Here is a 60,948-nt window from a genome sequence, read left to right on the forward strand (position 1 = left end):
TGGGAGCTGCTGCCATGAGTCTTCCCAGAACCTAGCTGTGTGGCCATCCTTCACCTCCCAAAAGCTGTGCTTTTGAATTATATCTCTATATTGAATGGCTGAGTTCCAAATAACCGATCCTTTACTGATCTCTGACATTCTAACTCTCTCCTCCATGGACTTGTTGCTTGCATATTTCGCTGTCCAAAGGGAGGCCCAAGGTGTAGTGGGATTAGAGAGCCATTTCCACCAGATTTTGGCTCCCATTACCATATTACTATGTTCTGGGTCTCTTAATCCAATACCTCCTGCCTTTTTGGGAAGACATGCTTTCTCCCACTTGACTAGTGCCCATTTTCGATTTGGCCCTGATTTCCCCCATAGGAATTTCGCTGAAGCTGTTTGATAGCTTTGAGGACCCATTTAGGCGCTGCTAGTATGGAGAAAAGGTAAAGAGGCATGGTTTGAAGAACTGCTTTGATTAGTACCAGCCTGCTAGCCATATTAAGCGCTCTATGAGTCCAAAGGGACAATCTGGCTTCCAGATTTTCTAAAATAATGTTCCATGATGAATGCTTGAGAGCCGTGGCAAATAAAGGAGCACCCAAATATTTAGATGGAAGGGCAGCGATGGAGAAGCCAAGAATACGGGCAATGGATCTTTGGATGGAGGGCGAGGTGTTGAAGAAGAAGATCTGGGATTTAACTTTGTTAATGAGAGCTCCAGAAGCCTCCGAGAAGTCTGCAAGAATAGATTTAAGAACTCGAGCTTCTTGAACTGACGGATGACCAAATAGCATGTTATCATCGACAAATTGCTGGTGCGAAAAAGCAGGGGCTTGGTGGAAGGCTAGACCTTTGAGATGATGAGAACGGAGAGCTTCTTTAATGCTGCGTCCTAATCCTTCAGCTAAGATGACAAACAGGAAGGGCGAAATAGGGTCCCCTTGACGAATTCCCCGAGAAGGACGGAAAGTGGGTGATGGGATTCCGTTAATGAGGATAGAAAAGAACGAAGAGAAAATAAGACTACTGATCCATCTAATACAAGAGGGGGCAAAACCAAAGGCTTGAAGGATTTTTTGCATATATTCCCAACTAATACTATCGAAAGCCTTAGAAAGATCAATTTTGAGCAACATACCTGGTTTTTTTGTGTGCTTGAGAGAGTGGATTATTTCGTGGGTTAGAATTATCCCGTCCGTAATCTGCCTTCCTTCTACATAACCAGTTTGTTCTGGAGAGATGATAAGGGGTAGCAGGGGTTTCAATCTAGAAGCTATCACTTTGGAAACAATCTTGTATATAATGTTGCACAAAGAAATCGGTCTATATTTATCCGGAGTGCAGGATTCCTCTTCTTTAGGGATTAAAGCTATGAATGTTGCATTCAGATCTGGATACATCCACCTTAGAGTACGCGATTCTTCCACCACCTGCCACACTTCCCATTTGACCAGATCCCAAAAATGATGAAAACAATTTGAGGTAAAGCCATCGGGTCCTGGAGCTTTCCCTGCTTTGAGTTGATGCACAACATCGTCAACCTCCTGAAGGCTTATTGGCTTGAGAAGGAGAGTGTTATGGTCTTCAGTAATTAATCTGGGTATATGTTTGATCATTTTTTCAATAGCCTCTGTTCTGTTTATGTCCGGCTCTTGATTCATCTTCTTGAAATAATTGAGGAATACCTGTTCTATTCCTTCATGAGTTTCAATTTTGCCTCCTTGTTCATTGGTGACCCTAGAAATTTGATTGATCATTCTTCTTTGCACTGTAGATTTGTGAAAGAATTTTGTATTCTTCTCACCCTCCTTTAGCCATCTAATTCTCGATTTTTGCCTCCAGAGAGTTTCCTCCTGAGACTCTCGCTCAAGGAATTGAGTTTCCAGGGACTGCTCTTTCTTGCTAAGTTCTTCCGAGCGTCCTTCAGATATCATTCTTTGCTGAACAACTTTCATTTCTTGATTAAGGATTTCCTTAGCTTTAAAAATGTTGCCAAAGACAGAGTGATTCCAGCCTTTAATTTCTCCTTTGAGGTATTTCAGCTTCCTTTGGAATATGGAAATTTTTGTACCATCCGTCGGATTGCATTTTAGCCAAGATGCTCTGACAAATTCATTGAAGTCCGGGTGAGATAGCCAAAAAGCCTCAAATCGAAAGGGACGCCTTGTATGGCAACCAGGACGATTCCAATGGAGGGCTATCGGCCAATGATCAGAACCGGAGAAGGGAAGAATAGAAGCTGTGAATTCTCCTCCTACATGAACTGCATTATCAGAGATTAGAAATCGATCCAGACGCGATGCAATCTGCATTGGAGCTGCCCTTTTGTTGTTCCAAGTGTAGAGGCCGTTATTTGTAGGAGTATCTATTAGCCAGTTATTTTGTATGAAGTCTTTTAATAGAGATCCTTCCCTGTTTATTCTGCAGCGCCCTCCCTTTTTTTCCTCCATTGAAGCGATCATGTTATAATCTCCTCCAGAGATCCATAACGGGAATTGCCGCTCTGAATTAAGGTTCGTTAAAGCATCCAAAATTTCAGCCTTGTGCTGGGTGTCTTGAGGAAAATACACATTAGTTATGTGACCATAGATATTGGTTCCAATTATATGAAAAATGGCTTGTATGAAATGTTTATTTGCATGTATGTTGGCTAGTTGAATCAGTCTTGCATCCCAGAGCACTGCAAGTCCTCCGGAAGCTCCCTGAGCATCAACAGCTGTTACTGTCCCCCCTGGCCAGGCTTTAGCTGCTATTTTTTCCAGAACTGTCAAGTTGCATTTTGTTTCCTGTAGAAAAAGAATTGCTGGTTTTTCTTCCATTAACATGTTTTTTAATAGTTTTCCTTTCCTTGGGAAATTAAGCCCTCTAATATTCCATGAGATCAACTTCATTGTGAAGGCTTGGGGTTGATATTGAAATACTTGGTTAGCTTTGCATATCTGCCTGATTCTACCAATACTTCTCCAATCTTGATGGTTCTCTCTAAAGTAGTTTTCCTTCCCCGTTTTTTACTGTCTTTGGTGATGAATTTTCCGTCCCATTGGCTGCTGATTTGAACCCCTAGTGAATATTTTTTCTGGGCTTTATTGAGGACTGCCACTAGGTTGTCCACTTGTCTATCAGGTATTTTGTTGAAGTTCCCTGTTTTACAAGCTTGTTCTAGTCCCAAGATATCTAGCTCGCCAATGTCTATTGATTCCGTATCCTCCTCCATGATTTGAGGTTCTTGAGAGTTACCATCGCCTTCCTTCTCATTTTCTATACTGGGGTTTGTACCATCTATATCCATATCAGGGAGGCTCCAGGCTTTTGAGGCTGTCTTGAGCTTATTGCCTTCTAGATCCACCTCCTTGTCCCCTTCTTTCGATTGGGATTCTTCAGTTTTTTTCTTTTCCTGTGAAGGTTCTCTCTTATTGTAGATTGAATTCTCTGGATCTTGCAAATCTTCATTATCTAATGCTGAGAAGCTATTACTAGTAGAGGGCTTTGATTGATCCCCTGTAGGTATCTTTGTAGTAACTACAGATTTTTTGTTTCCTCTTCTACGATTTGTCACCTTAGTAAAACCATCTGATGATGGGTTTTCTTGTTCAGTTTGAAGTGAGGGTTTGCTATTTAATGGGCAGTCTCTAAAGAGGTGTCCTAGGTCATGACATTTCCGGCACCGAAAGGGAACATGCTCGTAATCAATTAACTGGATACATTCCACATCTTCATGAAAGAGACTTACCGTATCAGGAAGAGGTTGTTTCAGATCCATGTAGACACAGATCCTTGCATATGAAGTATATCTCTGTGTCTTTGTATCTTCTGCCACTTGACGAAATCGCCCAGTACTTTCCCGATTGCTTTGAGAGACTCCTCTTCCCAGTATTCCAATGGTAGAGAATACAGCCTGATCCACACTGGCGCCCAGCTCAGGTCCTCCTTATCCGGGTTGAAACGTTCAATCCATTCTCTGAGAAATAGCCCTGCAGAATTAAAGAAATAAGGCCCTCCTTCGAAAACTCTGTTCCTATCCTCCAAGCAGTTAAAAACTGCAGTGAAAAAACCCTTCGGACCTAGATGCAGGCTTATGTGTCCTTTTGGGTGCCATTTGACATTTATCCAAGTTCTCAGCGATTTCTCATTTGGCCATATTCCGATAAATTTTCCTATGAGAGCATGATCTCTCATGTACTGGATTCTGGCATTGATACGATGACTAGGTAGCTCTACTTTTGGTCTGTGTGTAGCTACTGGCTTGCATGTGGACGAGCTTACTTTCGGCTTGTCGTGCTGTGCTTGGTCAGTCTGTTTCTGCTGATTTTTGTCTGTGCTTCCATCATTATACTCCTGTTCTTTATCTGAACCCTCAAGATTCCCTTGCTGGTTGTCGTTTATTGAGGGAGGCGCCCCTCCTTCCCCCGGATGGGGGTTCATTGAACCCACCTGTCAAAACCTTCGGGCTTTGGTTGTCTACTCTGCCGCGTTCTGAGCTTGGGGGCCTCTGTCCTGAGGACCTGCCGTTGCAGGTGAGTACAGAAACCCTAATGCCGCTTCTCAGAGCTTGCTTCCCTCCGCTGATCTGTTCAAGGAAAAATTAAAAAAAAACAAGACAGGGGTGGATGCTACATTGATGTTATGTTTATTAAGAATTTTAGTAATTTTATCAGTGGTGCCTTTTATGTAAGGCAGGGAGACCTTAGGAGTTGATAAATTTTGACTTTTCATGTCCTTTTTATTCTTGATTAGAGATAGGTGCATAGCTTTCTTAATGGTATTTCTATTGTAGCCATTTAGTTCAAACACTTTGTGTAGATGGTTGAGTTCATCATTTAAATGGTCATGATCAGATATTCTAGCCGCCCTACTGGGTAGGGTCCTAATGATGCCAATCTTTTGTTTAGGGTGGTGATGGGAATTTTCATGAAGATATATTTCTGTATGGGTTTTCTTTCTATAAACTTGGAAACCAAGAGACCCATTTCTTTTTGTTAGAAGGATATCAAGAAAGGGAAGTTGGTTGTTCTTTTCCTATATATATAACCTAAATATAGCTCCTGGATACATCATTAAGATATGAAGAATATCTATTGACGCATCCCCTGATGATGGACTCACTTGGTAGTCTGAAACGTTGGGTTCACTAAAACTCTATAACAGGTCATTCCTCCTATCTAAAAGCTATCCTCACCTGTATGGATCATTATTCTACTCTTCTTGTTCACCATCATTCCTCCCTTTTCCTTGGTAGACTTACAAATTGCATCAAGCACAAATATTTTCATCTGTTGATGATGTTTAATGTGTCATCTACAACATCATGTAGACATATCAGACTCCCTTTGTAGACATATTTCTATTTTAGTGCTAAAACTGAAAGGAATTCTCACCATGTGAGTCGCGAAGATAAAGAATGCAAATGGGTATTTTGGCATTCAAAACTATGACAAAGAAGATGAGTTTTTCCCTACACTCTCATGCCCACAATCGCAATGACTGGAGGGTTGTCTTGTTGACATATCAATTTAGTGATGCCATTAATATGGTGTTTCATGCTAGTAGTCCGAGTTTCTGCAATAATAGCATTAACTCTTTCTCTCTTGTATGATGGATTAGATGAAATGATTATTTCCATACATTCATTCACATGTAGGATGGATCACATCCACTCTGTAGAGGAAAAATCACTGTGATATTAACAAATATGAATCAATGAGAAGAGAGGTTCCATGAGAGTACAATTCAAATCTAGTAACCAACTATTTCCAGGCGGATAGAAGCTATGATATCACTAACTTGTTGGATCTTCATTCTACCTTGCAAATCAAATCTTAGATGGAAAGGAACTAGATTGGTTTTACCCAAGGAATAGATCACAAAGAGGATAATAGACCATTGGAAAAAACTTCAGATCATGAAAAGGAAAATTATGTTGTGCGGAGTGCAGAGGAAGCACATTGAAAGCTTCCTATGCACCTCACACTCCACACAATGAAATTAAGTACTATTGGGTTAGATTTTTCCACCAAACTTTTCCATCGCTTTCACTTCCGCACTCCCACAATGAAAGCTTCCTCCACATATTTATTTAGCCCCTCCACCCCTTCACTTATGTAAGGGACTTGGCACCATGTCATTTATGACATCATTGGGAAAAGTAGTAGTAGTGTGAGGCATAACAAGGTCAATGTTAGTTTTAGAACACTTATTGACGGAATGACCACTTACAAAATTAGCCTTTTTCTCATTTTAACATGATTTGTTAGACACTAAAAAATAGGAAAATAAAAAGTCACTCCACCAGGGTTATTATGTCCCATCAAAGTGCTCCACCAGGATTATTAAGTCCTATCAAAGTTCTCTAGGCCAATTAGAAAATGAGAAGTGCACATTTTGAAAAATTATAAAATTGTTTTAATAATATAAGAAAAATTGTAAATAAAAAGAAAATCTCAAAAAATTTGGTTGTGCACATGAAAATGGCCAAAAAACTTGGCATAGTAATCGAGACTCAACCAAGTTTGACCGTATACTATAGAGGCAAGACTAATAACAACAAAATTCATTTTCATTAATTCTCTGATAGGCGTATACATTTCAACTCATGATGGAAGTCCATTGATGGAAATGAATTTTTGTGATTTATCAAGGGCTAGGATCGACTGTTGGCGAGATATTCTTCAGCTAAGAGCTCCATGGATGGTTGCAATGAGAGGTAGTTTGAAGAGGCGATTAGACATGCCAACAAAGGATGGAAGGGTTATTTGAAATTGAAGGGTGGGCATGGTGGCGAGCATTGCATGTCAAGAACAAATGGCATTTTATGAAATGGAACGTTTAAGTACCGAAGAGAAGATCGACATTTTAAAGATCGAAGAGAACAACGGTTTATGGTGTTGCTTAAGTGAGTTTTGTTCTATATTACTGGAATGGATTACTATTCTTAGCTTACGATTGTTCGGATTAGTAATTGAAGCGAATGGACATATTTTTTGTGGGACGGTATGCATGGTTGAAACAAGTATGGAGCAAGAGCAAGGGAATGCCTGCAGACATAGAAGGAGGTGAGTGGTTGCATAAATGCGTGCAATGTATGGTTTTGGTTATATTAAAAATATGTTTTAATTTTCAGTTGTCTCGGGCATGATTCGAGTGTTTTTCTTGCAGTGAATAAATGTCAAAACGCGTCAAGGATCTTGTCAAATTTGCAGTGAGTATTTTCATCCAAAATTGGCACCATCTACTAGGTACAAAGTAAGAGATGACATTGTCTCTTTGATTAGACAATATAATTTGTTATGAGTTGTTTAGAAGATTCACCTTTGTTTGTTATGTAATATCCTGTGAAAATATAAAAAGAGAATTTATGTTTGAAATAATGAGTGAGAACATCAAATGGAAGTTGTTTCTTTGTAAATGGATACAAGTTTCAAATAAGGAGTGTAAGGAGGGTGTGAAAAACAGATTACGGAACATAATTCAGAAAGGAGGAAAGAAGGAAAATTTTGTTTTAGAGGTTGCCGATGAGCAACAACATATGAGCATGGAGGTGAGTTTGGACAAAGCGACAGTGGGGAAGGTTTAGTTGAAATAAAGGTGATTGGAATAAAGTAGAGGAAAGTGATAGACGTGACATAAAAAATGTAGAAACAATAATTTAAACACAATCAGAGTTGGACTCAGTCCAAAATTTGGAAGGTGGGATGGAAATGCACATGAGTTGGTTAAAGTCGTGACCCCAACATCAACGTATAAGGTGTTGCAGTATATTGATGGTCGGAGTTGAAGTGAGTTGCGTAGTCGAAAGGTGAGATGTTATTGGATAACAGTTAGTTGGAGGGGAGGCTAACCCCAATGTACAACGTAATTGGTGTGCAATGAAAATTTTTGGTTTTTTTATGGCAATGTTATTTTGGAAGAATTGTTCGGTGAAAAAAAATTAAAATACAAATGATTTTTTCTTCAATATATTTTTTTTTTCAAATTGTCTTTGATATAATGTTATTTTAAAAAAATAGTTTTTTGTTTTTACAAATGTTTTGCGAAGGATATTTTTTTCCATGTTTAACATGAAATTTTGAACATTTTAATAGTTGAAAGTAAGAGAAAGTGATTGGTGGCACAAAAATCAATTAAAACATTTTTCTCTTGGTGGTCGGTGCTAAAGGAAGTCATGTGGCCAGAGGTCTGGATATTTTTTCGTAGAAGTTAGTTGGTGGGGAGGCCAACCCCAACATGCAACATTTTTGTCGTATTCATGTTTTCAATGTACATGCAATTTTTTTTTTTTTTTTTGCAGTGATGTTATTTTGCAAGAATTGTTACTTGAAAAGATGTTAAAAAAGAAAAATGAGTTTTTTTTTTTATCAAGAATGGATCATTTTTTGTAAATGAATTAATAGAGTGTTATTTTTAAGAAATTGTGTTTTTTTAACAAATGTTTGTGAAGAATATTTTTTAGCATGTTTAATATGATAGTTTGGATGTTTAAGAAGATGAAAGTGAGAGAAACTGATTGCTTGCACGAAGAAAAGAAAAGATATATATATATATATATATATATATATATATATATATATATATATATATATATATATATATATATATATATATATATATATATATATATATATACATACATACATACATACATACATACATACATACATACATATATATTGTATTGGTGCTCAGAGCTTAAGAGAGTTTGGTAGTCGAAAGTTGGGAATGTGTTGAGTAGAAGTAAGTTGGAGGGAGGCAGACCCAGACGCACTAGGTTTTCAACGTACTCACAAAATCTTATTTTTAAACTGTTTTTTCTTTCAGTGATGTTATTTTGCAAGAATTGTTAGTTGAAAAGATGCTAAAAAAAATTCAAGAATGGATATTTTTTGTAAAATGTATTAATATAATGTTATTTTTAAGAAATTGTGCTTTTTTAACAAATGTTTGGAAAGGATATTTTTTAGCATGTTTAATATAATAGTTTGGATATTTTAGAAGATGAAAGTAAGAGAAACTAATTGTTGGCAAGAAATTTGAAAAAAAGAACACTGTAATGGTGGTCGAAGCCGAAGACAGTCAAGTAGTTGGAGGTCGGGATGGTGTTGCATAAAAGGTAGTCGGAGGGGAGCCTAACCCTGACGTACAATGTTTTCGGTGTATTCACAAAATATTATTGTTTTTTTTTTAATAATGTTATTTTCCAAGGATTCTTAGTTGAAATGACGTTGTAAGAGAGAAAAGATTTTTGTTTTCAAGAATGTGAATGTTTTTGAAATTGTTTTGAAATGCTTACTAAGGATATTTTATAGCATTTTAAATCTTGTTATTTGCATGTTTTATAGGATGATTTTTTTTAAGGATTTTATCCTTAGCAATGTAACATGCAATCTTTGGTTTGGTTTCAAGAAAGTTGTTGATTTTCCGATGGATCCAAGTATTTGGAAGTTTTTCCATTTGAGATTGTTAAGCTTGTATTTCATTGGCTTCTTCTATTGGTTCTCATACAATTTCAGTTGGTTTGTAAAGAATGGAGTCTTTTGTTGGAAAAATCGATTTTTCTTGCTTCTTACAATCGATGTAGCGACAGAGAATTTGGATTTATTTATTTCCCAACTAGTATGAAGGATACTTTCTTTGTTTTATCTTACCTTAATGACAAAGGGTGGATCTCTTAGTTGGATTTTCTTTCTCTGGACTCTGGGTATAGAATTCAATGTATTGTTGGATCTATGGTTCTATTCATTTTGCGTGTAGGGTCCTTGCTTTCAAATAATTATCTCATAGTAAACCCTTTTACAAAGGCCTTTAGAAATATTGGGAGTGTGAGTATTGGAGAGTGGGGATTCTTCTCTTTGTTGGAGAAATTTAATGTGTGGAAATATGATGAGGTTGTGCTAAAACATGTGTGCAAAAACATGGAATCACATTTTTTTTATTTGCACAAGTGTAGACATGGATTGGAGTAGGATATAACCCCTTTTGGTGGTATAACACTCCCAAAGGAGGTTGTCTTTCACAAAGAGAAATTTTGTGGTTATATTTTGACAAAGAAACATCGGGGAAGGTTTAATTGAAATTAAGGCGATTGGAATAAAGTAGAGGAAAGTGACAATTGCGACGTAAAAAACACTAAAACAATAATTTAAATGTAGTCATAGCTGGACTCAGTCCGAAGGTTGGAAGGTGGGATGGAAATGCACATGAGTTGGGTTAAAGTTATGACCCCAACGCCGATGTATAAGGTGTTATGGTATATTGGTGGTCGGAGTTGAAGTGAGTCACGTAGTCGAAAGGCAGGATGTTGTTGGATAACAGTTATTTGGAGGGGAGGGCGACCCCAATGTGCAACGAAATTTTTTTAATTTTTTTATGGCAATGCCGTTTTGGAAGAATTGTTGGTTGAAAAAAAAAATTAAAAAGAAATTAAATTTTTATTTTTTTTCAGAAAAGGAATTTTTTTCAAATTGCCTTTGATATAATGTTATTTAAAAAATTAGTTTTTTTTTTTTTTTTTACAAATGTTTTGGGAAGGATATGTTTTTGAATGTTTAACATGAAAGTTTGAACATTGTAATAGCTGAAAGTTAGATAAAGTGATTGATGGCACGAAAATCAATTAAAACATTTTTCTCTTGGTTGTCGGTGCTGATGGCAGTCATGTGGCCAGAGGTCTGGATAGTTTTGCGTAGAAGTTAGTTGGTGGGCAGGCAAACCCCAGCATGCAACATTTTTGTCGTATTCATGTTTTCGGCATACGTGTAAAATGTTATTTTTAAAATATATTTTTTTCAGTGATTTTATTTTGCAAGAATTGTTACTTGAAAAGATGTCAAAAAAGAAAAATGAGTTTTGTTCTCAAGAATGGATATTTTTTGTAAATGTATTAATATAGTGTTATTTTTAAGAAATAGTGTTTTTTAACAATGTTTGTGAAGGATATTTTTTAGCATGTTTAATATGATAGTTTGGATGTTTAAGAAGATGAAAGTAAGAGAAACTAATTGTTGGCACGCAAAAATAAAAATAAAAATATTGGTGCTCAAAGCTTAAGAGAGTCAGGTAGTCGAAAATCAGGAAAGTGGTCCATAGAAGTTAGTTGCAGGGAGGCCAACCCAGATGCACTAGGTTTTCAGCGTACTCACAAAATCTTATTTTTAAATTGTTTTTTCTTTCGGTGATGTTATTTGGCAAGAATTGTTAGTTGAAAAGATGCTAAAAAAATCAAGAATGGATATTTTTTTTTTTTATAAATGTATTAATATAATGCTATTTTTAAGAAATTGTGCTTTTTTAACAAATGTTTGAGAAGAATATTTTTTAGCATGTTTAATAAGATAGTATGGATATTTGAGAAGATGAAAGTAAGAGAAACTAATTGTTGGCACGAAAATTGAAAAAAAAAAGCATATTGTAGTGGTGGTAAGAGCCGAAGACAGTCAGGTAGTTGGAGGTCAGGATGGTGTTGCATAAAAGGTATTTGGAAGGGAGCCTAACCCCGACGTACAACGTTTTTGGTGTATTCACAAAATCTTATTGTTTTTGTTTAGTAATGTTATTTTCCAAGAATTATTAGTTGAAATGATGTTTTTAGAGAGAAGTTTTTTTTTTCTTTCAAGAATGTGAATGTTCCTAAAATTTCTTTGAAATGTTTACCAAGGATATTTTATAGCATTTTAAGTCTGATTATTTACATGTTTGATAGGATGGCATTTTTTAAGGATTTTATCCTTAGCAATGTAATGTGCAATCTTTGGTTTGGTTTAAGAAAAGTTGTTGATTTTCTGATGGATCCAAGTATTTGAAAGTTTTTCCATTTGAGATTCTTGAGCTTATATTTCATTAGCTTCCTCTATCGGTGCTCATAAAATTCGGTCAGTTTGTAAAGGATGGATTCTTCGATTGGAAAACTCAGTTTTTCTTGCTTCTTAAAATTGATGTAGCGACAAAGAATTTGGATTTATTTCTTTGCCAACTAATATGAAGGATACTTGCTTTGTTGTATCTTACCTTAATGACAAAGGGAAGATCTCTTAGTTGGTTTTTCTTTCTCTGGACTCTGGCTATAGAATTCAATGTACAATTGGATCAATGGTTCTATTCACTATGTGTGTAGGGTCATTGCTTTCAAAGAATTACTTCATAGTAAACCCTTTTACAAAGGCCTTTAGAAATATTGTGAGTGTGAGTATTGGAGAGTGGGGATTCTTCTCTTTGTTGGTGAAATTTAGTGTGTGAAAATATGACAGGGTTGTGCTAAAAAAATGTGTACAATAACATGGAATCACATTTTTTTATTTGCACGAGTGTAGACATGGTTTGGAGTAAGACAGAACCCCCTTTTGGTGGTGTAACACCCCCAATGGAGGTTGTCTTTCACAAAGGGGAATTTTTGAGGTTATATTTAGACAAAGATTTTGATGATTACCATTTCTATGGCTACACTATCTATTGGTTCGATGTTATAAGAAACCAGTGGGGTTTTTCATTTGTTCATGTCTCTAACATACGGTGTGTGGAATTAGGATTGCAAGTGAACCAATTGGTTTTTCTTGTAAACAATGGCTTAATGACTGTTTGGTTAGTTGAAGAGACAGAAAATTTTGATTTTGGCCAAGCTTCAATTAAACAATTCTTAAAATATTTTGAAGATGGTGGGGGTTTAGTTAGATATTGCTTGATATTATGACAATGGATATAAATAGTAAATGCCCAGGCTACATACCTTTTCGTGTAGTTGAAGGAAAAGTACTTATGTTGGATTTTTTGGAAGTGCAACTAAAGGTATACAATATGGTGACTAGATTATGCACACTGGCGATTGCGGATTGTCTCACCCTATCAGAAAGATTTGGATTCCATGTGGAGTCAGTTGAAGGTTTCAATGATGTTATTGAAAGTGGAAATGTTTTGTCACTTTCTCCAAATACAATTTCAATTGGAGATATTCCACTACTGCCTCTAGATAACCTGATTTAACTTTTTTTTGAAAATGCAACATGAAATTCGTAATCTTATTTTGTCTTTGACTAAATTAGGAGAAAAATAGAAATTCCATGTTAGTAGACAACTTGTAAAATTTAACTGAGTTATTTTCACTTAATAGCTTAGTTAATTCGAGTTGGAGGAAGAACTTGAGTTGTGTACAATGATTCCTAAATTTTTGGAGCTTAGGTTGAGTTAATTTCAGTTGTAATAATTTAATTTAGTTAAATTAAGCTATGGCCAGTTAAACTAGTTCCAACTATTGGAGGAACTAGTGGGAGGTCTAGTAGTGTGGTGTCTACTCAGTGATCAACCAATTAACTGATTTATTAGCCTAAATTAACTCATGCATGCACATAATTCGAGTTACCCAATTGAGAACTATCAGTTGGAAAATAGTTCAAGTTGTACAGGTGGTGCATGCAGTTGGAGGATTGACCGAAAATAATTGCACAATCCAGATGAGGTAATTTCCTATTTAATAGGGACTAATTCCCAAGAAAACAATGCAAGGAAATATGAGCTTGGAGGCTTGGAAATTTGGCTAAGTTTTGGCCAAAGGAAGTTAGGCAGGTAGAAGATAGAAGATACAGGTGCAGGTTGAGCTCAAGGTTGAGTAGAGAATATTGTATTCATCCAAATCCTTTGATTAATGTAATATAGATAGTAAGGGGTTTTGAGTAGTTTCTTTCCCCTAGATATATCTTTGTGTATGTGTGTTGAATCTTGATTCATATTAATGATTTGTATTCTCGATCGTGAATTTACTTCCATAGATTAATAGAGTAGATTTGAGTCTTATGTTTTGGTGCATTACATGAGCAGTTTTGAATCTACATTAAATTTCTACACAGTATAAGAGCTAGATTCACAGTAGAGAAAAGAATTCAAAGTTGTCATTGTAGGATTTATTCAAGACCGAGAAGATGACTTTCAATGGACTAAGGCTTGAGTATGCCCTTGAGGGAATCTCAAATTATGTTGTATGGAAGGACACGATGGAGGCAGTACTGGAGGATAATGGGTTGAAGGTATACATTGATAGTAATGTTATGAAACGAGCAACTACTGATGCACAAAATCTAGCAAAATGGAAGAAGTGTGTTGCTAGGGCAAGGAGAATCATATTGAAGGGAGTACAAGACCATATTGTCTCTAATCTCCATGGGAAAGAGACTCCATTTGCAATGTTGAAAGTGCTCAAATAATTGTTCCAGAATAATAGTGACCACAAGAATTTGACACTCAAGGATAAGCTTCGTAGTATTAAGATGCAAAAGAAAGAAACAATTATGCAGTACCTGAGCAGGTTCACACAGTGTCATGATGAACTTGGTGGGGTCAGCATCACTGTCCCGGAAGAGGATTTGGTAGCTCTTTCCCTCTTAGGTATTCCTAAGAGTTGGAATAATTATCAAGATTTTGTAAATTGTAGAGAGAAACTATTAAGCTGGGACCAGTTGTGGTCTGATCTAATGCAGGAAGAAATAGGGCAGAGAAATAGAGATAGGACCTCATCCAAATAAAATGAAGAGGACTTTGCATTAGTTAAAAAAGGAAATAAGGCCAAGGGGAAGAAGTCCCAAGGTGAGGCTAACTCTAGCCTAGAGGGAAAGCAGAAAGACCTGTATAAAATCAAGTGCTTTCACTGTCATGAATATGGGCATTATTCCACAAAGAGTCCACAAAAGAAGGTAAGCAAGAAGGATTCTATGGTAGCAGTAGAAGGTGAAGCCTTGGCTTCACAGTTCAGGCTTGATTTTACTCTCATGTAATGCATGGAAAGCACATTAAATCCAGTGCAATGCAGTGAAATGGATGTGACAAATGACAGTGCAATGCAGTGAAATGAATTAGTAAAATGCAAGTGAATTAGTAAAATGCACCTTCAACTACGAATTTGATCACTGATCCCCAATTACGTAATGTGATTGCAAGGGATTTAATTGGAAAACGTGGATATTAAGATTAAGTTTAAAAAAATAATATTGATGGATTTAAAAAAAATTACCCTTTTAAAAAAACCAAAACAAAATTTAGTTTAGCCTTCTTAATTAATGAGTAATTTTAAAATTATAAATTTTTTGGAACGCCAATTTTTTTAACACTTATGAGTTAGTCCAAAAACCTAGAGATGAATGCATTGCCCATTACCCTTGAAATGAATATATATATATATATATATATATATATATATATATATATATATATATATATATAGATATATAGATACATATATATATGTATATATATATATATATATATCTATATATATATATATATATATATATATATATATATATATATATATATATATATATAGTACATTACCTACGTTACTTAATGTAGGTATTTTATAAAAATGAGAAAACAAACCTTACACAGAACCAACGTTTATTTGAATATAGAAAACCTTAAAATATCAATATATTAATATAACTCCTTTAAAGTAATTATTTATTTATTCTATAGTTTAAACATAAATTTAAATAACTATTTTTTCAATGAAAAATCGTTTTCCCACCAACAAAACCTATTCAATAAACCAAGACTAAAAAACGACAAGTAAAACGCTAAAATCAAAACCCATTCAACAAATGAGGACTCAACACCCATACGAAACATTCGTACTAGTGAGTGAAATATTTTTTATGGACTCGGAGCACATACAAAAGGAGTCGTCTAACGAGGCAGAGGAATTGTCTGGACTGTCAAAAGGGGCCAAATAGCTCTATATTGGAGGAGAAATAGCTCTATGCCAAGATGTCCAAGTGTGAGTTTGGGTTGACAGAGATTCTTTACTTGGGGCACTTCGTAGGCGCAGATGGGTGATGAGCCCCCAAAATGGATAATTATTTGGGCTCATTCAACCTCCTAATTTGACTTAATCCACCATTCTCATTAGTTTATTGCATGTTTTTGATTATATTTATGCTAATAGAGTGAATTTGGTTAGTCATTATGCCAACAAGTCTAATGGGTGCTTTGTGTAGCCTTTTTGGTCAACTTGGAGACAAAATTGAAGGTCTTAATGAGCACTTGGCAGCCAAATTCGTGGGAGAACAAGGGAGAGGATTTGTAGGAAGGTGTCCCCTTCATTTATGGGCCCTTACCTCAAATTCTCCACCATCATCTCGGAGTTCAAGGGCCACCGAATCAATTAGCACAAGGGCAGCCAAGCAAGTCAAGTAGGACTGTTGTTAACTACAAGTTTTGGGCAGCCGAGTCCCTAAAGTTTAGGAGGACTGTTGGGTCCTCAATTTGTATAAATAAGAAGGCTTAGGGCCTCATTTTGGTTAACTAGTGGTTAGTCATTTTGTAGCTGGTAGTTAGTCATTTCATAGTCTTGTTGTAGTCATTTTGTAGTTCGATTTTTGGGCAGTAGATTAGCTTTGCTTTTAGCTCATTTTTCAAGCTCTCCTTGTGGACAGTTTTGATGTAACTCTTCATTTCTTAATCAATAAAGATGAATCCAGCTTTGCACCAGCTCTAAATCTCTCTTAGGAGGCTGTAGCTCTTGGGGTTGGGCCCATCTCAAGTGCCCAGTACCTCCTTTGTTTACCTTTATGTGTCTTTGCTGCATTCTTAGAATAAAATCTGCTATTTGTATTTAAATCTTGCTTTGTTATTTAGATTTCTTTTGATGGTTAAAGTAGCTTCTCATGGTTAGAATAGATTGGTAGGATAATAACGAGAAAAAGGCTACCAAACACCTTGGATCTCACCTCCCCCTCAGTGGAATCATGAGCTGGGACCAATGTGACTTTGCTGCCAACAAAAACGCTGTTTTGCTTTGCCATGCAATTCTTAGTGTTGGAATCCTCTTTTGTAGATGCTGATATTAGTAGTATTTAAATGCTTCAGTTGATGATTTCTTAGTGGCAGAAGTTAGTTCATGCATTTCATTTCGAATAAACTGCTGTTCATTTCCTTTTGTTGTTACTCTAGGTCATAGGTTTTATTTATAAGTGTTTGTGTGTTCAGTTTGAAATACCACTTGCAGAGTACCTATTACCCTTCCTTACCTGCACATACCCCATCCAACCTACCTGTTTCATCCTTCACTCAGAACCCTTACCTTACATTTACCTCATTCGCTTACTTTGCCATGATTCTCATCTTCTTGTGCAACATCATCTCATCCCTCCTTGAACAAATCTCACCATCTACACCTTCTCCTCAACTCCATTCCGCAAGTCCTGGACCTCTTCACACCCCTATTTCACCTCCATACTCATTCCATCATCTTTTTCCCTCCATCCATGCTCCAAAATCCCATTTCTGAACATCCTGTAGAAGAATTACAGAACATCCTGTAGAAGTCCTGAACATCCTGTAGAACCCCTGCAGACTTCCTGTAGAAGCTCATAAACATGGTTTCTTGACAGCCAAACTTTGTGAGACTCTCTGGAAGGGTGTTAGGGACCCCTTTAGACCCTCTCTGAACCTTCCCAACCTTTCCCAAGCGCTTCTCCTCCTTGATCCACCTCTGCACAGTGAAAAGCTAGTTAAAAGCACATGCATGATAATTCTAATAACTTAATCAAAAATACAAAAAGATGTTTTCTTCAGATAGTGATAACTTAGACACATGCATTTTACCTTCCTAGAAGTAATGGCATCTCTTTCAGTAGTTGGCATGCTCTCCTTTGCGTCAGTAGGACTAGCTGGTAGAATTAGGGTTTGCTAGGGTTTGCGTTCCTTTTTGGCTTTCATTTTCTTTTCGCAATTAGATTAGCTTCCTTCGAGTTAGCTTTCATCCATCAATTAAAAAGCTTCTTCTAAGAGCTCATAGAAGTTGGCTTAAGTTCCTAGCGGACTTGTGCCAGCTGACCAAGTGACAGCTGCGGCAAGAGCTAGTACTTGTGCATACAGCACCGTCGCTTCCAAGTTTGTTACGAACTACCGGGTTGATAAAATTAAAGAAGGGAGTTCCAGGAGTTGCAGCATTATTGCTGCAATACTGGGGCTCACCATCTTTTTGGCGCCGTTGCCGGGGAAGCGTCAGAGTATTGGTGATTGTCGCTTTTCTTCTATTTTCCACTACAATCTTCTGCTAAGTAGTTTATTTCATTTCCATTATGCAATCTCGTTTATGCAAAAGTATATTAGCATTTCCCGCTTTCATAGATTAGCATTTCAATTCCGCAATTTCATTTCTACAAGCGTAGATTAGCATTTCAATTCCGCAAGCGTAGACTAGCATTTCATTCCTGCAATTTCATTTGAGCAAAATAGATTAGTCCTTTCCTGTTTTCATTTCAATTCCGCATTTTCATTTTCACAAGATAGTTAGTTGCAGTTCAATCTATTTCAGTTTTGCAGGTAGAAGTAGAAAAAAGCAAAAATCAACCAAAAAGATTTCCTTTCATGCCTGGTAGGAGTAGAGATAAGTTAGAAAAATATTTTCACAACACCCCCCTTTGCTTCACACAGCCAACCTTCTCTCTTCTTCGATGGCTGTGACTAAGAAGAACCCCTGGGTGGACATCAAGACATATCTGAAGAACCTCTAGGGGAGAAGAAGAAGAAAACATTCCTCTGGAGCAAATGGCTACAAGCAGAAATGTTGGGAGCAGTCCCTTGTCCAAAGACGAATTTGAAGATCAGATAGAAGATTTCAAGAGTGATATGAGGCAGTTTCTTGCCATGCAATTGGATACCCTGTGGATCCAAAAGAAGCAAGAGGAAGCCAAGAGGGCTTTGGTCATCTTTTGTCCTAGGTGCACTAGAAAGCATCCTAGGAACAAATGTCTAATGCACTCCCTAGAAGTGTGTTTTGTCTGTGAAGAATACCATCCTACGAATCAGTGCCCTTCCTTGCTTGGACTTAAAGTTGCATATCAAAGAGTTAAAGGAGCCACCGAATCACTCTATTATATGAACCAAAGGAGGCCACATGAACCTAGATCTTATCAGCAGGAAGTGCAAGGGACATTCGAGACCTATTATGACCCCTATCAAGCCACTTTCATGCCTTCTTGGGGTCCCCCTGCTCATCCTTCCTGCTCTACACCTCCTCCTTGGTCATATTCTCCTTGTTCCTTCACAGATCCATATTATGCCCTACCAGTTGCTCATTCATTTCACTCTTATGCTCAGCCACAGCCTCAGTGGAATGCACCTTATCAAGAGTGGAGGCCCCAGTACAACTCTCATCCCGCTCATTTTCCTCCACCACCTGCTCATCCACAACCATCGCCTCCTCCTCCACCAAGGCAACCCCAAATGCCTACCCAACCACAATGCCATCCATATCCATCTCAAATACACACCTCCACTCAACTACCCGTACCATTTCCAAAGCCATACAATGGAGTATCTCAACCCAATTGCAAAGCTGAGGCACAGCATGTGCAAATGACTCCTGTTGAGCTCAATGATGTTCACCAAAGCTCAGGAAGAGTGTTGCAAAACAGAGATTATATTGACAACATTGAAGGACCAAAGGAAAAGGAAGATTCCAAAGAGGAGATCAAAGAACCATGGGTTGCACTTGATGAAGAGAAGAGATCAGAATCAGAGATCGAGAGAGTTTCCTCATGGTTACCATCAAATCTTCCATGTATTCAAGAGAAAGATCAGCAAAAGGAGGAAGATGAGAAAGTCATGATAGAAGGTGACATGAAGAATGATCCAGATCAACAAAAGGACCAAGGATATCAAAGCTATATTGAGACATGGTTCCAGACAGTCACTGAGTTGCAGCAGTACTCTCTTCCTCAGCTATGTTTGATCCCTTCAAAGTCAGATAATTTGGTCTCTAAAGTCCGGATAGTTGTCCAAGCATGCATTTCGAGCCTTCACATCAGTTTATCTCTAATCTCGATGTGCACATGGCTCCATTGGAAATATTCTTATACTTGAGAACGATTTTGTTTTTCAAGTAGGGTAGGGTAGAAAAAAGAAAAAAAAAAAGAAAAAAGAGAAAAAAGAAAATGAAAAAAAAATGAAAAAAGAGGAAAATAGAAATCTAAGGTGAAAACCTCCTCGGAGGCGCCTTAGATTGGCTCATTGATTGAAAACCTCCATGAGGCGGTCAATGGGTTGGAAAAAAAAAAAGAGAAAATAAAAGGGAATAAGATCTTTGGGTGAAAACCTCCCTTGGAGGCGCCCAGGGCAGGCAATTAGGGTGAAAACCTCCATGAGGCGCCCTAGTTGTTTTTCAAAAAAAAAACAAAAGAGAAAAAGAAAAAGAAAAATAAAACTAATTTCCATTGGCTAATTGCAGGTTGCAAGAAGGATGTTTCATGACAGGAGGAGCACTCAAATCAAGGTCAAGGGAATTTTGTTGTGCCTTCTACAGGAAGCTCTGTATTTCTACAGGAAACATCCTGTAAGACCTTTGGACGAACCAAATTCAAGTCTAAAATGGAATCTGATGGTGGGAATCTGTTGATTAGACCTGCAAGCACTCGTGTGTCCATCCCTTGCCTTTCTCCATCATTTTTTCCACCTCATTGTGCTTCTACAGGAACTTCCTGTAGAAATTGTGGGAAACTAGACATGGATTTCAAAAAGTGGTTTGGCGAACATGGTAGCTTCCTCAAGGGTTTAGAAGCCCTCATGCAATCTTCCAACTCCTCCTCCATCATCTCCATACCTACATCACAGCCCAAGCTCAGTTTTCCCTTCCATGCAAACACTTGCAAAATGCCTTGAAGAAAAAATCCATAGAACAAAATTTGTTTTTGCCATAACTTGAAAACCATGCATCCATTTGACAAACCGGTTTATGGGGAATTGTACAAGGGTGATGGAAACACGCTTGAGCAGTTTCAGCCAATTCTGGTGCACGGTTCCCAAGAAATCAGCCTCCATCACCATCAGCCATTTTTGCGATTTCTCCATATCCGTGCATCCATTTTAAAACCTGTTTCATGGGGAGATGCACATGGGTGATAGTAACCTACCCAAGCAGTTTCAGCCGATTCCGATGCACAGTTTCCAAGAAATCGATCTCTGAAATCTTCAGCCATTTTCCATTTTTCTCGAAATCCGTGCATCCATTGATCACGATTTTGCTATGGGAGGTGCATCATGATGATAGAAACATGCTCAGAAAGTTTCAGATCGATCTGCTTTACTGTTTGGGAGAAATGGCGAAAACAAGTTCTGGTTCTGTGACAATGCAGCAGCAGCAGCTTGAACGTGCAGATTTGAACATGGAAACAATTGCCTGGAGCTTAGATCTGGCCAGAGGACACTTGCACAAGGAAAAACCATCAAAAATTAGCAGCCAAGCCACATGCAATCAGAAAAACCAATGCATGCAGCAATGACAGGCCACAGCAGCTCACGGCAGCCATTCAACTTCGAGGTATGTGACTGAAATTCATTCTTCTATTGCATAAATTTAATTTAAAAACTGCATGAATTAATGGAATGGTGGGATTAAGCCACGAATTATCAAGGTTAAGCTGATTGTCTTCTCTAGAACTCAGCCGGCAGTCACGCAGTACACGTGGACAGTTGACTCATGTGAAAATTTAAAAAAACAAGAAGTGTTGGCCGTTTGAACTCTAGTGCAACTGATCCAGAAGAGAACATGCAGTTCATGATAGCACTGCAGTCTGCATATGGCCATGTATGCCTGGCCACTTCACTTCCTCACCACGAATCACACTGTAATTGAAAAACAGGCTCGACTGACTCTCACCACCCGCTGATTCATTTGCACCTGCAATGTTCTTAGCCGAAGTACGCGTCCTCTGCTCCCACAATCTATTAACTTGTCATCCTCCACCAAGCTTTCTCGGCCATTTTTTTTAAAACCCACCTATGCAAGGGCGTTCTACAGAAAACGGGTGGGTCTTCTACAGGAAGTATGACACAGCTTTCAAAAGCAGAGAAAATGGATTTTTCTTCGACAAATTTGGAGTCCCGAGAAAGATAATTGCTGCAGAGGATGCCAAGCGTCTTAATGTAGTAGAATTCAGTTTTGAGGATATTAAATCCACAGCTAAAGCCATCGGAAATGCCAGTAAAGCAGTGGTATCAATAGGACCCACAGAGGATGGACCTAGTTCCAAAGTTACTACAACTGATGCTTTGAACGTTATTGAAGAAGCCAAGCTAGCAAATGTGAATCATATTGTTGTGTTTACGAATCCGATGGAGGGTCTTCAAATGTTCTTGATGGAATCTCTTCATTTTTCAGCAACTTGTTTGGAAAATCAAAAATATCATTATCAGAGCTTACTGAAAGAATTGTGGAAATGGGATTAAGTTACACTATCCTGACGGCCAGTTCCACAGATGATTTTATTTCAGAGAAAGACTGCAACCTTATTCTTAAGGCGGAAGGAAGTGCAGATGTAAACAACAAAGTAATCAATGCAAATTCAGCATTGCATTCCATGGTTTAAGGTTTCAAAGACACAAGTTGCATCTGTGGTAGCTGGGGTTTTCGCAAACACTTCCATCTCAGAGAACAAGACTATTGATGTTGCAGCCAGCCCTTCTGCACCTTCTCTGCCAGTTTATGAGCTTTTAAGTGCCATTCCAACAGATGGAAGAAAGGAAGTTTTCGCCGAGGCCCAAGCGAAAGCCAAAGCTGAAGAAGAAGAGCGCATAGCTGCAGAAAATTCACGCAAAAAAACAGGAGCTTGCTAAACAACTTGAAGTAGAAGCAAAAAGGCTTGCAGAAAAAGAAGCTGAAGCCACTGAACTCGCTGCCCAAGTCAAGGCAGGTGTTGCAACTACTTCATTCGATCATTTTGCAAGCAAGGCTAAAGCATTCGGTGTAGATATTTTTGGGGCAAGGCAAATGATGACAAGTTGGTGACAAGCCAGAAAAGCACAACCCTACAGATGCATCCAACAACATCAGTGATTGGAACACTGGCATTAAACCAAGTTGCCAAAACAGAGGGGGACAAAACCACACTAACACCCAGGGAGAAAAGACTACAGAGTAGAATGGAAAGGACTGAACAAGTCCACGTCAGTGAGGGCACCTCTAAGGTAGCCACAGCCAAGCTGAAAGGAAAATCACCCACAGCCAAGCAGGATATAGTGGTGCTGTCTGTTTCTACAGGAAGACAAAGAACTGTTTCTACAGGAAGTTTGGAGAAAGTGCAGCAGAAGGAGAAATTGGCCGAGATTTTAGCCAAGGAGGCTACCAGGGCCATCAAAGATGAGAGAGATTGGTTGCTCAGAGGATGAGCAACACTTTCAGTAGGGGGTGATGATGAGCCCCAAAAATGGATAATTATTTGGGCTCATTCAACCTCCTAATTTGACTTAATCCACCATTCTCATTAGTTTATTGCATGTTTTTGATTATATTTATGCTAATAGAGTGAATTTGGTTAGTCATTATGCCAACAAGTCTAATGGGTGCTTTGTGTAGCCTTTTTGGTCAACTTGGAGACAAAATTGAAGGTCTTAATGAGCACTTGGCAGCCAAATTCGTGGGAGAACAAGGGAGAGGATTTGTAGGAAGGTGTCCCCTTCATTTATGGGCCCTTACCTCAAATTCTCCACCATCATCTCGGAGTTCAAGGGCCACCGAATCAATTAGCACAAGGGCAGCCAAGCAAGTCAAGTAGGACTGCTGTTAACTACAAGTTTTGGGCAGCCGAGTCCCTAAAGTTTAGGAGGACTGTTGGGTCCTCAATTTGTATAAATAAGAAGGCTTAGGGCCTCATTTTGGTTAGCTAGTGGTTAGTCATTTTGTAGCTGGTAGTTAGTCATTTCATAGTCTTGTTGTAGTCATTTTGTAGTTCGATTTTTGGGCAGTAGATTAGCTTTGCTTTTAGCTCATTTTTCAAGCTCTCCTTGTGGACAGTTTTGATGTAACTCTTCATTTCTTAATCAATAAAGATGAATCCAACTTTGCACCAGCTCTAAATATCTCTTAGGAGGCTGTAGCTCTTGGGGTTGGGCCCATCTCAAGTGCCCAGTACCTCCTTTGTTTACCTTTATGTGTCTTTGCTGCATTATTAGAATAAAATCTGCTATTTGTATTTAAATCTTGCTTTGTTATTTAGATTTCTTTTGATGGTTAAAGTAGCTTCTCATGGTTAGAATAGATTGGTAGGATAATAACGAGAAAAAGGCTACCAAACACCTTGGATCTCACCTCCCCCTCAGTGGAATCATGAGCTGGGACCAATGTGACTTTGCTGCCAACAAAAATGCTGTTTTGCTTTGCCATGCAATTCTTAGTGTTGGAATCCTCTTTTGTAGATGCTGATATTAGTAGTATTTAAATGCTTCAGTTGATGATTTCTTAGTGGCAGAAGTTAGTTCATGCATTTCATTTCGAATAAACTGCTGTTCATTTCCTTTTGTTGTTACTTAGGTCAGAATAGAGTAAAGTAACTAGGTCATAGGTTTTATTTATAAGTGTTTGTGTGTTCAGTTTGAAATACCACTTGCAGAGTACTTATTACCCTTCCTTACCTGCACATACCCCATCCAACCTACCTGTTTCATCCTTCACTCAGAACCCTTACCTTACATTTACCTCATTTGCTTACTTTGCCATGATTCTCATCTTCTTGTGCAACATCATCTCATCCCTCCTTGAACAAATCTCACCATCTACACCTTCTCCTCAACTCCATTCCCCAAGTCCTGGACCTCTTCACACCCCTATTTCACCTCCATACTCATTCCATCATCTTTTTCCCTCCATCCATGCTCCAAAATCCCATTTCTGAACATCCTGTAGAAGAATTACAGAACATCCTGTAGAAGTCCTGAACATCCTGTAGAACCCCTGCAGACTTCCTGTGGAAGCTCATAAACACGGTTTCTTGGCAGCCAAACTTTGTGAGACTCTCTGGAAGGGTGTTAGGGACCCCTTTAGACCCTCTCTGAACCTTCCCAACCTTTCCAAGCGCTTCTCCTCCTTGATCCACCTCTGCACAGTGAAAAGCTAGTTAAAAGCACATGCATGATAATTCTAATAACTTAATCAAAAATACAAAAAGATGTTTTATTCAGATAGTGATAACTTAGACACATGCATTTTACCTTCCTAGAAGTAATGGCATCTCTTTCAGTAGTTGGCATGCTCTCCTTTGCGTCAGTAGGACTAGATGGTAGAATTAGGGTTTGCTAGGGTTTGCGTTCCTTTTTGGCTTTCATTTTCTTTTCGCAATTAGATTAGCTTCCTTCGAGTTAGCTTTCATCCATCAATTAAAAAGCTTCTTCTAAGAGCTCATAGAAGTTGGCTTAAGTTCCTAGCGGACTTGTGCCAGCTGACCAAGTGACAGCTGCGGCAATAGCTAGTACTTGTGCATACAGCACCGCCGCTTCCAAGTTTGTTACGAACTACCGGGTTGATAAAATTAAAGAAGGGAGTTCCAGGAGTTGCAACATTATTGCTTCAATACTGGGGCTCACCAATGGGGTCAAGGTGCATGTAGAGAAGATTTGAGCCATCCTGGATTGGCCAGAGCCTCGAGATGTGACAAGGTTGAGGGGATTTCTGGGCATCTGTACCTATTATCGGAAGTTCGTGAAGGGCTTCTCACAGTTGGCAGCACCCCTTACTGCTTTGACTAGGAGGGGGGCTTTTGTATGCATATAGGGAGCTCCGGTAGCATTTGATTGCCTCAAGGAGGTGATGAGTTGTTTTCTAGTATTGGCACTTCCAGATTTTTCACAGCCTTTCACACTGGAGTGGGATGCATCGGGTGTGGGGATTGGAGTAGTCTTGTCCCAAGGAGGGCACCCTATTGCTTTTGAGAGCCGGAAGCTCCTACCACATGAGATGTCGTATTCTATACACGACAAGGAGATGTTGCCCATAGTGTATCCTCCCAGCTTCAATTTTTATTCACCTCATGAAATAGCAAGATCACTCCAACAATACAATGCTCTTTCCTCAATTACAAACTATCAGCACTTCCTTGCAATTCACCATATTCCAGCCTCTGGATCTCTTGAATTGGAGCTCCATTTATAGATGTGTGCAAGGGTGTGAGTCATCCATGGGGTTTGATTAGTGTCATTCCACTTGGATATTTCTTAGATCCCTTATTCATCCTTGGGGAAATTCGGAGAGGCAAGTGGCACAGGAGAAGTTTCTAGAAGATTCCATGAGCAACCACCTAGCAAACTATCTCAAGAATTTGTCCATCCTCGCCCATCGCACCCTATAGAAGGCCTAATCAATATGCATCACACCCTGCTAGTGCACCACTCAGTATGCATTGCACTCTGTCAGTGGAACAGTCAATATGGTTTAATTTATGCCATTTCTGGATGGTTTCTCAGGTGGAACCTTTGGGGAATGATGTATTCATATGAATATGTTCCTTTAGGGCATGAAACAACTCTTTTAGGGGTTGATGAAGCCTAATTTATCGACATATAAGTTTGGGGTTGATGTGCCCAAATATGTCTATAACAGTCATACCTTTGGAAGTAACATTGAAAACCATAGATGGAATGAAAATTGAAGTAGTCTAGGGTGTATGATAAAGTCCCTAGCAAGATGTTGAAGAGTATATGTCTCTTGTTTGTAATTGAGTCTCAGTATCTGATATGAATGAAGTTGAAATGCTTTCATGATTTTGATATGGCTATCATGATTCTGTAGATATGGTTGTACTTGCTATGGAAGTTGTGAAGGTACACAATCTTCAACTTGGTGAATATGCTCATTGATGTGATAAGAATGATGGGAACGATGATAACTCTGATGAAATAGTTGGAAGCCACGAAATATTCTCTGATGTCGAAAGGAAGAAGTTGATCTCTAGGAGGAAGAATGAATAGAAGAGATCTCCCTAACAAAGAGGGAGTCTGGATAGAGTGGTGCTTCCTGGTTGAGAAGGGGAGAATACCTTAGTATTAATTGAAGAATGAATTTTAGAGGATATGTTGCTACATCAGAAGTAGGAAGGAAAACATGTGATCAAGGAATATTCTGTCAAAGATTTGGTTGAAAATCCTACTATGAAAAGTTGAGAAGCAACATCAAGTTGTATGTAAGACCCCAAAGGTTTGTATTTGATTATGAACATGTGAAAGTATATTATTCATTGGGGTTTGTGTTTGTACAAGTGAATTTGTTGAAGAATTTGATAACATGATGTTTAACAACCAATTTGATTGAGAGAGATTGGTTATTCTTGATCTACTGGATCAAGGAGTATTAAGGATTTGTGAGTGAAGTATTTCCTAGGGAGACATCATGCCAACACTCTGTGTTGATGTCAGGAATCCCAGAATTGAAAAGGTGATGTCGTTTATTGAGCTTGGTTTTCGAGACACACTTGTATGTTTGGGTTGGTAGTTAGAAAGTAAGCCTGATGGTACCTAGAGGGGATGAAATCTTGAGTCCACCTTATTCCCACTTGGATAGATTTCCCTAGTCAGAAATCTAGTCCATGGAATTGTGGTGCCTAAATTGTTGAGTGACTGGTTGGATAGATTGCCCTGATCAGGAATCTAGTCCATGGCATTGTGGTGCCTAAAGTTCTTCATGATTCATATAGTCTTAGATCTTCCATTGTACATGTACATTATGAATACCTCCCTAGTTAAGAGGGAGTGTTGGAAAAAGTAACTATTTTCGGTCTTCAATAATGTACTTGAATCATTATGTAATGTACTTGTCAAAAGAATAAAGAAAATAATTATTATTATTATTATTGTGACTTATTAAAGCATGGGTATCATGCTAGGGTCAACAAGTTTTAGGTTAAATTCCCATTGAGGACTTCTAGGATTTATTCTGAGTCTATATAATTATTGTACATTTAAAGAGACCCTTCTTGGGCTTTTGAATCATGTAAAAAGGTTAAATATTGAGTCAAATATGAATTATGTAACCTCCACACCATGTCGGCCTAAGGGAAGATCAAGTTAGCCTAAGACCCTATTCGATCTGACAAGAAGCCTATAAAAGGAAGGACATCAAATTCATTTGGAGCATCACTTCTCATTAAGTTTTAATTCTCTCTACAGGGTAGAAGTGTGAAAATCTTGTTGTTGGGAAAAAGTGCAAAGTGGGTAGTTGGGAAAGTCTGTTTCTAGGAAGCCAAAGTGAATAAAAATTTAGGTGAGTCTAAGGAGTCAAGAAAAATAAAAATTTTGGTGGTGGTCTCTCTTTGTTTTGGGCTCTAGATTTGGAGATCAAAGTCTTCCAATTTGGACTACTACTGGAAGCTATTAGCTGCTGCAAGTTGCTGCATAGTTAAAGTTGCTGGGAAGAGGTCAATCTTCTGGAGGCTGAATTAGTGTGGAGGGAGGGGGTCTTGGTCCAATTTGAAGAGTCTCAAAGAATACTATTGAAAGGAAGAATTACTTTGACTGGGTTTTCCCCTCGAGGGGGGTTTTGACTTGGCATGTGCCTACATCTCATGTCCATTATTTTATGTGTTGCTTCTTTTGGTAATTTCTTGATGAAATAAAGAAAATGAGATATAAAGAATCGTAATAATAAGAAACATCACAAGTAATTATCAAGATCAAGAAAATATTTAATTCCTTTCTAATTTTCCAACATGATCATGATTGTTAATTACTTATGGCATCTAGGAAAACTTGTAAAGGTGTGTTGGAAATGAGGAAAGGAAGGGCACTTTAAAAAGGACTGTAGATCTAAAGCTCATGACAAAGGAAATGGATTTGATGGTGCTCCTTCTATAGAGGTGAAAGCCACCTCAGATTAAGGTGGGGATGTGTACTTGGCTTCTTCTTCCATTACACAACTAGATCATGAGGCATGGTTGATTGACGTAGGTGCATCCTTTCACTTCACTCCCCACAGGGAGTGGTTCTGCGAGTATGATAAATATGATGGTGGTGATGTATTCTTAGGGGATAACAGGAAGGCTATAATCATCGGTCATCGAAAGTCAAGTTGAAGTTGCAAGGTGGAAGTATTATAACACTTCCAGGTGTTTGCATATTCTTGCATTAGCCAGAAGTTTGATTTTTGTAAGCAAGATGAATGATGTAGGTGTAAAAACATTGTTTGATAAAGATATCTGCAAGATGGTTCGGGGAGCACTAGTATTGATGTGGGGAGTTTGGATTGGAACTTTGTACAAGCTTGAGGGTAGCACTTTTATTGATGGGTGCAACAATTCTGTGGTTCTTGAAAGTGGAGCAGAAAATCTAGTGGTCTCTTGAGAAAAGACCATGTTATGGCATTAAAGGCTTGGACATATTGGAGAGAAGGGAATTTTAATACTTCATGGTAATGGTATAGTATAAGGTATGTCTAGTTTCTCCTTGGATTTTGATTTCTTTGAAAATTGCATATATGGGAAGGAGAGTCAGGTGAGTTTCCCCTCTAGTGCTAAGATGGCGAAACAGATATTAGAGCTTGTGCACAGTGATGTGTTTGGACCTGTGTCAGTTACATCATTGGGCGAGTCTGTGTACTATGTATCATTTATAAATGAATTCTCAAGGAATACATAAATATATTTCCTCAGGAGGAAACCTGAAGTCTTTGATAGGTTTAAAGAATTTAAGGTTTTGGTGGAAAACCAAACAGAGAAGAAGATAAAGGTGTTGATGACAGATAACATTGAAGAGTTTTGTAAGAAGGAATTTAAAGAGTTTGTAAGAAGTGTGATATAGCATGGATGAAGACTACTCCATACACACCTCAACATAGTGGAGTTGTAGAAAGAATGAACAGGACATTGATGGAAAAGGCAAGAAGCATGCTCAGTGGTGTCAATTTAGGACAAGAATTTTGGGCAAAGGTGGTGGAGACTGCATGTTACCTAGTCAACAGATCACCTTCACTAGTGTTGGAGGATAAGACTCCACAAGAGGTATGGATTGGTAAGAAACCCTCTCTTTCACATCTGAGCATATTTGAATGTGATGCATATGTACATGTTCCAAAGGAGAAAATAACCAAGATGGATAGTAAATCTGAAAGGTTCATCTTTATTGGGTATAAGGATGGTTTAAAAGGTTATAAGATTTGGAACCCAGAAATAAGGAAGGTTGTTTACAACCACGATGTGGTGTTTAGAGAGGTGAAAGACGTCATTAAAAATGAAGTCCTACCAAAGGAAACTGAGAAGATAGAGTTTGAGCTAAAGTAGGAGAAATCAAACTCTACAACAAAAGAGGAATCATAAAATGTAGAGCCACAAACTCCAGTTGTGAGAAGATCAGTTCAAGAAATAAGGCAACCAGAAAGGTATAGTCTATCTGATTTCTATTCAAATTTTGCTTTATCTATTATTGATGATGATCTCAAAACTGTCAAGGAAGCAATGTATTAAGAGGATGGAAAACGCTGGAAAGAGGCCATGGTTGATGAAATGGCATCTTTGTACAAAAATGAGGCTTGGGATCTGGTGGAGTTTCCAGCTGGAAGGAAACCCATTGGCAACAAATGGGAGTTTAAGAAGAAGATAAAAGCAAAAGGAAACTGGAGAATATAAAGCTTGATTCATAGCAAAAGGTTACTCCCAAGTGACGGGAATTGATTGTGGTGATATTTTTTCTCCTGTTGCCAAGGTAGCTTCTATTAGATTACTTTTATCTATTGCTACTTCTTTTGATTTTGAGGTAGAACAGATGGATGTGAAGACAAAATTTCTTCACGGGGATTTGGAAGAAGAGATCTACATTAAGAAACCCGAAGGCTTTGCGTTGAAGGGTAAGAAAGAACTCATCTGCATGTTAAAAAAGACTTTTTATGGATTAAAACAATCACCAAGGATGTGGTATCAGAAATTTGATACATATACGGGGACTTGGCTTCACCAGAAGAAAAGCAGATCATTGTGTGTATTTCAAATTAATTGGTGACCGTGTTATTTATTTGGTCTTGTATGTAGATGATATGTTGCTGGTTGGAAACTACAAAGAAATTATCAAGGAATTAAAGAGCGAATTGTCCTCCAAATTTGAAAAGAAATATTTTGGTGCTACAAACTATATTTTTGGCATGGAAATTAAACAAGATCGAGAAAAGAGGAAGCTATGGTTAAACTAGAGGAATTATGTTGAGACAATACTACAGAGGTTTAATATGCAAGATAGTTAACTAGTGAAGGTTCCTATTCCTGTAGGTGTAAATTTATTTGCTGAAAAGTGCCCCAAGACACAAGAAGAGGAAGAGGACATGTCACGTGTTCGATATGTAAGTGTAGTCGGTAACCTGATGTATGCAATAGTCTATACTAGACCAGACATTACACATGTAGTGGGAGTATTGAGCATGTTTATGTCAAAACCAGGGAAGGAGAATTGGACATTAGTGAAGCAGGTTTTCATGTATTTGCATGCACTAGTGATTATGGTCTATACTACCAAGGAAGCCCAGGATTGGACAGAGTTTTGGACATCTGTGGCTTTGTTGATGTAGACTGGGATGGAGATATGGATTAGAGAAGATCTACAAGTGGGTATGTGTTTAACCTATTTGGAGGTGCAATCAGTTGGATGAGTAAGAGACAGTTTGTAGTGGCACTTTCAACTACAGAGGCAGAATACATGGCAGCCACTCATGGAAGCATGGAAGTAGTTTAGTTACAAAGATTGTGTTCAAGTATGAGGTTAGTACAGTGAGCTATAAGGATAGACCGTGACAGCCAAAGTGTAATTTTCTTGGTAAAGAACCCTGATTATCATTCAAAGATAAAGCACATTGATGTTCAGTATCACTTTATAGGGGATATGGTTGAGGACAAAACGGTCTTGCTGGTAAAGGTGGAAACTTTGAAGAATACTGCAGATTCATTAAAAAAGTCTGTGAACACTGATAAGTTCTCTTGGTGTAGAGAAACAATGGGTGTTTTAGAGTTGGACCAATGATTAATCTCTCTTGTGGAAGGAAAACAACAAGTGGGAGAATTTTGGGTGTGTGTTTTATGCTTTCCACGACTAGCCCTACGCATAGGGGGTGGGGGGGTCACAGGGGGGTCGGCAACCCCCCCTGTCTAGGGGTTTGAGGGGGGAGGTAGCCCCCATAATTAGAGGACTTTTGAGGTCTAAAATGGGCCTTCAAAGGAAATTATAAAATAGCAGTGGAAATAATAAAATAATATTAGATTACATCATCAAATTTTAGATGGAAAAAAGAAAAAACTACATTTTCAACTCGTATTTTCAACTTATCTCCCTATGGGTTTACTCAAATTTCGAGAAGGAATAATCATTGGATGCAGAAGTTGATTCTTCATCCAAGGAGTACCCATGTTACATACTTTTGATGGAACCTGCTACAAAAAAATGAGAAATACATGAAAAACTTGATTGCAATCACGCTTTTTCATGTAGAGGGGTCCATTAGAAGTATGCAACATGAGTACCATTTCAATGAGAAACTAAATTTTGCATCAAAAGAGTACTCCTGCTTGAAATTTGAGTAAAACATTAGGGAGATAAGTTGAAAATACTATTTGAAAAATAGTTTTATTATTTTACTACTTTTTAATCCTTTTACTTTTTTACTCCAAAAATGTTGAATCATCCCCCATGGTTGACATCATCATCTTCAATCCTATTGGCTCTTATAAAGTTTATTTTGGTTGTACATTTTTCTTAGGAGACCCATTTTAGACCTCAAAATTCCTCTAATGCTACGGGGTCCGAGGCAGCGCCCCAAGGAATTTTTTGTTTTGGACCCTATATTAGCTGGGCAGACCTACTTATGGGTAGTTTTCACACATGGTTTTGGGCATGATGGTTTTCTGCCCATGGTATTTTGTAGATCCAGTCAAGGGAACTAAGATTATGTTTTAATCTAGGGTTAATGGATTGGGGTTTATGGATGCTTCAACATGTATATATATATATATATATATAGTAACAATGAAAGGAATATAATGAAAAAATCAATCTTGTAGTCTCGGTTTTGGGATCCATAGGAAAATCTCTGTGTATATTTGTTTTATGTTTTATGCTCTCTCCATTATTTATTTTTTGTTTTTAGAATTCGTATGCAAGTAATTTCTATATGGGGTTAAAACCTACAGGAACCTGGGCCTCAAGTATTCGGTGAACAAGCTCTGTTGTCGAATAAATTTCGGCCCAAAAGGTGAAGCAAATTCCTTGAGTAAAAGATCCCCCAAGTTTAGACAAACAAAGTAGCTATAATCCCCGCCATAAATTGAAGAAAATAACCCAGAATAGACCAATAATAACCTTGCACTAGAAAGAAATACGTATGGAGCCAGGATTTCAAAATTACCTTACTATATCATCAAGGAAGATTTGAAGTGAACCACATCTAAGAAATAGAGACAATGTGAAACACCGCCTGATTCTGCCAGCTAGAGTTAGGAGCTACCCAATTACCTTATGCTACTTTTTAGAGAGGAAACCCATAATTCTTTATGTCTCTGGAGCAACCATTGTTCCTTTGCACTTCAAGAAATAGAGAGATAATGCCATTATAGGGCGTGAACTTAAAATAGAAACCACCATATCATTTCCAATAGAAACCTTCCAATTCCGCCACTCGAACCTTTTGTTGAACAACAACATGATTCCATAAAACCAAACTCATAGGGATGCCTTCCAATCCCACATGCATCCAATGGATGTAGCTCGTTGAACACATAAACATGCTTTGTAGTAGAGACGTTGAGGAAGAAAGTGCTAGAACTCAAGGATCCATTTATTCAAGAAATAAACTTGTCACATGTATCATGCACAGGGGGCAGGCCACGCCATCGCTTTTTTAATGATCTCAAAATGCGATGGGGTGGGGGTGGCACCTCCCCTAACCACTTGTTCTTCCACCTCCATCGGGGCTAAAATAATAATTATTAAATTAAGAATTAAAATTTATTTTTTCATAAATATATAATTATTTTTATAATTATTTATTTATAAAAAATTATAAATATTTTTTAATTTCATTATTATATAAATATAATTTATATTTTGATTTATTATTTACCTTTAAAATATTATATACATGTATATGAATGATCAATTTTAATTGTAACTAAAAATAATCTCATGTGTGTGCGAGAGAGATTAAAATGTTAATTTTTAATTACAGCTTATATATATATATATATATATATATATATATATATATACTTTTCAATTGGGTGTATTTTGGGTAGTTAGGAGGTGGGGATGAAATCTTCCCTAACCAAGTTTAATTTCCGCAAGTGACATGATGAATGTTTACAATATCAACAACACAACATTATACTTGTTAAAAAAATTTAATTTTAATTTTAACTAAAAATTAACACTTGATATGGTTACAAATTCTAAAGTAATTATAATTATATCTAATTTTCACTTAAATCATGTAAAACATTACATGAATTTCATTCTACGCAAAGTATAATAATTCAATGTTGAATTATTGAATGTAGAATTAACTGGTATATAAATGTATAAATATATATTTATTTAATTATATAAATTTATATATTTATATATATTTATTTAATTATATAGATTTATATATTTATTTGTATAAATTTGTATTTATATATAAAGTTTAATTTCTTGAAATGAGTACTTTTATTACTGTCTCATTTGATACCCTATAATGTTGTAATCAATGTCAATAATATTTATATAATATATATTTATAGATTTTTTAATAATAAAATGTCCAAGTCCGACAATAATTAAACTAATATTTATTTAGAAAAAATATGGCATAATTCTTCTAGCTCATTTGAAAACTATCTTTTCTTAGTCTACTAAAATATATTTAGAACATTAGTGCATATGGCATAATTCTTCTAGCTCATTTGAAAACTATCTTTTCTTAACCTAGCTCATTTGAAAAATATATTTATAACATTAGTGCATAGGTTCAATGTATTTCCATATAAATCGTGCATTTTAATTTCAATCCATACTAAATCAATTATTAATGATTTTTTTATTTGTTAAACTCATTTAAACTTCTCATACCACAAATTAGGGATTTTGGATGGATGTTTATATTCCAAATAGAATTGAACTTATCTCTTTCTTCATTTTTTTTAATTCATTTATTTAATGATATTTTTATTGGTGACTTTAAGATAATAAAGTTTTTTGTACATCCTTTACATATAATCATCTTCTATTAACTATAGATGGAGTATAGATAATCGTTTCATCTATAATTTGATAAGTGGTGTTGATACCTTTAAGAGATGATAAAACATTATTCTATTGAATATGGCTTGTGGTGAAGTGTGATGAATGGGGTTAGAACTTGTAAAAGATGATAAAGTTTCATTTTATTGATAGGGTTTGTAGTGTAGTATGATGGATGAATATGGCTTGTGGTGAAGTGTGATGAATGGTATTAGAACTTGTGAAAGATGATAAAGCTTCATTTTATTGATAGGGTTTGTAGTGTAGTGTGACGGATGGTGTTAATATGTGTAAAAGATATAAAGTTTTCTTTATTGAATGTAGTTCTTGTTACAATGTTATTAGTCCTCCCTGCCTTTTTAGGGTTGTAGGGACTATTGCAATGGTGTTAGAACTTGTAAAAGATGATAAAGCTTTATTTTATTGATAGGGTTTGTAATGTAGTGTGACAGATGGTGTTAATATGTGTAAATGATATAAAATGTTTTTTTATTGAATATAGTTCTCGTTATAATGTTATTCTTTTTAGGGTTGTAGGGAATATTGCAATTGTTTTTTTCATTTTTAATTGATGGTATAAAAATTAAAGATAATTAACTCAATATTTCTTATAAAGTATATTTTTTTTTACTTTTTTCTTAGTTTATGATGTTTTTTCAACACCTATTTCAACCAATAAGAAATTTAGATGTTTTGTTTGGCCTCATATCGCGACAAGATGCTAAAAAACTTAGAGTAAATGTTAAATGGGATAAAAAGTTTTAGTTTCATTTAATTAATACTAACATTAGTTTGATATGCCAGGAAATATGGAGGTCAATGGTTACATTATTATAAGGTAAATTTAATGTTTGGAATATTTGGTTGGCCCGCAATCGAAATTTTTTTAAGGAAAAGGGTTCAAACGCCAGAAGTCTATGTAGCAAAGTAAAGGGTCTTGCTCTTGAAACCATATCAGCTAAAAACCAGAAGGCTGTAGACATCACCGATCTCAGTGTGGAAGAAAGGAGCTTTATTGCTCACTTGTTGAATAAATACAACAATAGGCAGCTAGGTAGCACTACTCACAACAGGGAAAAGGTAGTCCCTCACAAGTGGAAAATCAGACTTAAAGAAAATGAGTTTGCTGCTTGGATTCAAAATTGTAACAGGTACTGTCTTTTTTTTTTATGGAGCTTCAAAGTCGAATCCTGGGGTTGCAGGGGCTGGAGGAGTGATTCTTAATGCTAATGGAGACACTGTTTTATCATATGAATGGGGTCTTGGTCAAACCTCCAACAATAGGGCAGAAGCATTGGCTCTATACCAGGGTCTTATTCAGCTTGGGAAGCTTGGAATAAATGCAGCCTTCATCTTCGGAGATTCAACAGTTATTATTAGCTCAATGGTTCAGAGGAAAGACTCCACAAATGTGTTTCTCCAGCAGATATTAAGCCGCTGCCATATTCTAGTTCAACACATGGAAGATCTGTAATTTTATCATATCTTACGCAGCTTAAACAGAAACGCTGACAAACAGGCCAATAAGGCATGCACCAGACCTCAAGGCTGTCTAGTCTGTAACGAAGCCGAGACCTATTATCATTTGCCATGACTGTGGAAAGGATCCCCCTCATTCAGAGATGCAACAAGCTCACAAGTCCTAATAAGATAGCAGAACCGATGAATCATATTTATTTCACCATGACCAAAAATGAAAGAGGGACAGGGCGCACTCAGGTAATTCATTTGCATAAGTTATTTGTCAATCGATTGTCCTTTTTCTTGCATCAGGCTCTCCCTCACCCGCTCCCCTACTTCAGTTCCCTCTCTCCCTTAAATCTACCTCTTCCCCTTTCGATCCATCTGAACTCCCTGTCCCTGCGGGCATGTCTTGCTCTTAGAACCTGTGTTTCCCCCTCCCCTGGATCTGCTGGACGCCCCCTGTTCATCGATCCTCCCTACAGGCAACACATTCCCTCGTTGTATATGCTAATTCCCATGCCAACAACGAAATTGACAACACTTGGGTGCCATATCTTATGTCAGATTCACTAATATTAAAGCCAACATGCCATGCAGCAGCAACATGCTCTCGGCGTATGATACTTCTTAGTTCAAAAATATTATCTCACACCACTGTTACAGAAATTTTAGTTATGATTAGAATTTCATGACAGGGTAAGTTTAATGCATCGAGAATATGAAATTTGGTTTTAATAATAATATTCTTGTTGGAATTTGAGAAGAATGGTAATTTTGTTAATATTACAAAATCATTATAACAATGGGAAAGAAGTGTCTTTGTGGTAAGTTTAATTAAAAATATGGTTTTTAGAAAATGTTAATTGGAGAGTGGAAAATTTATTATAGGTGTGAAAATAATTGTAATTAAATGGATCTTTGGATTTGGAATAAGGAGAAACTCTTATTCGAGACTCTTATTATTCTTGTTAACGTATATGGATGTGAAGTTTGGGATTTGCAATGTGATTTTACATTGTAAGTATGACACTGAAAACATCCGAAAGTTTTATAATTTTTCTTGTGCCATAATAATGCCATAGCGCAATGTTTGTACATTGATATAATTTATCATGTATGAAGAGCATAATGTTTATAGATTGTGTGGTGAAATAGTGTAGTGTCATTATAGTTTTGCACTATTGTATTTGAATGGGAAAACTACATATTACAAAGTTATTATCATATTTGCATACAATTATGATGTCATTCCTCTAGAGAATTCAAGTTGTTCTTTGACAAGAGTGCAGTCACTACAAGGAAAATACCTTCTAGCGAAGGCTATAATGGAGGTTTTTAGTATTATAAAATTGGAAAAAATTGTCAAAAAAACATTTGTTAAAACATTCGTTTGTGATAGTGGATGTTTTAGTTAAGATTATAACGGAAATTCATCACAATTGAAAAAATATGGGCAACCAGAGGTTTTAACAGATGTTTTTTTTGCGGTGCGCTTCATGGAACAAGTAGCACTGATGCACTACATATATAAAGGAATCGAGATGCATATATAACTAAAAACACCAAGGCGTTGAATGCAAAGAACATCGCTATGTAATATATACTGCAATAGTGCTAATATGTAAAAACTCCCAAGGGTGTTCTTGTAAGGAATTACATCGAGGCACGCAAAAAATAATTGCAGTCCTAATGCTTTTGTTTAACCTTGCAACAATGATGTGTATTGTTTGTATAAATGCACTGATGCATTAGTTATATAAAAGGACTAGTGTTGTTAGTTTTCATAATGCACCGAGGCTGGAAATAGTATTTTGTAGGACTGGGGTGTTAGTTCTATGTAAGCATTGGTGCGTTAAGAATTACAATGTATCGGGGCATTAATTGCAAACAATACGGGTGCTTGAAGAAATATATGCCACAGTATTTTTGTTTTCCAAAAAGGCACTGGTCATGCAGAAAGATGTCATCATGGTGCTTTTATATAACATAACGCACAGATGCATTTTTATGTTATGTATGCGCCAATTTTTGGTATGAGTTTTTCTCTTTTTTGGAAACATTGACCTGTGACAATGCAATGATTGTAATTTTTAAAATCCGCTATTCATTAAAAAATCGACATATATATTATAACGATATTCATATAAATTAAAATTTGATTACTTAATTTGTATATGATGTTTGGATTAATTTGTTTTATTATCATATTTCACCTCTCTTCATTATAATATTTAATCATCCATATATTTAACCAATGGTGTAACGTTTCAAAGTGACATTGGATAACACAATGGAATAAATTGAAATGTATTTTATTATATATCAATAAGAGGCTCTTTGTCATACAAAATGAGATTGTTAATATTAACCCCTTGTCTTTCAATTGGGACACTATGTCCATTAATTTAAACAAAATGTCTGATTTTCATAGACAATTATTTCAAAAAATACAACAGGTTGATTTGATATCTAAATAGACCTTCATTCTTCACTGGAAATGTTGTCAGTGCTCAAGCTAATTCTAGGACTTGAGTTATTTGGATGAATGTTTTGTTGGTTGCATTGATTTTTTTTGTCTTCATGATATTGTTCCATGTGAAAACATAAAAATAAAGTGCAATGAGTGTATCTATATTGGTGATAATAATGAAAATTGAAATAAATAATATACATCAATGTAAATAGAATATAAATGTGCCATAATAAATATTGACTCAAACTGTGCACATAGTTTCAAAACCGAGCCTCAAGCCTTGTTGCAACAAGTCTTATGTTGGAGTAGTTCCACACATTATTTCTTGCATGTTTTGAACCCCATTATAAATCATTGGTTTAATATAAATGATTTTTTTGTTCTATTAATTATAAACTTAGAGAAGTAAAACAACATAGATACTTAAAAATTCCACAATTAATTTTTGATATTCCAACATATACTCACAACCCATATTCAACCCAATGTCAATCAGTTCTTCCGATATTTTTTTTTGTATGTTAGAGCTTATTTGAAGACATTCAAGGATGATTGCTATAAAACAACTTAAAATATACAAAAATGAAACCTTTAGTTGTTATAAGGAAATATTAACAATCATTCACAAACTTTGAAATCAGCCCTTTTCTTCCTTTTCGTCCTATTTTATGTGCCGAATGAGTTCCATTTTGTTTTCTTTTCCGCAAGAAAATACTTGAAAATCAATATTTAATGCTAAATTATATTTTATATGTATAAAGTTAATCATGATTACATACATTTGAAGTACGTTGTTGTTAAGATGGCTCATCTTATGATGCAATCATGTCCATTTCTTTGACCATCTCGTTGTACATTTTTTTGGACATTCCTACTGGTATGTTTTGCGTATCAACTTGATCATCATTTTGGATTTTCATAATCTTTCTAGAAAAGTAATAAACTATTTTTATATTGATATATGAAAACTAAATATAACAAAATTGATATTAATAAATGAATGGTTTGTAGTAATATATACATATAATTCTAGAAAATCATTTTAATTAGGAATATTACCTTTTGAATGATTCTTTCATTGTTGTTGTATGTTTTTGTTATTGCAAGTCTAACATGTCTCATTGAACATTGCTTTGGAAACCCTTCCTGTAGTTTAAATATAATTTGGTTCTTAGAATTATTTGATTGACTTTTGTATTTTAAGTGGAAATTACGTCTATATATTCATTCCAGTAGATCCATCATAGTTTTGTAAAAAAAAACCATTCATTAACCTCCAACACCACTCCAAATGAGCTAAGGACCAATTCATCGGCATTTACATGTTCTATAATTTTTTTTTTCTTAAAACGACATTGATCTTTTCCTTCTTTTTTGCTCCCTGTAGAACATTAAACATATATGAATTGATGTATTATTTGAAACATGTTATCTAATATTCTTAAGTATATTATTAATGAAAATTCAAAAAAAAAAATATATATTGAATAGTATTTTTTCATTCACCTAATTCATCCCTCTGTAATTTTTCTATCAGGATTTTACACTCTTCTGCATTTAGATTAGAAATAATATTATTTAACTTCTTCATTTTGTGGCTCTACATGACAAACATTGGGCAATACATATTAGTTAAACTTATATATAGTTTACATATTAATTTTGTAAAGGATTTACAAAGAACTTGCTTTCTATGATTCTTTCGATATGCTATCATTGTGTCGATCAATGTTTTTGTTACTTGACACCTTCTCAGAATTTTTTGATCAATATAAAACATGCATCATTCAATATAGAAGCCATTAAATATATTTTATAAATAAATAAAATAATCTTAAGCCAAATAGCTTTGGTAACTGGTGCATTTATTTGAATAAACACATCGGAGCATTTATTCAATTGAATGCACTGGACGTTTAATTGTTCGGCACCATTAGGGAAAATTATTATTTTTAAATAATTTTAAATTATAACGGCGCGATTTGTAGTGATAAACACAACACAATGATTTAAGGGTTCTATTTAGCAGAAGCGCGTCGGTGCATTATATTAAACCAAGAGCAATGATGAAAAAACTAGATAGAGTTGATAATTTTATAATATATAGGTGTGTTGTATTACACAGGGCACATCCATGCATTATATTACACAGGTTTCACCACATAACATATATCCATTTTTAGAAAATACAGACAGGGATGTCATGGTTTGGATCTAATTCAATAAGTGATTCTCCTACTTTATATGTCAAATGCCCTATATGTAGTAAGTACACAAACCCATTAAATCTAAAATGCCTAAAATGAAAAACCTTAATTGTGAAGTGGTAGAGGAAGTTAAACCCTAAGGTGAAATTTTGTACGAAGAAGTAAGGCTTTAACGTAAGTATTATTTTTTTTTGTTTTTTTTTTCCTGAATTTTAATTAAATTTAAATAGGAATAGAAATCATAAAAAAAATTAATATTAAATTCAATATTATTATTTTTATTATACAGGGTTTTTATTTTTATTTTTTTGAATTGTGAATAAATCTAATAGAAATTATAAAAAAAATTAATAGTAAAGTTTAAAATTTTTTCTATCTAGGGTTTTGAGTGAATCACCATACCTTTCAAATTCTGATCTTTCTACAGTTCCAAATTTTTTTACTGCTTCCCAGTGCTCCCAATATGCCTATCTTGCAAATGATCACTCTTTTAATTAAACCCTATTGGAAATTTTAAAATTTTTTATTAGTAAAAGAAACAATAAAATTTAAAATTTTCACTATGCAATGTTTTTAGTGAATCCCCATACCTTTCAGCGTTCAATCTTTTGAATAATTTTGATGCTCCAAAGTACTATGTTGTTGCACAACGCTCCTCATATGTCTCTCTTGCAAATCACTCCCTTGAAATTTTGGGAAAAATAATGAAATAATGAACAATTTTTTACTATTTAAAGGACTTTATGAAATTAGATTTCAAAAAATCAATTGCCACTCATTTTGGAATTAAGAAAAAAGCACCTTCTTTTTTTATCTGAATATCGGTGCATTCGATGGAAGCAAACTACTGTGTTTATAAAAAAGTGCACCAACATTGTCGGGGTGCAAAAAGATTTCAACACACCAACATGATACAATTTTTTTTTTTGAAATCTCAAAACTGTGCGATTAATTTTTTAACACAACGTCGTGGTTTGTATTTAAAAGCATCAGTATTGTAATTTTTATAAGAGCACCAAGATGGTTGAATTAATTTTTATTTTCTAAAATACGGGAACAGGTGCATAATTGTATTATTTTGTTTTAAAATGCATCAGTGTATTTTTGTATAATAGCACTGATATGATCACACACACACACACACACACACAGATAGAGAGAGAATGTTGAAAACTGATGTTGGTATTATTTGAGCACCCTGGTGTTGGTATTATTAAAATGCATTAGTGCAATTTGTTCTGATAAGTGCACCAGTAGGGTTTAAAAGTTATCTAGAATTTTATTTTCACATAAAATGGCATATTAATATCAAATTATCTTTTAGGATGCATCCACATGAATTACAGTAACTTATAACATACATTTTCCGCTTAAAATCGCCTTATTCTTGAAAAATGTTTTGAAAACTATATTGAAATTTAGATTATGGTTATATGATTTTTGATATTAATTTTAGATATGCACACAAAATTTTATTTCTGATTTTTTTCAAATGCAGGGACAAAATCAGAATAATATCAGATGGTCAATTTTTCAAAGTCCAGCTCATTCCATATTGTTGATCAAATTCCTTCATGGAGTTATCCCTTTCCATCTCTAGTAAGTTTATAATTTATTTATATTTCGATTATATAATTGAATATTTTTTTTAATCCATGTCAATTTGAATAAAAATGTATCCAAATTTGCAAGAACCTGATTCAGAATTAAGTTTAGATGCGGAAAATATTCATTAATTTCAAAAATGTCGGAGCTCTTATCAGGAGCAGCATATTACAAGAAGTTGGTAGATGAAAATAGAAAGCCTCTTCACCCTACCAATTGGAACATGGCATCTTCCAGTTGCAATCCTGGATCAACGATGGTAATAAGTTTATGGTATAATGTAATTTCAACAAACCAATTGCATTGACATGCTTACTAGTATCATTAATATTGTACTGATGGTGTTAAGTATTTTTCGAAACTAGGATTTTAGTGATGATGAGTGACCCATCTACCATCTTCCGGTGCACCCCACTACAATGTAAATTCAAGAGAAGGTTGCATTAAGAGAAAGAATCATAGAGGAAGAATACAAAGAATGGTTGAATCAACCACCTATTCAATTCCCACTACATCCCTATTCACTAAGGAATGCCTACAACAATAGTATTTCTTCATCACAAATTGGTAATGGAGGAAATAAAATAGAGGTTGGTATGGATGATTACGTACGGAATATGAATGACATGGAGGCAATGTTATTAGATGCATTCTAGAACAATGAGAGCCTAGAGGATGATGTTCATATCACTGATAGCTTATTCGGAAGCATGAAATCTGCTTCCACGACCCCTCTCTTTGGACCTGGTGGTAATTCAAAGTCTACCTAGATGGGGGCAATGATGTTGTTGTACAACTTCAAAGCAAATTTTATAATGTCGAATGGTGTTTTCTCAACAATATTGAGGTAATTCACTTACATGATTAATCGAGTCCCTTATATTTTAAGTAATATTGTCACACAATCAACATTAAAAATCGTATAATTTTACGAACGTTAAATATTGACATTGTATAATTATATTCCCCACCAACTGCATGTTATTCAAAGATAAGGTTCTTCTAAGTGATAATGTCTTTCTGGTTAGCTACAAAGAGGAAAAGCAATTGTTGAAAATTTTCGGTGTTGACTACATATCATATCATCCATGTCTGAATGATTGTATTATATATAGAGGAGAATATGTATACAAAGAGATATGTCTGAAATTTGGGCACGATAGGTATTGTAATTAAAAATAATATATAAATCACATGATCCTCCTCATAAGATATTGAGGCACATGCCTTTAATCCCAAGGATTCAAAGATTCATTCGTTGCAAAGAATTAGCTATGTTGCAGGGATGGCATGCCTCACACAGAAGCGAGTAAGGAATTATGTGAATCCCAATAGATTCAATAGCCATGAAGCATATCGAGGATCTATAACTTGGAAAATTCATAGATGAAGTATGAAGTCTACGGCTCAACATAACCATGGATGTCGTCAAATCATATTCCCTCCAAAACACCAACTATTATGTTTTTCCTATAGTAGTGATTAATAACAATATCCCCCCATGGTTTTTCGTGAAGAATGAACATATTTTGCTGGCTCTCATAATCCTTGGTAGAAGACAAGTAAAGAATATGGATGTCTAGTTACAACTATTAGTAGATGAATTGAAGAAATTATGGGAAGGGATACATGTGTATGATATATCAAGACCCATCACAACATAGAGGAGTTTTACATTGTATGGTATGTGTCCTTACATCATACATGTTTATACAGGTTTAGGAGTTTTCTTTATTTATTTGTTATATACATAACAATATTGTTTCACATATTAATTTAATTTGTTGCAATTGTTATGATCTTCATGGTAGCTAACGTGTCAGCGTGTGTACAATAATTTTGTAGTTCTTGTAACAAAAGGTATCATGCATGTAAATGTTGTGGAACTTCTATGAAGCCCAAGTGGCTTGACCACCTATAAAAGCAAGTGTATGATTTCTCCATTGTATTCCTCCCATAAGAAAACCCTTTACAAAAGAACAACATTTTCTTTCATGGTAAACCAGAGAAAACCCAAAGGAAATAGAAACATTTTTATACATGAAACTATGTATTTCCAATTGTGTACAATATATATGATAATAAGGACTCAAGGTCACAATCCTTCTCAAATAGGAAAATGAGAAGAAAATAGTGAATTTAGAAATAACATTGAAGATTTAGTATCGATTTAGATATGTATTGGTTTATTAATTAGTTCACGTGTTTTTTCTTATTATTTAGTTCAAAATCAATATAAATCATTTTGTAGTGATAGTTTTCTATGAGGACTTTAACAATGAAAAATTGTGTATTAATATGTAAGATTAAATTCTTGACATGAGAGGTAAAGTCATGTTTACTATATTTGAATTACAATTCTTGCAACATTGTGTAAACTAAAATGAGGTCTTATGCATGTATAAAATGTTTCTTACATATTTTTATGAACCATAAGAGAAAAAAATGGGCTTACATGGATGCATGAGAGGTTTTAATTTTTTCTTCATGGATAATGGCACAGTTTTGACTTTTCTTTTCAATGGTAATTATAAATAAAAGTTGAATTAATAAATATGTTATGGCTATTAATTAATTGATAAATAATGTGATGGTGATTATGAGGCATTTATTTGCCTTTCAAATAGATTTGGTGATGCATTTTTCTTTCCAATTTAGATTATGTAAAATAAATATTTATTTTTATGTATTTATAAGTAAATTATTTAAAGTATACATCTTTATCATCGTGAACATGATGTAATATTAGCTAGGAGAAATGTGAAAACATGAATTTTAGTGACTATCTCTGAATAAGTATGTGTTGGAAATAACACTGAGAGGGGGGTGAATCAGTATTATCAGATCAATAAAACTTTTTCATTTCCATACTTAGGTACATATACGCTACTTCATCCAAGGGAACCCGTGTGTATACGCAGCTGTGTCTAAAGCAACTAGCGTATATCCAAAATACTTATGATTCAGTTAATCATTAAATGTTGATCTTTAGTTAGTGCATCCGATCTTCATTAACCATATGAACAGTAAGCAGGTGCAGTAAAAACAGAACAGATCATCAAACACAAGAAGCACACATGAACACCATGATATAAGGTGGAAACCCAATGTGGGTGAAAACCACCTGGTGCAATTCGTTTCTATCTTCCTTTATTAAGAAACTTCTTCTACAATGTACTGGTGCAGTCCTTTACCAGCACGCAGGCTACAACCTGCAGAAGGCTACAACCTTCTCTCGTTCTCCAGACTCTCCTGGAAGGGAGCTCCAACCCCCTTTGCTCTTGTACTAGCTAAGCTACTAGTACGTAGGCGCCGGTCTACAATCTTCTCTCCTCCAGGTACCACGTTTCATAAATTTTCAGACTGGATACTCCTGAAGCACAACACATAATCTGAAGGCCACGTTTCATCAAATTTTCATACTGGACCCATAAATATCATTGAAGCACAAAACAGTCAATACTAGCAACATCAATTTCTGAATCAATGAAACACTGAAACCCTGTCAATAACACAGTCACCAGAACACAGAGCAGATAACAGAACTCTGCCATAACCATCAAATCCATCTGCAACTTCAAATATTATCCTTAATAATGTATACGCTACTATAATGAATCAAACCCGCGTATATACGCGCTTTTAACAAAGACAACCCGCGTACAGATCTAAAAATAATTTCTCATAACTTGCAGTTGTACCAGACATTCGTCATACTCATAACACTTAAAAAACAATACATGCGTCAGTATGTAGATCTAGAATAAGCATCATAAAGATAGTTGATTTCAAACCATTTGATCCCGATTTCTCCTTAGATCTTGTTCTCCATCAACCGGTGAGATCCCTCTTTAGCTCAGATCAAGCAATGCATCATCAACCCATAACCTGCATCCTGGATCTCATACTTCTTCAGATATTCAAGACTTTTCAGATACACTTGCTTAATGATCTTCTTCTCCTTTTATATTCTTAGGCCTTGCTCAATACCATGGTCCAAAACCATAATAAATCAATACCAGGAGCCCAATACTTGAGATCAACACACTTGTCGAGATACCATGGTCCAAAACCATAGGTTCAGGTACCGAGGACTAACTACCACGAACCAAGACATAAGTTTTCCCACATGTACGTGCTTTTCCTTTCGTGAAAGTGCATGTATACGCATACACGTCTTCGGCACATCCAACCCGCGTGTATACGCTGATTTGTCACAATGAACCTGCGTATATCTCTTTCTTGACCTGCTGTACTAAGATCTGTCCTCTTATTACGTTGCCATCACCTGTATCAACCTATGAGTGAGTTACCATCAAGGACAACACTTGTATCATAATGCCAACAATCTCCCCCTTTGAACTTGATGGCAACCACCACACCAAGTCACTCTCCCCCTTTGACATCAAGGGCAAAGGGCGGACCAAGATATTCTCTTCCTTGGTATACCTTTTGCTGTCCATACTCCCCCTGAGTACATGCTGAAGTTTCTGATTGAGCTCCCCTTTGTATATGCCAAGTTGTATCAATCCATCCATGCTCCCCCTGAGCAGGTGCAAGTTCTAAGACCAGCAATTCATTCAAGACCATGACTATCATTCATCATATATGATCTGCACCATAAGCATCAACATCCAAACCTGCAATACCATTCCTTTGATCAAACAGCAAGATGTATCATTTAGCTTCATAGACTTTATCAACAACTTCTAACCATAATGCCAACAATGCATTATTTGAAGTATATTCTCCCCCTGAGCCTGAGCCAACCATGACCGAACCATTTCCTGGGTCTGTTCTGCTGCCCTTTCTTCTGATCTCTATATACGCGACTCTGCAGCCTGCAACTCACGTATATACGCGACTAATCTTCATTATATCAGCGTATGCAAGATGGAATACTGAATTTCTTCACTTTCAGATTCCCCTGTGTCTGTTATGTCAGCGAACTGAGTTATGTCACACCTTTCTGTCTCAAATTCTGTCTTCTTCAATTCCTGGAACTGTGATGATGTATGGTCCTCTTGTTTTGAATTTTGAAATTTGCTCCTGCATTCCCTTGCTTTATGTCCAAGTTTGTTGCATGTATAACATCTTACATATTTCATGTTCCTTCTATTGCAATCAATTGCTTTGTGTCCATATGCATTGCAGGCAAAGCAATATCCTCTGAAATACCTGGGATGCGATGATCTTTTGTGATGGTCTTGAACCATTCTACTTCTACATCTGGCTGCAACATGTCCAAGATTATGACATACATAGCATTCAACATTATTCAGTGGAGGAAATAATCGTCTATCACTTCCATAGTTAGGAGTAAAGGATTTTCCTTGAGGAATTTCTTTCCTTGGTTGTTCCTTGTTGAGCATTTCAGATTTCTCATTAGAGTTTCTTGCCTCACATAGTGAGCTAGATTCACCTTCAACGGATTCATAAAAACCAAGACCAGTTTTGATAATAGGGGATCTTTGACTACCAAGAATGTCATCCAAAATCTTAGTACTTTCTTGAAATCGCAACAATTTATCCTTTTCTTCTAATTTACCTTTTAAGATATTTACCTCAACCTGATGTTGTTCTTCCTTTTCCAGATACTGATTCCTTAGGTCTTCTTCAGATTTTCTTCCTTCTTCCACTTGTTGCTTTAATTTGATCACTTCATGATCTTGATCTTCAAGAGCTTCTCTGTTCTGCTCTCTTGATTTTTCAAGATCTTCTTCTAGAGAGAGGATCTTTGATTCAAGTCTCTGAATTGTTATGCTCTGATCATTTACTATATCCTGCAATTTCTCCCTTACCCTGGTTACTGTCTCCAATTGTTCGTTTAATTTGGTAACTTCCTCAGTTTTGCATTCTTCTTTTCATATGCCATGAGACTTCTAATGTCTTCACCACCATTGAATGAGTCATTACTTTTAACATGGGTATAATAGCTTCTATTACCTTCTTCATACATCCTTCCTTTGTTATGAGGGCATCTAGCAGCATAGTGACCAACTCTACCACATGAAAAACATTTGAAAGGTAGCTTACCTTTGAACCGTCCAGTTCCCCGTTCAAGATTCTTGACAAAATTTACCTCATCTTATTCCTCTGACATGTATCCTGATGCTTCGAATGCGGCTTCTGATGGTCCCTCTTTTCGCATTTCAAAAGCAGTTAAGATTCCATGAAGCTGTGACATGGTGATTTTCTGCAGATTCTCCTTTTCTTCTATGGCAGACACTTTGGAATCAAATTTAGCAGACAGAGATCTCAAAACCTTTTCAACTAAGACGACTTCCTTAAATTCTTCACCCAGATCCCTCATACAATTTACAATTTCATCCATACGTAGGAAATAATTAGCTATGCTTTCATTACTATGCATCTTAAGGTTTTCATACCCGATTCTGAGAGTTTGAAGCTTTGCTCTTTGTACCTGATCATCTCCTTCGTAGCTCAGAATGATTTTGTCCCATATTTCCATAGCTGATTTGAAATGCATGACCTTCATAAATTCTGATTGTGTCAAACTTCCCAATAAGACAGTAACAGCTTTGGCATTGAGCTCATATTGCTTTCTCTCTGCTACATCTGTAGGAGTTGTTGATGGGAATTTGTATCCTCCTTCTACGATTCCCCAAACTTCTGCTCCAAGTGATTGTAGATATGCAGTGGTTCTTATCTTCCAGTGGGTAAAATTGTTCCCGTCAAAGATTGGTGGCCTGATGTGTGCCTCTCTTTCTGGATTAGTCATCCTGATGGATCTTTTCCTTCAAGCGATCAAGCTACCTCTGAAGGACCTGCTCTGATACCAATTGTTGGAAATAATACTGAGAGGGGGGGTGAATCAGTATTATCAGATCAATAAAACTTTTTCATTTCCATACTTAGGTACATATACGCTACTTCATCCAAGGGAACCCGCGTGTATACGCAGCTGTGTCTAAAGCAACTAGCGTATATCCAAAATACTTATGATTCAGTTAATCATTACATGTTGATCTTTAGTTAGTGCATCAGATCTTCATTAACCATATGAACAATAAGCAGGTGCAGTAAAAATAGAACAGATCATCAAACACAAGAAGCACACATGAACACCATGATATAAGCTGGAAACCCAATGTGGGTGAAAACCACCTGCTGCAATTCGTTTCTATCTTCCTTTATTAAGAAACTTCTTTTACAATGTACTGGTGCAGTCCTTTACCAGCACGCAGGCTACAACCTGCAGAAGGCTACAACCTTCTCTCATTCTCCAGACTCTCCTGGAAGGGAGCTCCAACCCCCTTTGCTCTTGTACTAGCTAAGATACTAGTACGTAGGCGCCAGCCTACAATCTTCTCTCCTCTAGGTACCACGTTTCATAAATTTTCAGACTGGATACTCCTGAAGCACAACACATAATCTGAAGGCCACATTTCATCAAATTTTCATACTGGACCCATAAATATCATTGAAGCACAAAACAGTCAATACTAGCATCATCAATTTCTGAATCACTGAAACACTGAAACCCTGTCAATAACACAGTCACCAGAACACAGAGCAGATAACAGAACTCTGCCATAACCATCAAATCCATCTGCAACTTCAAATATTATCCTTCATAATGTATACGCTACTATAATGAATCAAACCCGCGTACATACGCGCTTTTGCCAAAGACAACCCGTGTACAGATCTAAAAATAATTTCTCATAACTTGCAGCTGTACCAGACATCAGTCATACTCATAACACTTACAAAACAATACATGCGTCAGTATGTAGATCTAGAATAAGCATCATAAAGATAGTTCATTTCAAACCATTTGATCCTGATCTCTCCTTAGATCTTGTTCTCCATCAACCGGTGAGATCCCTCCTTAGCTCAGATCAAGCAATGCATCATCAACCCATAACCTGCATCCTGGATCTCATACTTCTTTAGATATTCAAGACTTTTGGGATACACTTGCCTAATGATCTTCTTCTCCTTTTATAGTCTTAGGCCTTGCTCAATACCACGGTCCAAAACCATAATAAATCAATACCAAGAGCCCAATACTTGAGATCAACACACTTGTCGAGATTCCATGGTCCAAAACCATAGGTTCAGGTACCGAGGACTAACTACCACGGACCAAGACATAAGTTTTCCCACATGTACACGCTTTTCCTTGCGTGAAACTGCGTGTATACGCATACGCGTCTTCGGCGCGTCCAACCCGCGTGTATACGCTGATTTGTCACAATGAACTTGCGTATATCTCTTTCTTGACCTGCTGTACTAAGATCTGTCCTCTGATTACGTTGCCATCACCTGTATCAACCTCTGAGTGAGTTGCCATCAAGGACAACACTTGTATCATAATGCCAACAGTATGTGGAAAACATAATATTTTTTGAGTTGTTCATTAAGAAATAATCAAATATATCATTTGCCAAAAGTTTAAATCTAATATAGTATCATGTTTGTATTATTTAACTCATATTTATTATTAACAAGAGTTAAATTTAAACCAATACAATAGCAAATAAAGAACCAAAATAACACCAACATATTATATCTTTAGGACTAGAAAATCATTCACTTGTCTCTTTAAGGGAGAACTTCCAATAAAAAAATCCCCAACTACAAGTAACTTCACAAACCTTATTTTACATTTCATGATCCTCATCTTTAGAGAGAGAAATTTCCAATTTAAATTGGTAAGAGCTGCTATAAATGTTAAATTTAAATTGCTTGAAAAACTCATAACTTTAATAATAAATTAAAATTTATAAAATAGAATTTTTTAAGTTATATTAAATCTAAATTAATTATAAAAAATTATGACTTAAGTTTTTTAAATTTAACAATAGATTGAATTTTATAAATAAATATTGAATTGGTTAAATTTTATTTTTGAATAATTTATTATTATTAATATTTTATATCAAAAATTGAATGAGTTACACATTTTCATCTTATTAAGAACTAACTAAATTATTTTACCTTTAATTGTTTTTTGCAATGAGTATTGAAATATTTGATTGATTAAGTTAGATTGAATATCAATGAACTATCTAAGTAATAGAAAAATATTTATCACAATTTTACAATCATAGTGTCAACCATATTAAATTATATATATATATATATATATATATATATATATATATATATATATATATATATATATATATATATATATAAAGTAAGTCGTTTTGCATGCAATTTCATATATAAAAGTTTGATATAAGTTCAAAAATACATAATCTATAATAAATATTATTTCATAAAAATAAACATCATGATGATAACCATCTAACAAACATAAGCATCGTCTAAGATACACATTCAAATTCACTAGTACCATCATCTAATTATACCCACCTCTAGCACATATAAACATCATTAGCTAGTAGACAAATATAATAATCTAGTAAAGCATCATCATCATGATCAGATTTAGAAAAAACACAAACATTGTAATCTAACATCATCACCACACACATCCTCTAATTAATATACATCACATTTCAAATAACTGTTATCACATACACATCTATCTACAAGAACATTAAATGAACATATCTAACATGACCTAACAATATACACATCAACACCAACATAGAAATTAAGTACATAAACATGAACAAAAAATGCACTATATATATATATATATATATGTATATATAAACAAGTCAAATAATTGCAATCAAATATCTGATACAAAAGATGTAGTAACGTAAGCCTGGTTTGTAGTAGAAGACGATAGATGGTCAAATACTGCCTCAACAGTTGTCGAACTTTGAGGCAGAAGAGGAGGTGGTTGGTCTGTAACAAAAGACAATGGATGGTAACCTACTTCCTCAACGTGATCTAGCAAAATATGAGGTGGAGGAGGAGGTGGCTAGTCTCCTATGTCAAGAGAAACATAAGGCACATCTTCTAGCTCAAGAATCTCATCATCGGTTGACGGAGGAGGAGGTGTATTACCAGAAGGATCACTGACACCCTAACGACCATGATTCAATGGGATAACACGACCATAAGCATCATGATCACCACCCATATAATCATGAGAATTCTCAACACTCTCATCATCATGATCATGATCACCACCCTCATCTGACGTTTTCGTCGCTACATGCCCTGCATCCCTCATCGTTGCCAATAGCCTACTAGATATGACGATATGATGCATAAGAGAAATCATCTCATGAAAACAATCCCTGTAGAGATCCACGAAATTGGGATCTATGCTGATATCTTGAGCGCTCAAGAGGAGGACTCCATCCTCAACCAAAACTCTAGCCAAATTATCGCAATAGTCCATCTGAAATTGCAGACCATCCCTATGGCCCCATACACTCACATCCCCCTGAGGATGTGCCTCACCCTCTTGGGCCTCACCCATCTCCTACATCTGGTGGGGGAGGAGGCATGTCCCCATCGAATGTCTCGATGTCTACAAAATCTATAGTACACAATAATAGTTAGACAATTTCATTAAACAAATTAATAAAACAAGTTATAGAGCATGTTAGAATAAATTTTATTCTAATCAAATAAAACAATAAAACGAAACTAGATTAATTTAAAGAAAACATTAATATTACCTCTATCATCTGGAGGCTCCACTGGTGTGAATAAGATGTTGGGACATTGTCTCCAATCAATCCCCATGTACAGAAATGCCAATGAGACAAACACATGAGCATCCTCACTGGCCAGTAGCGCGAGTGCCTGGGCGGAAATCCTAGCCGGATACTTTGCTAGGCCCCTCTTGGGCATCATCTACCCCCACATGCCCATTTAGACCTCAGTGGTCGACCTAGGAGGGCGGCACTTAAATGTAGGCCTAGTCTTTGGAAACCTCTCAAAAAATAAACAAAAAATCTTTGAAGGAAAAGGGAATGTTGCCCTCCCATGTATAAACACATAACATCTATCTAAAACCATAAAAAACTTCCTAAAAAAATAATAGACCATCTAATGCAACGTGGTGCTTGAATCAAAGAATAAATATAATACCAAAGAGGGAAACCAATTTTCTTCCCATCACTACTAAAGTGTGCAATGATGGTGACTAATAACGAGAGGCACCTAACCTCCTGTGTAGAAAAAGACAAAATCCGTAGTTTTCCACCATGCACTTGAAAATATGTTGAACATACTGCATGAGGCCTGACATATCTCTAAGTGTAGGCAGGCTAACTCTCAGCTACAACCCCATTCTCCCCTCTCCTGGATAGGCCAATGATAAAGTATATGTCCTCCTTAGAGGGCCTATACCATGCCCCAGGACTGACATGGAAACCCTACTCCTGGGCACTCCATCGGTATATCAGATGCACCAATAAGATAGAGTGCTCCATTAGGGATGTAGCCTCCTCATACTACTTGATGAGGCCTATACTCCTTAAGAGTGCTCAGGTTGTTGTAGTGATAGGGCAAGGATATAAATCCCTCTCTCTTGGGCCTCCCATGGTCAACCATATTGTATTGGTCTACCATTTTCTCCTGCTTTTGTAGATGCTCCCTCTGTTGGAATCTTTGTTACATGATTGAAATATAAAATACATCAGCCTCATACATAAAATACAATTTTTTTTATTCAATGGAAAACATATTTATAAATATGGAAACATAACTTTCAATTAAAAAAAAATCATCAATTGCGTCCAAAACACAATCATGCACTGGCTTCGGTGTGTTGTCAAATACAACCACACTGCCATTACTACGCACTTACATATGATGCATCGATGTTGGTTCACAAATTTAAATTTTCATCACGGTGCATCACACTTATGTATCAGTGTGCACATATAACCTTTTCACACTGATATAGAACATTTAGGTTATCGAACACACTGATCTATAACTAAATTTTTAAATATTATTTTTGTGGTTTATTTGGTAAATATAAATGCACCAAATGTAACCTAAAGATTGTACGAACCGATGTACAATTTATATCTTTCTTAATGCATTTTCATTTATGAAATGGACCGCAACAATAGTAGTGGGTTATGTTCACACACTGAACTGCGGTGAACCCTATAAATTTACAGGGTGCACTGCTATCGATGCGAGCCGAACATATCGAGCGCACCACGTAGGGAATTTGATTTTAAAAAATAATGGAAATTTTAAGCTGATTTGCAATTCTAATCTACTAAAAAATTAAATTAGAGAGGAACATAGACATTACCTAGATGTTTTATCATCTGGGAGGCATTGTTGACATGTAATGTCCCTTCCTAAATTAATTTGGAACAGGACTAATTATTGCATTTTGGGGCCAATTTTGGAGGTAGTGGGGCCTATTCGATTTTTACTAGGAGATTACACTTAGGAGAAGTTATTTTGTTGTGGTTAAATTAAACATGGGGGCAACCCACACTAGGGAAATATACACTCCCTAGTTCGGTTTCCATGAAGGTGGTTAAGTTTTGCATGTAGGTGGTTAAGTGAGGGCTCGCGATGGAGGTAAAATTGCAGGGAAAAGTGATACATGAAATCTATATAAGGAAGGTAGCTTGCCTCATTTCAGTCATCTTATTGGAGTATATCAATTTCTCTTTGGTTGCTTGAGTTGCTTAGCCAAGTCACTGGTTGTTTAGCACAAGTTCTTCAGGTGAAGAGCTCACCCTCTTTTCAGGGAACTTCGAGTGCCACCCTAGGAAGATTTTCTTCATTTATTTAAGAGGAGGAACACATTGTGATTCCCAGTAGTAGTATTCTCTTCCAAATTGTGTGTATTACTGGGGAACACAGTGGAGAGGAGGCCGAGTTCATTGGTGGTGCTTAACGGTGGATATTTGATGTGAGATTTTCTGAAGAGGAGGCTAGGGAGTATTTTCATCATCTAGGAGAGTTTGGGAGTTGATTGAGCTTCTGGCTTGGCAGTGTGACTTTCACACTACTTGGGCTAGGGCAAAGGCAGTATGTGGGAGCTCATTTGGTAGGTAGAGTACCAGTCCTTGAGGTTGATATTTTTCTTGGAGGTTAGAGGAGATATTTGGAGTGGTTTTTTCTTGCATTTCATAGCTTGGAGGAGGACTTTGTTGTCATTCCTTGCAAGCCATATTTCTAGAGTTGTTTGGAGGGGTGTGGACCATAGAAGAGGTTGCATTTGGGAGCTCAAAATATGGCCAAACCTGTTAGAAAATTATATATTATGGAGCAATGGAACACATAAAATATTGCAGAAATATAAACACAGAAAATGCATAAAACAAGAGAGACACAGATATATACATATACATATCTGTAATAATATATACATATAATTCTAGAAAATCATTTTAATTAGGAATATTACCTTTTGAATGATTCTTTCATTGTTGTTGTATGTTTTTGTTATTGCAAGTCTAACATGTCTCATTGAACATTGCTTTGGAAACCCTTCCTGTAGTTTAAATATAATTTGGTTCTTAGAATTATTTGATTGATTTTTGTATTTTAAGTGGAAATTACGTCTATATATTCATTCCAGTAGATCCATCATAGTTTTGTAAAAAAAAACCATTCATTAACCTCCAACACCACTCCAAATGAGCTAAGGACCAATTCATCGGCATTTACATGTTCTATAATTTTTTTTCTTCTTAAAATGGCATTGATCTTTTCCTTCTTTTTTGCTCCCTGTAGAACATTAAACATATATGAATTGATGTATTATTTGAAACATGTTATCTAATATTCTTAAGTATATTATTAATGAAAATTCAAAAAAAAAAGTATATTGAATAGCATTTTTTCATTCACCTAATTCATCCCTCTGTAATTTTTCTATCAGGATTTTACACTCTTCTGCATTTAGATTAGAAATAATATTATTTAACTTCTTCATTTTGTGTCTCTACATGACAAACATTGGGCAATACATATTAGTTAAACTTATATATAGTTTACATATTAATTTTGTAAAGGATTTACAAAGAACTTGCTTTCTATGATTCTTTCGATATGCTATCATTGTGTCGATCAATGTTTTTGTTACTTGACACCTTCTCAGAATTTTTTGATCAATATAAAACATGCATCATTCAATATAGAAGCCATTAAATATATTTTATAAATAAATAAAATAATCTTAAGCCAAATAGCTTTGGTAACTGGTGCATTTATTTGAATAAACACACCGGAGCATTTATTCAATTGAATGCACTGGACGTTTAATTGTTCGGCACCATTAGGGAAAATTATTATTTTTAAATAATTTTAAATTATAACGGCACGATTTGTAGTGATAAACACAACACAATGATTTAAGGGTTCTATTTAGCAGAAGCGCGTCGGTGCATTATATTAAACCAAGAGCAACGATGAAAAAACTAGATAGAGTTGATAATTTTATAATATATAGGTGTGTTGTATTACACAGGGCACATCCGTGCATTATATTACATAGGTTTCACCACATAACATATATCCATTTTTAGAAAATACAGACAGGGATGTCATGGTTTGGATCTAATTCAATAAATGATTCTCCTACTTTACATGTCAAATGCCCTATATGTAGTAAGTACACAAACCCATTAAATCTAAAATGCCTAAAATGAAAAACCTTAATTGTGAAGTGGTAGAGGAAGTTAAACCCTAAGGTGAAATTTTGTAGGAAGAAGTAAGGCTTTAACGTAAGTATTTTTTTTTTTGTTTTTTTTTTTTCCTGAATTTTAATTAAATTTAAATAGGAATAGAAATCATAAAAAAAATTAATATTAAATTCAATATTATTATTTTTATTATACAGGGTTTTTATTTTTATTTTTTTGAATTGTGAATAAATCTAATAGAAATTATAAAAAAATTTAACAGTAAAGTTTAAAATTTTTTCTATCTAGGGTTTTGAGTGAATCACCATACCTTTCAAATTCTGATCTTTCTACAGTTCCAAATTTTTTTACTGCTTTGCTTCCCAGTGCTCCCAATATGCCTATCTTGCAAATGATCACTCTTTTAATTAAACCCTATTGGAAATTGTAAAAATTTTTATTAGTAAAATAAACAATAAAATTTAAAATTTTCACTATGCAATGTTTTTAGTGAATCCCCGTACCTTTTAGCTTTCAATCTTTTGAATAATTCTGATGCTCCAAAGTACTATGTTGTTGCACAACGCTCCTCATATGTCTCTCTTGCAAATCACTCCCTTGAAATTTTGGGAAAAATAATGAAATAATGAACAATTTTTTACTATTTAAAGGACTTTATGAAATTAGATTTCAGCAAATCAACTGCTACTCATTTTGGAATTAAGAAAAAAATAACTTCTTTTTTTATCTGAATATCGGTGCATTCGATGGAAGCACACTACTGTGTTTATAAAATGGTGCACCAACATTGTTGGGGTGCAAAAAGATTTCAACACACCAACATGATACAATTTTTTTTTTTGAAATCTCAAAACTGTGCGATTAATTTTTTAACACAACGTCGTGGTTTGTATTTAAAAGCATCAGTATTGTAATTTTTATAAGAGCACCAAGATGGTTGAATTCATTTTTATTTTCTAAAATACGGAAACAGGTGCATAATTGTATTATTTTGTTTTAAAATGCATCAGTGTATTTTTGTACAATAGCACTGATATGATCACACACACACACACAGATAGAGAGAGAATGTTGAAAACCGATGTTGGTATTATTTGAACACCCTGGTGTTGGTATTATTAAAATGCATTGGTGCAATTTGTTCTCATAAGTGCACCAGTAGGGTTTAAAAGTTATCTAAAATTTTATTTTCACATAAAATGGCATATTAATATCAAATTGTCTTTTAGGATGCATCCACATGAATTATAGTAACTTATAACATACATTTTCCGCTTAAAATTGCCTTATTCTTGAAAAATGTTTTGAAAACTATATTGAAATTTAGATTATGGTTATATGATTTTTGATATTAATTTTAGATGTGCACACAAAATTTTATTTCTGATTTTTCTCAAATGCAGGGACAAAATTGGAATAATATCAAATCGTCAATTTTTCAAAGTCCAGCTCATTCCATATTGTTGATCAAATTCCTTCATGGAGTTATCCCTTTCCATCTCTAGTAAGTTTGTAATTTATTTATATTTCGATTATATAATTGAATATTTTTTTTAATCCATGTCAATTTGAATAAAAATGTATCCAAATTTGCAAGAACCTGATTCAGAATTAAGTTCATATGCGGAAAATATTCATTAATTTCAAAAATGTCGGAGCTCTTATCAGGAGCAACATATTACAAGAAGTTGGTAGATGAAAATAGAAAGCCTCTTCACCCTACCAATTGGAACATGGCATCTTCCAGTTGCAATCTTGGATCAACGATGGTAATAAGTTTATGGTATAATGTAATTTCAACAAACCAATTGCATTGACATGCTTACTAGTATCATTAATATTGTACTGATGGTGTTAAGTATTTTTCGAAACTAGGATTTTAGTGATGATGAGTGACCCATCTACCATCTTCCGGTGCACCCCACTACAACGTAAATTCAAGAGAAGGTTGCATTAAGAGAAAGAATCATAGAGGAAGCATACAAAGAATGGTTGAATCAACCACCTATTCAATTCCCACTACATCCCTATTCACTAAGGAATGCCTACAACAATAGTATTTCTTCATCACAAATCGGTAATGGAGGAAATAAAATAGAGGTTGGTATGGATGATTACGTACGGAATATGAATGACATGGAGGCAATGTTATTAGATGCATTCTAGAACAATGAGAGCCTAGAGGATGATGTTCATATCACTGATAGCTTATTCGGAAGCATGAAATCTGCTTCCACGACCCCTCTCTTTGGACGTGGTGGTAATTCAAAGTATACCTAGATGGGGGCAATGATGTTGTTGTACAACTTCAAAGCAAATTTTATAATGTCGAATGGTGTTTTCTCAACAATATTGAGGTAATTCACTTACATGATTAATCGAGTCCCTTATATTTTAAGTAATATTGTCACACAATCAACATTAAAAATCGTATAATTTTACGAACGTTAAATATTGACATTGTATAATTATATTCCCCACCAACTGCATGTTATTCAAAGATAAGGTTCTTCTAAGTGATAATGTCTTTCTGGTTAGCTACAAAGAGGCAAAGCAATTGTTGAAAATTTTCGGTGTTGACTACATATCATATCATCCATGTCTGAATGATTGTATTATATATAGAGGATAATTTGTATACAAAGAGACATGTCTGAAATTTGGGCACGATAGGTATTGTAATTAAAAATAATATATAAATCACATGATCCTCCTCATAAGATATTGAGGCACATGCCTTTAATCCCAAGGATTCAAAGATTCATTCGTTGCAAAGAATTAGCTATGTTGCAGGGATGGCATGCCTCACACAGAAGCGAGTAAGGAATTATGTGAATCCCAATAGATTCAATAGCCATGAAGCATATCGAGGATCTATGACTTGGAAAATTCATAGATGAAGTACGAAGTCTACGGCTCAACATAACCATGGATGTCGTCAAATCATATTCCCTCCAAAACACCAACTATTATGCTTTTCCTATAGTAGTGATTAATAACAATATCCCCCCATGGTTTTTCGTGAAGAATGAACATATTTTGTTGGCTCTCATAATCCCTGGTAGAAGACAAGTAAAGAATATGGATGTCTAGTTACAACTATTAGTAGATGAATTGAAGAAATTATGGGAAGGGATACATGTGTATGATATATCAAGACCCATCACAACATAGAGGAGTTTTACATTGTATGGTATGTGTCCTTACATCATACATGTTTATACAGGTTTAGGAGTTTTCTTTATTTATTTGTTATATACATAACAATATTGTTTCACATATTAATTTAATTTGTTGCAATTGTTATGATCTTCATGGTAGCTAACATGTCATCGTGTGTACAATAATTTTGTAGTTCTTGTAACAAAAGGTATCATGCATGTAAATGTTGTGGAACTTCTATGAAGCCCAAGTGGCTTGACCACCTATAAAAGCAAGTGTATGATTGCTCCATTGTATTCCTCCCATAAGAAAACCCTTTACAAAAGAACAACATTTTCTTTCATGGTAAACCAGAGAAAACCCAAAGGAATAGAAACATTTTTACACTTGAAACTATGTATTTCCAATTGTGTACAATATATATGATAATAAGGACTCAAGGTCACAATCCTTCTCAAATAAGAAAATGAGAAGAAAATAGTGAATTTAGAAATAACATTGAAGATTTAGTATCGATTTAGATACTTATTGGTTTATTAATTAG

The 60,948-nt window shown here is 35.6% G+C and overlaps 1 pseudogene; it reads left to right on the forward strand.

Annotated features, from left to right (window-relative positions):
- Positions 1 to 21,738: 21,738 nt before the first annotated feature.
- LOC149157703 (protein PLASTID TRANSCRIPTIONALLY ACTIVE 16, chloroplastic-like) lies at positions 21,739 to 36,439 on the forward strand (annotated as a pseudogene).
- The last annotated feature ends 24,509 nt before the right edge of the window (positions 36,440 to 60,948 follow it).

The sequence above is a fragment of the Pinus tabuliformis genome, chromosome 5_2 (genome assembly GCF_031772625.1).
Source record: "Pinus tabuliformis cultivar Carrire ecotype Pingquan chromosome 5_2, CPIR1, whole genome shotgun sequence".
Taxonomy (NCBI): Eukaryota; Viridiplantae; Streptophyta; class Pinopsida; order Pinales; family Pinaceae; genus Pinus; species Pinus tabuliformis.